General features: G+C 34.3%; 5 protein-coding genes across 6 annotated transcripts; 3 read left to right on the top strand and 2 right to left on the bottom strand.

Annotated features, from left to right (window-relative positions):
- Window positions 1-12,182: 12,182 nt before the first annotated feature.
- On the top strand, window positions 12,183-21,650 carry LOC147395443 (nucleobase-ascorbate transporter 12-like). Its single transcript, XM_086450835.1, has 10 exons — window positions 12,183-12,823; window positions 12,919-13,016; window positions 13,243-13,413; window positions 14,835-14,935; window positions 17,016-17,151; window positions 17,290-17,340; window positions 17,526-17,813; window positions 19,086-19,320; window positions 20,602-20,888; window positions 21,058-21,650. The coding sequence occupies exons 1-10, from the start codon at window positions 12,337-12,339 to the stop codon at window positions 21,277-21,279; spliced, it is 2,076 nt and encodes a 691-aa protein (XP_086306961.1). The 5' UTR covers window positions 12,183-12,336; the 3' UTR covers window positions 21,280-21,650.
- A 6,095-nt stretch (window positions 21,651-27,745) lies between these two features.
- PSK3 (PHYTOSULFOKINE 3 PRECURSOR) lies at window positions 27,746-28,605 on the top strand. The gene is made up of 3 exons (XM_086451089.1): window positions 27,746-27,928; window positions 28,022-28,101; window positions 28,201-28,605. Exons 1-3 carry the CDS (start codon window positions 27,823-27,825, stop codon window positions 28,306-28,308), a joined length of 294 nt encoding a protein of 97 aa, XP_086307215.1. The 5' UTR covers window positions 27,746-27,822; the 3' UTR covers window positions 28,309-28,605.
- A 3,915-nt stretch (window positions 28,606-32,520) lies between these two features.
- On the bottom strand, window positions 32,521-44,356 carry LOC147395441 (polyadenylation and cleavage factor homolog 4-like). The gene is made up of 6 exons (XM_086450290.1): window positions 43,487-44,356; window positions 41,769-41,870; window positions 41,314-41,574; window positions 37,708-38,163; window positions 33,671-35,494; window positions 32,521-33,003 (listed from the first exon to the last, which is right to left on the bottom strand). Exons 1-6 carry the CDS (start codon window positions 43,883-43,885, stop codon window positions 32,986-32,988), a joined length of 3,060 nt encoding a protein of 1,019 aa, XP_086306416.1. The 5' UTR covers window positions 43,886-44,356; the 3' UTR covers window positions 32,521-32,985.
- A 6,368-nt stretch (window positions 44,357-50,724) lies between these two features.
- Window positions 50,725-57,860, top strand: LOC147395440 (histone deacetylase HDT1-like). Its single transcript, XM_086451826.1, has 10 exons — window positions 50,725-50,881; window positions 53,969-54,039; window positions 54,174-54,388; window positions 54,543-54,559; window positions 54,657-54,707; window positions 54,799-54,983; window positions 55,366-55,455; window positions 56,940-57,033; window positions 57,187-57,319; window positions 57,441-57,860. Exons 1-10 carry the CDS (start codon window positions 50,869-50,871, stop codon window positions 57,502-57,504), a joined length of 933 nt encoding a protein of 310 aa, XP_086307952.1. The 5' UTR covers window positions 50,725-50,868; the 3' UTR covers window positions 57,505-57,860.
- A 1,365-nt stretch (window positions 57,861-59,225) lies between these two features.
- On the bottom strand, window positions 59,226-64,774 carry LOC147395439 (splicing factor U2af small subunit B-like). Of its 2 annotated transcripts, none has more exons than XM_086451825.1 (6): window positions 64,379-64,774; window positions 62,834-62,920; window positions 62,660-62,741; window positions 61,749-61,875; window positions 61,201-61,668; window positions 59,226-61,078 (listed from the first exon to the last, which is right to left on the bottom strand). In XM_086451825.1, the coding sequence occupies exons 1-5, from the start codon at window positions 64,613-64,615 to the stop codon at window positions 61,218-61,220; spliced, it is 984 nt and encodes a 327-aa protein (XP_086307951.1). In that variant the 5' UTR covers window positions 64,616-64,774; the 3' UTR covers window positions 59,226-61,078; window positions 61,201-61,217. The 2 variants fall into 2 exon arrangements, with proteins under 2 accessions (XP_086307951.1, XP_086307950.1); XM_086451824.1 differs by having other exon boundaries at window positions 59,226-59,575; window positions 64,379-64,772.
- Between the last annotated feature and the right edge of the window lie 5,243 nt (window positions 64,775-70,017).

Raw genomic sequence — 70,017 nt, 5'->3', positions numbered from 1 at the left:
CACTTTTTTTGACTGGAAATTTGACTCGGAATCCATTAACTAGTCTGGGGAGTTGGGTAGCTATCCAACTCCTCATCTACCTTGTGAAGTCTTAACTTGAATGACTTCTATATCGTGTCCACACCCACCAAAAATGAGACGATACCTGTGAGTCAGACCTTACAAAAAGAGTCAGTAATATAAATATTTTTATTTAAATAGTATTTATTTTTTATTATATTAATAAACAATCACAAATCCCGTATATGATTTTTCTTGGGACTACTTTAATACTTGAGTCTGGCTGGAGTGACATTAAAACCGACATCAATTCTCACATAGTTGATGTGGAGGTGCACTCAAAACGATAGTTACTTTTCTCTCGTATTAATGGGTTTGAAATATTTTTCAGCACTCCTTGAAATGTGACATTAATAATTAAATAAAATATTTATTCATTAATTTTGAAAAAAACATTAATAATTAAATAAATTAGTTAAATTTTTTAATTGATTCCCTATATTTTTAGATGAAACACTTACTAAAATTGTTAAAGGGGTATTTTAATTTTTTATCTTAAAAATATCTTCAAAAGATTCTTAATAAATTAATATTTTATTAAGTGAAATTCAAATGATCTATATTCTTTACCAAGGGACTATTCGATACGTATTCTCAATAAAGAGTCCTTCAAAATCATTTTCTCTAGATTTTATTATCAATCTCAAGTTCTGAATTTATAGTAGATTTTTTTTCTTCGGATATACAACTACGCATCCTCATGTGTATCCCAAGGAAAAAAAAATATACGACTCTTACAATTGCCAGTTTTTAAGTTAATCTCTCAAGTGGCACACTTGGCTTTCATAAAAGAAGATAGAGTTGGCCGTTTACTCAACCCCCATCCAGGGCTCTTGTTGGAAAGGTCAACTATGAGACACTCTTCTTGGGTCTGTTCCTTGAGATTCTCGACGCATACTCGCAAGGACCATCCAATGGTGTAAAACATTGGAATGACATCCTCCTCAGGATGCCAATAACATTTACTTAAATTTAAGCGAGCAAAACGTTTATTGGTTTGGTAGTTAATCTAACTTTATATAAAAGGCTAAAGTCAAACAATAATAAAAGCTTTGCGGCTTTGAGCTAAATATTAACTTTTTTTATAGCTACTTTCTTTCGACCATCACTTACTATCCATGCAATAATATCTTATTTTTAGCCTTGAAGAGCTCTAATCAACCTCTTTATTCGAATTGGAAGTATAGTTTTATAATTAAAAAATTCTAATTGACTCAAGTTTAAAACTCAAGAGTGGAATCAGATGAGTCTAATTAAAATATATTTTTTATTCTCCACAAAAATATTATATATAACTAGAAAACTCAATTGAATTTCTAACCTGACTTAATTCATTTTTTAGTTGACTTGGTGTATTGGTTTCATCAAGTTTAGGTGGCCAATCACCTTGAAACCGGCCAATTGAGTGGACTTGATGAGTTTTAGAACAATGGTTTGAAGTGGAAGTATTGACTCACTCTTTAACAACCCACCTTTTTTTTGTCCATATTCCTCCAGTAATGTTGTGGGGTTGTTCACTGCTTGTGTTTGATAAGATAACCAATCAAATCTTCATCACAAATATAGTCAATGTTTTAGTAAATATCACAACATCTTGAAATTATTTACAACATTGCATAATGATAATAAAATCCTTCTTGTTATATGTTGGACAAGATAAAATACTAAAGAAAAAAAATTTCCTTACCAACTTTATAAGATTAGAATTTTACTAAGGGTCGTTGAACTCAAATGGATTATCAAATTCGCAATCCAACACCATAATATTCTAGGTTTTATGGAAAAACTCAATTCCTAAATATTAGAACTCCCAAATTTAATGATATATATATATATATTTAATTTCATAGAATTTTCTTCCCTACATTATTGTAGAATTAGATCATATTTTTGGATGTCATAAGGTGAGTTCAACGATCCTTAGTAAGATTTGTAATAAGGCTAGAGTTTCTCAATACTAAATACTTTTTAAATGAATTTATTAAAAGAGACGTGATATTCTGACTCGAAAAATCTATCATAAATCTTTTTCTTCGAGATACACAAGGAAAAGTTGATAGGCTATGCACTTGTCGTGTCAATCAAGTACAAATCGAGTTTTTTTTTTTTTTGAGTCATTTTATCATTAGTCTTATTTTAAAAAAAAGTTTTATTTTGTTGTTAACATCCCATTAAAGTCTTGAATATTATTATCATAAAAAATTGTGTTATGAAAATTACAACATCATAATTACAGCACAATATGTCAACCAATTGAGCTAAGGTGCATGGAAACTACTCCCCTCATTGTTCTACGTTACAATTTCTTGGGCAGCCCAATCAAGGACTAGGTGGGCCATCTCACAAAGAGTTTTGAGTCGTTCTGGCACGAAATTGGTGGAAATTAATTTATCGATAAAATCTTTTGTTGTATTTTGTAATTTTATTTTTCATCAAGATCAACATTAAGTATGCATTCTTAACATCTTATTTTCTACATTTTCCATATTAATTTTTACCAGCAAGTCAATAAAAATCAACCTAATAATTTTTAAAAATTAAAAATTATCGTCGTTTTAACCTTCTAGAGATGCACGTAGTTTTGACTTTGTGATCCTCCCCGACCAACAACTAAGACCAACATTATACCTCTAACGCTCTTTGTCTCTGTCTCATCTCTGTTTGACTTTTAACTTTTCTTTCTGCATTTATTACTTACTCTCTCTCTCTCTCTCTCTGTATCTGGGGTTAGTCAAGCAAAACGATGACAGCTTCAATAAATAAAACTAAACAAGTTCCCATATTACGTAAGCAATGAGCGAATGCGGTGCAACTATATGTTATAAAATCTCATTTTCGCTCTCAGCCCACGAAGTCGTTTTTGGCTCACAGAATTTTTGTTCACAGACTCCTCATGCTTGCCACGTCAAGCATATAAGGGTAATTTGATAATTAACAAGGGTATTTTTATAAATTAAAAATACCATTCAATAGACGTGAATACATGTGATTGGTGGATCTCAGATTTGTGTGAACTCCATGAGCAAGAAGTTTTTCATATGTTACCTGGTTGTCTGGTCTAAAATAAACCTGATTTGCAAGGGTATGCATGTATAGAACATAGATGAATCATGATAATATGACTTACCTATGAGGACCCTAGACCTGTTCTACTCAAGATACAGAACTACGGTTCCCCAAAAAAATTTGCAATTTGTATCCCGAGGAGAGTAGATCTACAATCTTTGAGTCTGTCACTTTAGGGGTGTCGATTACGTATGCCACGTGAGTAAGTTAGATTATCATGACTCAATGTAGATAGAGATAATTAATTGGGCACTCTATTTGCACTTACTTTTTTTTTGTCCAACTAGCCTTACTATGATAGTGAGTTAAAGAAGACTTTACTAAGCCTATCCACCAACAAAAAGACTTGAGATGTGCAAAACAAGTCCTTGAGATTTGTAACAAATGTCGAGATCTTGTTTTATGTATCTTGAGGTCTTTTGATGGTGGATGAGGTTTAGTAATACCTTTTTCCTCATTATTATAGTAAGAAAAGGGTTTATGTACTTTTTTTTTATGTTACCATCTTTATAAATAAATAAAAAAAGTTGACATTTGTGTACCACGATTTTTAGTAGATGCACCTATCATTACAACCAAACATTTTCAAAGTCAAAATCCTAACTTCTATTTGCACGGCATACGAGAAGATGAAGTGAACTTCTCTCATTTACCATTGATCTAGGATTCCAAAAGGTTTTAAAATTCATGTTTCGACGGATTACAACAATGGAAGTTGGTTTCTATTGAAATCACATTAATTTTCCCATTTTTATTCGTTGTTCGCATGTAGAAGATGATGAAGTGAACAATTCACATTTCATTTTTTTGATTGTTTCCTCCTAAAGCTTCTAAGATTAAGATTTTGAAAAATTACATCAATGGAGGTAGGTTGTGGGAGTGGGGTAGTTACCAACATGGGCTCTTCATGGCATATTTTTTTTCGGATCCATTGGCATATGTTCCACTGGGATATATCCATAGGCCTATTAATAGAACTTATAATGAAGAATGACTTGAATCCAATAGCTAATCAGGCTGAACTTTTGTGTATTGACCAATTGAATGGCTAAAAATTTAGGTTTGGTGAGTTCAAAAGGGTTTGTACGTCTTGCTAGCAAGAGTTCAAAGATGAAATTGTGAACATACAAGAATATAATTATAATTAGGTAATCAAATATAATCCTATATGATAGGGTGTAGCACAACACACACTTTTTTTGGCTAGACAAACAAGGGTGATTAACGTGAAGGTGGGCTCAATGACGTTTGGAATTAGGTCATGTGATAAACACTCCAAAGTCCTTTACCAATTTAGTTAAGTTAGTACTAACAATAATAGCTTTTCCCAAAGTTTTGGGGTCGGTTAAATGAATCATCTTCTTCCATTCTACTCTTTCTAGAGAATTCCATATTGAGAAAGTCCATATTTGCTTTTACTATTTTCATCCATATTCTTTTGAGTCTCCCCATCGTTATTATAGAACCTTCAACTTGAATCTCTCTTATGATTAGGGTTGAAATCAATGATACCTAAGTTTGTCACTCAGAATTTGGGTTTGTGGTTCATTACTCCAGAATAAACCTAGTTTCATAGAGGTGCTTTTATTTAGGGCATTTATGTTAGTTTCAAAGAAGAAGATCTAAGTTAAGGGCGCATGTCATCGGTTTGGAATCATTGAGATATCTCTAATATTGACCAAAATGTTGGGGCATCTCTAGCAGGCAAAATCGAGTTAAATTACCTAGTTCAACATAGAAGGAATGGATATGCCCAAACATCCCAATTAACTTTCTCTTAGCATATCGCATACAGGAGTTATATTTTCATTTTTTTGAAATGCATTTATTTCTAATTTTATATTTTCTAATCTTTCAACTACTTCACCTCAACATCTTTGCTACTCATAATTCACTAACATGATGCTCCTTACTACTTGAACATACAACTTCATAAAGCATGGCTGATCTTACTATAGTTAGAACCCGGCCCTCATACACCTGTCTAGATTCGTATTATTTATATATTTTAAATACCATATGGTGGATACATATTTAGTGGACCCAAGGCACATCATTGTTAATGTGTACCCAACCCTGGAATATGTACAAACTGCATATCTATATAATATGTGTCAAAGTAATCCCAAGAGATTGGCCCAATGACAAGCCGAGCCTTGATAAGCTCCTCAAGAAGGGTAGGTCAAGTGTTTCAAACCCCTTGAAGCAATGAATTTCTTAGGACCACCCTTCAAGGTCTAATTGACCCTCAACTCAACCAATTGCAAGTAGGACTTTTCGAAGGGGATGTGTGTGTAACTCTAGGATTAGTCTCATCTGAAAGGCGAGGATACTCACGAAAAGCAAAAATATAATAATAATACATGTCAAAGCAAATACTCCACCAGATGAGCCGTCTACATTGTTTATTATTTTGGGGGCTTATGTTTTGACTTCAAAACTCTTTTTGTCCGGTAGTGGATGTGGTACGCACTCTTTGTTTCAACTATTAATTTTTCAACTTGGCCTTAAAATGTGCCGTTATGATTTTATGTCAATTACAGAAAAAAAATATGAGAATTTCACTTAACTGTGACTCTTTCCAGAAAGAAAAAAATCCTTTATCTAAATCCCACAATCTTGACTAAGTCAAACAGACTTTCTAGAAAGATTTTCTTCTAGAGATTTTTGAGTCTGGGATAGTTTCATTGTCATTGATACATTATTTCCAGTGTACCAGCTTAAAATTAGATATTAATTTGTCTATAGGTATTACTGATTGATGCTTGATGGAGATCCGTGGACTCGTGAAAAATGATTCCTAAAAAAAGTAATCACAATCGTTAATTAAACGGTGAATTCCAACAGCTTCGATATGATCTGTACCACCAGAATATGTCACCTATCAATTTTGTTGGACCAATTTATAATTATTATAGAATTTTCAAATATGCATGATTTTACCAAAAATATCTTTTACACTAATTAAATTATTATCTACTCGATCATTATGGTTTTAGTTACATCCAGATATATTATTTGATGACTAATGGTATGATCACTCTGCAACCATGGTAGAGATATCCTTCACTTTCTCTGATAGAGGAGAATTGAAGGGTGGACCCGATATGTTAATGGCCCACCACATTTGATTAAGTTACACAACATGAAAACTGAAATTTTTTATAGGAAAATTCGACAGTCAAGAAGACAAATTGGTCAAGGACCATCAAATTTTGTTATGTTCCCCATATTTGATGGCTTAAAGTCATCAAATTTTTCCCATCCTCCATTAATTTGATGGATTCGGCCCAATCGAAAAAAAATATATTTGACAATGAAAAATTTAACGTCTTAATCTATTAAAGCCCATCAAATTATATTAAAGTTGACAACCTTGGGCCGTTGAATATGAACTTTTACCAAGTTGTGTTAGAGGGGTCCTGGTCCCCCCCCCCCCCCACCGAGATTGTGTACTTCAAGGAGTTGAATAACTCATAATGAATGACTCGTGAAAAAGCATATAATGTAAACATAAAATCCAACAGTCAGGATTTATCCTCAAGAAAATTATATTTGAGGTGTGTGTAATTGGGATACGTAGAAATCCCAACGGTTGGACTTCTTGCTCACACGATTAAGATCACATGTTTGTTCACGAGTCATTGGAACCTGACCCTTTATTCATAATTTGTACATCTAGCTAAATATAACACATTATGTAAGAATATATGAACAACAAAGCTCTATATCTTAATCTTCTTCTTTGGGTTCGTTTTGAGCAAGAAGTTTTGGAATCATTTCTTATTTAATAATGATGGAGCTTCTTCTCCTTACAATAATCGTTGAATCCCTTTTCAATAAAATGTATTGTGATACACCAAATTATCTTCTATGAAGATTAGCTAGAATGACAATTGGAAAACAAAATAATTGAATTATCAAGAAAGTCAAAAAAAAAATTCTGATATATTGAAATCGTCAAATTAATAGAGGATGGGAGAAATTTGATGGTTCTAAACCATCGAATCAGAGAACATAAAACGTTTCAATGACCATGGGTTATCGAAATTTGATTTCTAAACTTTGTGAGCTTCAACCCATCAAAATTTTCAGTTTTCACAAGGTGGAAGTGTGAACTAAAACATTGGGATGACATCTTTGTCAAGATGACAACAACATTTTCTTTTATCAAATTAACCAAAACATTTATTGGTTTGTTAGCAAATCAAGTAAATTGAAGGGCTAAAGTCAAATAATAATGAAAGCCTTTCAGCTGATATTGACTTTTCTTTGTCAACTCTTTGAGCACTCATGATCATATATAGCTGTATAATTCTAGGTAAGATATAATCTTCTTTTTTTCTTCTCACCTCTATGTTCTTCGCACGTGCAGAAATCTGAGGAAAAAATAGAAAAGTGGATTGGGGTTTGACTTGTTTCTCCATTTAAATTCCCAAAATCTAAAATTCTATTTGACTTTGTGTGTTATTAAAAAAAAATTATGTTGTAATATAACTTTCAAGATATTTTATTTGAAATTTTTTTGATTTTTTTTTTATAGAATAAAAAAAAGACTCTCAACTGTGGTGGGATGTGTATAGAATCATAATTTTTCTTGTGTATCTCGGGGAAACAACTATCAGTTCAGTGTATTTGAGTGTTTTTTTAGTCAGTTTAGACTTCTGCCAACGTAAAGCTCGTTGGGGATCAAACTTACTACTTGTAATTATGAAAAATGCTAAAATGACTTGAAATTACACTCAAACTATTATTGGGACTGAAATAATAGTGAGAGTGAAATATTTAAGTGTCACCATAGGTACTTTTTTTCAAGATAAGGGTTTTATGGAAAGTCAATGGTTTTCTGGACGCATAATGCTCCTTTGGCTGCTATTTCAAGTCATTGTAGCAGGGCTCTAGAAGAATAGAGCCCATTGAGCCTCTATGGTTCACTCACATCATGGAATACAATTTGATGGTGACTCGTATCACTATGCAATCATGATAGTTAAACCTGTTTTTTTTTTTTTCTAATAAAGAAATAAGAGATAAGATCTCCGCTTTTCAAGGCGCCGTCTTGGCCATCTTATCATCCTTGGGGGTTATTGTTATACCTTACAATATATGTCAATTTTCATAATAAATCTAGATCGTATCCACCCAGGGTGGAAGATTATAACCCTCCTCCAACACCTCAACACATGTCACATAACCCTTGGATTGTGACTTACGGGACATGTGTTGAGGTGTGAGGAGGATTCCATTCCTCCACCTTGGATGAATGTGCTCTGGATTCTTTCAAAATTAAAGAAAAAGTGATGGTTTCGACTAATGTAAGGACGATCCTCAGGAATTTATCCCAAAAAAAAAAATATAATATTTACAGTTACTTTAAACATCTTCAATTAATCTAGGAAACATAGATGAATAATAAGAAAATATTTCTATTGGATCGGATCAACTCCCAATACAATTGAATCGATTCTAGATCCATGATATTCTTATAAGTGGAGGAAGAGATGTCCAACTCCTTTTCTCCTTTTAGAGATAGATAGGGATGAATCAGACAAAAAAGCCAAATCCAACATTATCCCTCTAAGTCTCTGTGTCTGCCACTCATCTCTTTTTGACTGCCACCTTTTCTTTCTGCATTTTATACTCTCTCTCTCTCTCTCTCACTGTCAGATAAGCTCATAAGCACACGTGAAGACAGAGAAGACCATAACAGCTTCAACATAAACAAATGAACCCCAAGTTCCATATGAGACGTAAGCGATGAGCGAAGGCTACACAACTTGATCAAATAGAACAAATATTTTCCTAACCTGACTTTTATAACCTCAAACAACGTTTGTTGCTTTTCGTCAAACAAACAGTTGAGTCGTGGAAAAACACTAATTTCCAAGGCATTAGTATTTGATAAATAGGGTAACTAAGGATTACCCATTTAACCCGAAGAGTCGTGCTGGGATGACACAGGATTTACTGTGATTCTCACAATTCTGACATGGACATGCATATATAACCATAGATGATTTTTACTTGTATCTCAAGAAAACACATCTATGATTATGTGCACATCCCACATCAGATTTGTGAGAATCACAGTAAATACTTTATGTCATTTCAGCATTTTCCTAACCCGGAACGAAACGCTTGTTCTAAATTTTATTTTATTGGAATAGATTATAATTGAGTCTCTTGTAACTGATTGAGATCCTAAACCCAATAAAATAATTAGGAACCAAGACTTAAAATCTTTTAGGAAGAAAATTTTTTATGGTTCGGATTCCAATTTTGATTCCATTAATTTGAGAATTGGAATTAATAATTGGCAAAATCGATAAAATTTAATGGTTCTGATTTCAAACGAGAATTGACTCGTTGACACTCCAAGTACTTATTTCTTAAATTTGTATCGTTTGGAATCCCAGGGAAATAATTTCGTGGAAATTCGAGTTTTATTCAATTTTGGATTAAAAAAATCCAGTCAAATATTCGCTATTCGAGAAATATACGGCATATAATCTATAAATGTGTTATGTCTCATATCAAAATTTGGAAATAAATAAATCGGTATATTTCGAAAGGGAGTCAAACTATATAATAATATAATTATCATAATCCAATGTTTGCAAGTCAGGAAGTTTTCAATTATGTGAAGTACATATAATAAAATGTAGAATCCAAAAAATAATTAATTCCTCCTCCAAATAGGCAATTGAGCAAACAATTAAAACGATTTAATTATAAATCTAAAAATTCAATAAGAGATTTACAACAGTCTAATAAAATTCTTAATCATATAATTCCATGAAAAGATTTGAACAATTAGAAACGTCTAAACTTAATTAAAACAAATTACTTCTTAGATCTCAAGCAACCATCGAAAACACCCAAGACATTATAAACTAAAAATAATATATATATATATATATATATATATATATATATATATATATAGAGAGAGAGAGAGAGAGAGAGAGAGAGAGAGAGAGAGAGAGAGAGAGAAATGCCTATTTCTAATGTTAAGAAAAATATAAAAGGAGAATCAATAAAAAAAGGAAATCTAAAAGTTGCACAGGTCAATTCGATTTCAGTTCTTCTTTACGAAGTTGCAAAGATTGATTTAATTTCAAATCTACTTCTTTTCTGCTTTCAAGTTATTTAGTTTCTTTTTAATGTTTTGCTAAGGAGAGAGAGATCTGCCTAAGCAGGGCTATGGAGAGTGGAGATGATGAGGAGATTGAGAAGTCCAACCAATAATAGTGGAGACTTGAGCTTTGTTTATTAGTTAGAATAATGTTTTTTTTTTTTGTTGTCGAATATTACAATATTCATATAAAATTACTTTTATTCATTTTCTCAACAAAAAAAAAAAAAAAAAAATCATTCTATTCATTTATCATTAAAATATGCAAATTTTTTGAATCATTCAAGAATTCTGACGAATAATACTTTTATTTAAAGAACAAAAAATTAGCGAATTTTTCGCGAATAAAACACCAGATTGGTAACAAGGGACGCAAATACATCATTAAGCTTTTCAACTAGAGGCCAAGAGCCCAAGATCTCAGATTTGGGCCGGACCTAAACTTAGTTTAATTAAAAGTTAAGCTGAAGCCCAACCCATTTTTTAGTAGGACTTGAAACTAACCTAAGAAGCAGCCCTTTATCTTGTTCAAATTACCAAAGAACCCAACCAATGGTCCTATGAGCCCATTTCAACTCGTCCGATCCATTTAGACTTGATGGAAAAAAGAAACGTGGTTTAGACATAACCCTCCATTTTGGATAAAGTGACGACATACACCTTGAACTCAGTCTCCTATAAGAGACAAATAAAATGATTGGAATGCCCTCATCTTCAACCTTAGTAAAAAAACAAACCCTTGACTTTTGTTTTTTCATCAAAACCAATCATCCCTTAATTTTTCATCTTCAGAACTAGTCAATTTCGACAGTAAGATTCTATCAACTTCAAACTTCAAGGTAAGATATGTTTTTTAGGGAAGTAGAAAACGATAAATTGATGATAAGGTTTAATAGATTGAAAGAACTTTACCAAAGACTTTGAAAAAACAGAAGGTAACAGAATTTGGGAGAAGAATTAAGGTATTTTCTTTGGAGGTTGAATATGAGGGCATTTATGACATTTAGTATTAGTCTACATGAAAAGACCAGGATCAAGGGCATGCCATCATTTTGAAAACACAGGGGATATATCCAATATTAACTTAAACTGTGGAGGGTGTACTTATAAATTACCCGAAGAAATAAAGCGTAAATGTACGGATAAGAAGTGTATCTATCTCTAACTATCTACATGTACGTTCCATTACATCATCCGACGAATGGGGAGGAAAAAACCGGGTTTCGGACAACCGAACCGAAGATTGAACCAAAAGTTTATCAAATTGGCCAGACTTGGCTCATTTTAATTGGACCAATGCACACTTTCTTAAAAATATTTATAATTTATCTTTTCTTTATTTCTTTATTTATATTAAAAGATAATAATGAATATATAAAAAATAATAATGATTTTTTGACTCAAAAATTTTTGCCTGATCAACATGATAAGTGCATAGAATCATGGATCTTTTTTCTTTTGAGTATTCCGAAGAAAAAAATTTATAATTTTGTACCCTTATCATGAAAATCAAATGAAAATTTTCGAGTCAGAAAATCACGACTCTATAGAATGAGGTTTCGATTCATAATTTAAAAACTTGTTTTGAAATCTCGTCTTGTTCATGAAGAAGAAAAATGAATCATGATTTTAAATTTCGTTCGATACGTTTGACTTGTCTATCCATCTCGTTCGTGGATGATATTAAGATGTATAGGACGAGTCGTCTCGATCTCGGACGAGATTTAAAATCATGTGTTTGATTAGCAAGTGTTGGGCGAAAAATTATTTTGATAATAACTTATTATATATCATATAAAATGGTTCCCTAAACCCGGTGGTTCAGAACGATTTATTATAAAATTTATAGAACCCGGTTCGTTAGCGGTTGGTCCGGTTTTATAATTGGTTTCGTGTTAAAATTCAACAGTCCTCTCTCTTTCACAGTAGAGTAAGTCGTGAAGCTTTAACAGGCAACACTTCTCTCTCTCTCTAGAAACCCTAAGAAACTGATTCAGAAACTCACCAGACATCAGATCTGCAGATTTATCTGCATTTCTTCTTCTTCATCGATGCAGCTGTAGCTCATCGGAAAAATGGCAACATCCGACGCAACCAAACGTCCCCGTCCGGGGCCATGGCCGCCGGCACCTGAACCGACGACAATGCCGTCATCTTCATGGGCGAAGAAGACTGGATTCAAACCCAAGGTTTCAGGGGAGACGAATGCAAGTGATTCGGGTCAGATTGTTGCAGAGAAATCTAAAGAAATTGATACTCAAGTGGATCTTGAATCCGGTCGAGCCAAGCCTCCTCCGACTGCAAATGGTGAACCGGAGAGTGAGAAAATGGCGGTAATCTCGGGTAGAGATCAGACATTGAAGAAGAGGAGGGAGACAGATGGAGCAACGAGATCAGGTCCTAATGGGCAGGTTCGGGTTGACCCAAACCCACCTGCGCCTCCTCCGAAACCTAGCAGGGATGATAGGGTCATGGATGTTTTGCCACAATCGATTGAGGACAATGGATTCGTGGCTCGTCATTCTCGTATGAAGTACGAGCTTAGAGATACCCCTGGCCTTGGTGAGGTTTTCTTTAAAAAAATCTTAATTTTGGTGGAAATTTTTCATTTTTTTTAAGATGTCATGGTTTGATGATTTGTTCTCATAATGTTTCAGTTCCCATTGGTCTATATGGATTCCAGCACTATATTTCGATGTTGGGTTCATTGATTCTCGTTCCGTTGGTTATCGTTCCTGCAATGGGTGGCACTCATGTGAGCAGTTCTCTTCTATTTTATTTTTGTATATTTGTGAACATTCAAATGGTTAGGTTAGTTTGTGTTGGAATTGCTTGCTTGCTAAGTTGGTTCAAATTCAAAACTTGCCTTCACCTACTAATTACTGACCACTAATCTCACTTGTCTAACAAAAATAAAAATTGGGTTGGTTTGATTTTAAATTTCTATCAGTTTTTTCTAATGGGAGATGAAAATGTATCAGGAAGATACTTCCGTGGTGGTGTCAACTGTAATGTTTGTATCAGGAGTGACGACTCTCTTGCACACATTTTTTGGGTCTAGGTTGCCATTGATCCAGGGTCCCTCATTTGTTTATTTGGCTCCGGTGTTGGCAATAATTAACTCTCCTGGGTTCGTGGCACTGAATGGAAATGTAAGTTTATTGTCTACTGTGTGATCTAATTTTTCACATATTTACAATCATGGTTCTACTTTTGAGTGCTACCATGATGAAAATTAGTTCAAAGGGATGCTTATTTTTTGCCTTGCACAACACACGGATAAATCTATTGCAAATTTAGTCAAGATTCTTTAGCAGTTTTGTGTATCATGGACTTCTAAAAGATTTACCATTTGATACGGCAATGCGGATTCAAAAACCCATACTGCTGTATGTGGTGCTCCTTTTCCATGCTCCATCTGTATCTATATTTATCCATCCATGACCAGCTCTAAGCATGTCTGTAACTTGATTTTGTTTAACTTTGTTACTTTACTTTATGAGGGCTTAAAGATATAAATCCAAAGATCTCTCAAAACTTCAAGTGAATATCACACCCATGTTAAAGTGAATTATTCTGGATTACTTGATACCTAGTTGGAATATTGGCTTATCTCTGTTAGTCAATAGTTGCATTGCTTGGCTCTTTATCTTGATGACCTGGTATAAAACTTGTTTTCGCGGTAATTCTTCCATTTCCGATGGAAGATACTGAAGAAAAGTTCATTTAATCACAAGTGGTGAATTTTTGGAGACACGTGCCCTCTAAAGTAGTTTTTTTTTTCTTTTTCTTTTTCTTTCTGTTATATATATAATTTGGAAATTTGGTTGATGGTTTCGAATACGGTCCTTACTCTTAATCTTATCATTTCTTGTAGCATCGTTGTGGTGAATTTGTATTTCTTTTGAAAGGCAAGCAGGGAAGATGTCTTCCATAGCCTCATCCATTGTACTTTTGCATCAAAGCTTTGGTCTCATTTTCTTTCTTTGTTCAAAATTGTTTTGGTGATTCCGCAATCCATCTCCTCCTTGTTCCAGTCATGGCAAAGAAAAGGATTTTATGGAGTATAACTCCTTTGCGGTTTGTTGGGCCATTTGGAGAAAAAAGCATAATCGTATTTTTGATGAAAAAGAGAGCTCAACCCTGGAAGTGATTATTATTGTTATAGGATTTATTTTCTTTAAGTGTAAAACATTCAAGGAATTTAAAGGTGGTTCTGTTTGTGGACCTCCTGTCTAGATGGGACTGTGTTTGTTCTTAGACTTCATAGTGGGTGTGGGTGATGCCTTTTGTGTGTTTCTGATTTTGTATTCCTTTTGCTTTGGTTTTCTATTTTCTTTCTTGTAGGTGGTAAGTCTATTGACCTCCTTTTCATTCTTTAATAAAATTATTTATTTACAAAAGGAAAAAAAAAAAGAAGTTCAACTCAATGCTTAGTTTTTGTGCTTAGAAGGTGATCAACTACTGTTAGCATTAGTCATACATGCTATTCTATACTCATGTCACATTCGATTAAATGGCTATTTGTGCATATTGTTTCACTGCTCATTTGAAATTGTTTTAACATTTGCAGAATTTTAGGCATATCATGAAGGAGATACAGGGGGCTATAATTATATCTTCGGCCTTTCAAGCTTTACTTGGGTACAGTGGTTTGATTTCACCTTTTCTGAGGTATGCTTCTTAGCAACATTACAGTTGTCTTTGAGTTTATCAGTGTTTCCTTTTTATTTATTTATGTTTCATGGTCAATGTTTTTATATTGTATTCCGCGTGATATTTCTCTTTCCAATTATGGACTGCATAGATGGTGGGAGCATTTACTGAATGATTATGAAGTTGCTTAAGCGTTATGTTTCCAACAAGGATATTATCAGAAAGGGGGAGTAAAAAGATGATAACTTTGAGCTCTATATTACAGACTATCCATCAAAAAACATGATTCAATTTGGTTGTTGAATGTTTAAATTGATTAAAAAAATTATTCTTACATCTATTATTTAATAAAATATGATTGGTAGACACGTTATTCTACACTACTAAAATATCCTCTAAAGCTAGAATGAGTGACTTTGTTCTGTTCTTAAAGGTGAAAAGAGTCCTCAGTTCTAAAAATAGTGAGCCCAAATCACATCCATGGTTCAAAATTTGGTGCCATTTCAGAATGTTTTGGCTGAAACTGGAATGAAACATTGACTCCAAAACATTGGACCTTTTCGGGAATGTTTTGGTCGAGAGTTTTTTTTTCTCACTGAAACATTGCCTCAAAATGAGATTTTAAATCTTGATGACATCCATTTGTTGTTGTGGATACTCTTGTCGTAGCTTTATAGGCTAGTGTAAGTGTTCCCGTGTCAGGGAAACTTTTTTTTTACCACGATGTCATTGTTGTGGTGCAGAACATCAATCAATTGAGACACTGGCTTGAGCCCGCCAAACTATCTTTACATCAATTTGTTCGTCTGCTTGCCCCTGGGTGAGATGTGTAGTTACTTAGATGGAGTAGAAGTACAAGTTTGGAGCACATGTTTTTCTGGAGGAAGTAATTGTCTTTTTACTTGGTGAACAAATGTTGCCTTAAGCCATCGTTGCTAGTGGGATAATTCCTTCTAAATTTCTTGTTGGAATTTTTTTTTTTTTATTTCGTGTGTTTCCATTGATGGAAAAAAGGCAAGAAAAGGAAATGGACTTGATTTAGTTTTACTTGTACAAGCATCAGAATTGAACCCTAGGTGAATGTTACAAGAAGAAAATTCGAGAAGCATGGTGTCTTGATGTTCTCATTATGTCTGTAGCTTCTGAGGTTTCTAAACACCAAATATTTGTTCTGAAATTTGTTGAAAATGAGGTGCCTTCCCTTTTTGACTTTTTCTCTTCTCATCACTTGGTTGAAAATGAGAAAGATCGAAGAACATGGAGTGGGAGTAAGGACAAGAGATTCTTTGTTCACTCCTTTCGTAAGTCTATTTTAGCTCCCTTTGATTCAACCTTCCCGGAATTTGCAATTCGGTCTCCTTTGGTTCCCTTTCTGAAGTAGTGTTCTTTATTTGGTCGGCATGCCTTGAGAAAATTCTAACTCTAGAGAATTTGATCGAACAGGTTTTCATAACTCCAAATTTTTGTTTTCTCTGTTAGTGAAATGGAGAAGCTGGTAATCACATTCTTTTGCGTTGTTCATCCTCTTCCATTATTTGGTCTTATTTCCTTTCCATTTTTTCAGTTGGATTGGATTTTCCCCAAAACGGTTTACTCTCTTTTTCTTGGGTGGACCTGTTATATTTTTTCCAATAGGAAAAGACACTTGTGGGCTATGCTCCCCTTTGTGGTGGTGTGTTGGGGAATTTGGAAGGAGAGAAACAAAATAGTGTTCCAGGGAGAGGAAAAGAAACTCAGGAGGTGATTATGGACATTTTGGGTCTCCTATTTTTCTGGAGAAAACTTTGCAAAGTCTTTGAAGGGGTGTTTTTTTTTTTTTTTGAAGACTTTGTATTCAAGTGGGATGCACTCTGTAGTGTGTAATTTAGCCAAGGGTTGGGTTGTTGGGTGCTCGGCTGTTTTTTTTCTTTTTTCCGTGTTTCTGTATCCTGTATAGGTGCCATCTTGGCCTCTTGCTCTTTCTTCTATAATAAAATTTCTTGTGCTTATAAAAAATAAATAATTTTTTTTTTTTTCTGAAATTCTACTTCATTGGGTTCTGGAATATTCTTGGCACACCCAATAACTCTTCCTTATGCAACTGGTTATTTCTTTTCAGGTTGATCAATCCTGTTGTTGTAGCACCAACAGTTGCTGCTGTTGGACTTTCCTTCTATAGTTATGGTTTCCCACAAGTGAGTACCTGCCTTGAGATTGGCACAGTGCAGATAATCCTGGTTATTATTTTTTCACTTGTAAGTAGAGAACATCCGGTCCTTGTTAATTTCAGTCAATTATGGGGGTTTTTTTTTCAGGTATAGCATCGTCATAGTTTTCTATTTAGACTTTTTGGCAAAAGATCTAATTTATTTGCCTCCACGTTTTTCCTGCAGTACCTTCGTAAAATATCCATCTTTGGTCATCGTATATTTCTCATTTATGCGGTAACTCTTTATCCTTGAGTTATATTCATTTTTACTGATTTTCAAGTACTTTTTGTTGTGGTCTACATAAAACTTACTGCTATCCTTGAGTTATATTCATTTTTACTGATTTTCAAGTACTTTTTGTTGTGGTCTACATAAAACTTACTGCAAATGTAAATGCAATGTTGTGGCATAACTTGCAGGTTCCACTATGTCTGGCAATCACGTGGGCCGCTGCTTTCCTTCTTACAGAGGCTGGAGCTTATAGTTACAAAGGTTGTGATATAAATGTACCTGCTTCAAATATTATATCTGAAGCCTGCAGAAAACACGTGTCCAGGATGAAGCACTGTCGTGTTGATACTTCTCATGCATTGAAGTCTTCACCGTGGTTTAGATTTCCATATCCATTACAGTGGGGTACTCCTGTTTTCAACTGGAAAATGGTTCTTGTAATGTGTGTGGTGTCCTTAATCACATCAGTTGATTCAGTGAGTTTCCTGTTCTCTGCATGGGATTTTTCTAAATATTTCTGTTGTTTTTGTTGCTATTCTGTTAGAGCTCCTATTAACACACCAACTTTTACTTATAACACACCAATCTATATGTAGTTAACTGTTTAATTTCAAAAGGATTGGTGTGTTATACGTAAAAGTTGGCATGCCAATAGAATTTCTCATTCTATTTATTATTACTAATTTCATTTATGAGAAGGTGCCAGCTTGCTGAGTTGGTTGAAGTATGTGATGTCAATACCATGACCTGGGTTCAAAATGTGCCTTCACCCAGTAATTACTGACCACTAATCTTGCTTTCCTATAATTTTTTTTTATTAATATCATTTATGAACTTGTGTTCATTTAATGATTGATCCTGGCATATATGTGAGTGGTTCTAGTGGTTCACCATCTCCATTTGCTTCTAATTTGAATAAATGGTCAGTTAACTACTATTAAAATTCCCCTGTAGTTTTCCATTAAATCTGAATTGATAGAACATAAGCGTGAGCTTTTGGCTAAATGGCAGTTCTGATACACGTAATGACAAATCTAGGCTCTAATCAAAGAGATATTTTTGCGTCTTTTTGTATGTAAGTATAATTTTAATACAATTGAAAGCAAGAAAGTGTGAATTAGTCAGGTGCTCTTTTTCTTCTTTCTTACCCTAAGATATGCAAACTAGAGTTTTTATAATCATCATCAATCTTGTTACTGTAAATTCAAAAGTCAAAACACACGGGAAAGTTTAAGCTTTCTCCAGTCAGAAATATGATGCTTCTTACGAGGTTTTAGATCCTTTACCCCTTTTTTGTTGATTCCTTCTTCAAAGGAGTTTCTTCCCCATTTGTTAAGTCCCCATCGTTTCTTTCTATTTTGTTGACTTTCTAGGCAGAAAAAACCGCTAATGTTATGAAGTCCTACGTGAAAAGTGCCAGAAGCAGGAATCTTGCAGGACAGATGAAATCTCCAATCAGCAAGTATTTGATTAATTGGCTATCTCTGAGATCCTAATGTTAGCTTTATGTTAATTTGGAGAAGATTCTAATTATTCAATCCACTATGAAAAATGAAAGTGGACATGAAAATTTTCTGCATTGTGTAGTGTCTAAGTTTTGACTTTCATTATTTTTAGTTCAATGCTGCTGTGATTGTGGTTTATTTTAGTATGTTATATGAAATTACTTGCTCAAGTTATTAAGCATTATTGAGGCTTTTCCTAATTAGTCAATTCCTGATTGTTTTGTGTGGGAACTTAATTCTTAGGTTGGCTCATACCATGCATCTTCTTTATTGGTGGCATCCAAACCTCCAACTCCAGGTGTGGTCAGCCGTGGGATTGGGCTTGAAGGTCTTTCCAGTGTCTTGGCTGGTCTATGGGGTACAGGGACCGGTTCTACAACCCTTACTGAAAATGTACACACCATTGCTGTGACCAAAATGGGAAGCCGGAGATCAGTTGAGTTTGGGGCATGCATTTTGATACTCTTGTCTCTTGTGGGTAAGTGAGTTTAGTGAACCCCTTTTCAATTGCTGAATATGTAATTTTTATGTCATACTTTGTTTCCAAATTTGGGCACAAGTTATCATGAGTTGTTAAGATAAGGTGATGGTGGGGAAAAACTAAAATGCATAACTTCCTCAAAAGTTAATTGATAATGTTGACAGATGAGTTGTTTGATAAGAATTTATACAGTTATTAGACTACGAATTGATAAATAGTTGGATGCTAAATTCATACGAGATAGTGCAAAAGTTGCAATGTAAACTGAAACTGAGGAAGGTTGGAAACTAAGATTATCTTAATAAGGGGGCTTAGAACCATAGCTCAGTTGGATTGACACATTGCAAAACAACTTTGAGATCGTGGGTTCAAGTCCAGTTTACCCATAAAAAATAAAAAAGCTTAATACGCATGTTTCTATTTGTTGGACAGATGTTTGACCCGATACATCTGACAACGCTAGCTTTGACAGGGGAACTTTTTATGGGAAGGACAGAAGTTTGTCATCTTCATGCCAATACCATTTACCTGGACTGCCTATGAATCATTCTGAACCATATATCAAATTGAACAGTCTGGTTGGCATTGTTTTTTTTGATAAGTGTAAATGATATTAATAATGAAAAGGAGAAGAGGAGGCTGAGGTAGCCCCCAAACAAACAGACACAAAAAGCGACAAAAGAAAGAGACAAAAAAGAGCGAAAACAAACAATCGGCAAGAGGCTACAAGTCACAAATGTTAGCCCAATTAAACACAAAATCTTGAAAGCATACTCCCTCAAAAGCCTTACTCATCTTCGACCATAGGAAAAGAAGTCCCAAAATCTCTAAAATCACTTGGTTAGATGAGCTCTCCTTGTTATGAAAAATCCTGTTGTTGCGTTCTCTCCAAAGACCCCAAGCAATGGCGGACGGAAGGATAGCCCAGAGATACCTCTTCTTAGAAGAGAAGATATTAAAACTCCATCCCATTAAAAGCTCAAAGAAAGATAGAGGAAACACCCAATCTATTTGGAACCGAGATTGCAATACCTTTTTTTTCTTTTCCTTTAGCTATCCAATGTATTTGCTTGATGTGGCTCTTCAACAGCTAATATTGAAATATGATTTTTTGGCCACATGATAATCTAGCCCTTATGTAGAACTGATTATATTATTTATCCAAACATTCATGCCTACATCGTGGAGAATTTTCCTTGATGCCTTTCTAATGAACTATTTTGTTTGCCTTTACTTGTTTATACTACTTGTAATATACTCTACCTACCATGGTCACAGGTAAAGTTGGCGGTTTTATTGCGTCGATTCCACTCGTTATAGTTGCTGCTCTCCTTTGCTTCATGTGGGCTCTGCTTGCAGCACTGGGATTGTCAAACCTTCGTTATAGTGAGGCAGGGAGCTCCAGAAATATTATCATAGTTGGGCTCTCTTTGTTTTTCTCACTATCAATCCCGGCCTACTTCCAACAATATGGGGTCACTCCCAATGCTAACTCATCTGTCCCAAGTTATTTCCAGCCATACATTGTGGCATCTCATGGACCTTTCCGCAGCAAATATGGTGGGGTATGCATCTCTTCTTCACCTTTCAGTAACCGAGAAGTAGAAAAAAAGAAAAAAAAAAAAAAAACTCATGGTCTAACTGATTGAGTCCTCTTTCTGCAGACAAAGGAGATCTATATATTATTCTCTAACAATAACCAACAGCACTTATTCTTGGTACTTGTCATTGCAGGTGAACTATGTTATGAACACATTACTGTCATTTCACATGGTGGTTGCGTTCCTCATAGCAATGATCCTAGACAACACCGTACCTGGCAGCCAACAAGAGCGTGGGGTTTACGTCTGGACCGAACCTGAGGCTGCAAGGAGGGAACCTGCAGTTGTGAAGGACTATGGATTGCCTTTCAGAGTAGCACGAATCTTCAGATGGGTGAAATGGGTTGGACTGTAAGAGGCAAAGTTTTGGTTGGTTTTGTGAGTTATCCTTGTTTGTTAGGGTTGTCGGTGGCCAATTCCACGATGAAAAATCTTCAGGCATTGTAGTTCTAAAATTTATAAAAAACGAAGTATGTCGCTCTGTGCCATATATAGCAATGGCCACCCGAAAATGGATTTTCCTCGACGTGATAGGACCTTTGTGGGACCGGAGATCTTATGGATATCAATTGTCTCTGTAAAAAAAAATGGTTCCAGAGCGTAGTGCTCTTGTTGTAATTTTTAAAGTTATATATCAATGTATGTAACTTAGTCACTGAAAAATACGCACGTTTGATGGATTTTTTTCTTATGGTTTTGCCAGAAATGCAAGGTCAGATTTCTCAATGCCTTTGACGAGATTTTCAAATTGAACAGAACTAGTAGAATGCATGTGAATGAAAAATGGAAATGTGAATCAAAATGCAAAAGAACAGTAGAATCTTCAATGTTTATGGCAAAATGCTCTGGTGCTTAGCTTGAATTAATCACCACTGTTCTTATAGATTGTCGTCAGTGGTATATGAAAAATGGCCCAGTTATGAACTGAAAAGAGTCTTTGGATACATGGTCCGGGTCGCCCAGTTATGAACTTAAAAGTCTTCGGATACATGGACTGGGTCGTTCTATCAACTTTGGCTAGTTGGCCTGGCCTATCAAAAAAAGCATCAATGAACCAAAATGGTCCACTTTATAATTGGTATTTAGTACAAGAAAAACCGTTTTCTGGAGCTACACCCAAGAAATCTTCACTGGTAGTGCAAAGTTGTATTTTTGTGGATGAAGGGTGTACTCAAGTGGCCCAAAGAAATAAGGGTGATAATTTTGTTTGATGAGTGAGTTTTCTTTTTTAGAAATTTGAACCCTCATCTTTTAACTCAAAAGTTTTGATGGTAAATGAAATCTCAAAACTCCCTTCTTGTTACAAATCTCTAATATTTTGTCATGAACGTTTATTCTCACATTGCATGGGAAGAAAAGTGTTCTCAGACTTTATAGTAGTTGTTAACTCTGTCTCTTCAATTATTTTAGAGAGATACCAAACTATGGTGCAAGGCAATGAAACTGTGTGCCACATCGCTTATTCGTAGTACACTGGGGAGTTTGAGGCACTTTTTTTCCTTTACTATTTGTTGGATCGGATGTCTAGATTGTGGTGTCGGATGGCCAATGTACATGCAGTGTGCTTTAAAGAGCACCCAACAATCCTCGGCTATGTGGGGTGCCCACTTTTCATACGCACTGGGTAATTTTTTTGGATAAATCCACCCTTTAATTAAGTGATTTGAACTCAAGACCTCTGCTTCCTAAGGTGTGGTCTTGGTGATCTATTCCAATGATTGTTGAAGTCTTAAAATTTCTACAAAATTTGACGTTTGCATTACTGAACTTGAGCATTTCTGTCCATCCATTGTGCGGATCTTCTATGATAGTGCAAGTACATTAGATTGCTCTATTTACTATCAAACGTCATTATTTCCTGAAATTGAATTTTTCAGTAACCCATTGCACACTAAGCGCAAAGATCATCTCAAAGACAGTGATGTACATCATGCTTTTTTAGTTTATTAAATTAATTAGTTTTTATCTGATTTGACATCAAGTATCCAACATCAAAGTATCCATTAATAAATAAAGACAATATGTTCAATCCTGCTTTGTTATTCTAGTGGAAGTAATTTATTAATTAGGGAATATTACAAAATGGATTCTATGTGTTTATCGATTACTATATGAGGGGACTTGAACTTATCAGAACTTCTGAGACTATATCTTCAACAACAAATCCACTTAAAGCAAAGTGGGTTGGTGATCTTGATAGATAAGGACTCCACGTTTTGATTTCTTTCACTTAATTGACCTTTTACCTACCCCAAATCAGAGAATGAGTATTCAAGTCAAAGCTTTAATTTACAACATTGGATCATGGATCATGACCAAAAACCAATTCAAGAAGTCGGGTTTAAAGTTAATAACAATTGGCAAATATTTGAGACAAAGGGGTGTCAATGGTTTGGATCAGGACTTGATCCAATACTTATCTTGATGGATTCCAAAGCAACCCTCAGCCTTACCCGGATTATTGGCAATCCTAACATTTCTTCGAAGCTAATGATTTTCTGACTCGAAAATTTTCACTTGTTCTGTAATCGATTGACGTGGCAAGGGCACAAAACCATTGATCTTTTTTAATTCCTTGTGTATCCCAAAGAAAAAGATTTATGAGTCTGTGCCTTTGCCATGTCATTTCGTACATAGTGAGTGAAAATTTCCGAATCAGAAAATCACGACTCTTCTTATAAATCTGAATTCTTGAGGGAGTGTTTTTCATTTAAAGAAAGATAAGAAGTAATAGTAACAAAATGATAAGCGGATGGTCAAGAGCTTTAAAGGGTTATGACAATCATGTATGGCCGTGGAAGGTTAATAACAATAAGTTATTATATATCTATCACCTTCCTACAATTGCATGTTCTTTTTGAATAATGGTCGTGCAATTGGTTATATTTAACATCATACCATCAATTTCATTGATTGAATTATGAACGTCACTTATGTTTGCAAGTGGTCATTGTCTATTTGTGAAGTCCATCATTATTATTTCTCTTTTTTTTTTTTTCTTTTTTTATGAGTATGTAAGAATCAATGACTTGTTAGATCATGTATTTCACGATCTCCCAAGATTTTTTTTTTTGTATGTCGTGGGTATCCCCACCCTTCACCCACGATCACATGCACCGCCCCCTCGAAAAGTCCTACTACAACTGATTGAGTCAAGGGTCAACCGGACTTGGAGGGTGGTCTCAAGGTATTCATAGCTTCATGGGGTTCGAACACTTAACCTAATTATAAGATATGTGCTATTTTTTATTGTCGTAGACACCCAAACTTTGTATTACATTAATTAACCCTAACCATACATTATTATCCCTTAACACAATAAATAATCTTAGTCGTAGGTAAAGATGTGGTTGTAATGCTGAGCTCAGGACTTGAGTTTGACTAGATTAGAATTGCTTCTTACTTTGGGATATCTGGGGGTGAGGAGTGGTAGATATTCATTCATCTATCCCCTTTTTCTATGACCTATTAAATTATTATTATTATTATTATTAAGAACTTGTTCTAGTCAAATATGAAAACATGATGAAAACATCTACTAAGTTAAGTTTTTTTGTTTTTTTTTCCAGAAAGTAAACATGTTTAGACCAGTAATTTTGGTCTACTACTTGGACGAGCATTGTTTATTATAAAGTAGAATCAATTTTGATACAGAAATTTGACTAGTGAGCAGAGAGAGATCATTAGTATTCTTGATACTTTGTCCAATGAAGAGGAAATATTTATGTTTTTGTTGACTTATTACCTTTGATAACGATGCATATTTGACATTAACTCACTCATTTAAAAGATTATATATAATTTGTGGGATAAACCATTGATCTTACCCAATCGATTCAGGGACTATAATCTTTTAGGCCTATTCAGCCATGAATGTTCTGGCCCACCTCTTGGAACATATTCAATTAAACAAAATGAAGGGTCTCCCTTGACTCCCCAAAAAAAAAAAAAATTATTGTCATCGACTTACGTATAACACACTCGAGACATGGTTCTGTAGTTAATTTCGTTCCCATTGATACTTAGTTGCCTATTTCGAGTCATCTTGCTTGGCCTAGTGGAAAGTTGAACCTTGATAAGTTTCTCAAGAAGAGTAGGTCAAGAGTTCGAAATCCCACAAAGCAATGAATTCCTTAGGTCAACCTCCAATGTTCGTTTGACTCTCAACTCAATCAGTTGCACAAAGAACTTTTCAAGGGGACGGGACATGTGACCGTGAGATTAATCTCACTCAAAGGATAAGGTGGGGATACCCCCACAATAAATAAATACATACATACATACATATACTAAATTTTTATAAATAAGGGGAGGTCCGTCCAATGTATCATTATTGAAGGAGGTAAGTCAAAAATAACTTCATCAAGTATTTTTGTATCATAAACCACTTCACAGCTTTCCTCCTCTTAATCATGAAACGGTTTTTCTCCCATTAAATCCATATAGTACTCAAAAGCCATCAAAGCCTTCTTCTTGATCAAATATGAGTGCAAGAGAAGAAAAAAGGGGAGCGAAAGTAATTTAATATAATAGATGAAGAGGAACAGAAGCATCAAAAACCACTTTGCATTTTGATTAAAGGGTTCATCTTTTCCCAAGATGCCATTGCCTTGGATTTAGGAGTCAGAAAGATTCCCTGAAAACCATTTTGGGATGCACTAAAGCAAAAGCAGATGTGAGTTGGAATTCACCACCAATTACATCAAATCCCATTAAAGGATTACCCATTATTATATGACAAGAGCTTCACTTGTCCTTTTCCTTCTAGTATTTATTATTTGGGAAGAATTGGGTAGGAAAATGAGTATTATTATTATTATTATTATTATTATTAAAATTAAAATAAAAAGATTTGGAGGTGTATGATTCTACATTTTCATAGAAAATCATTTCTACTAATAAAATATTTTTTATGACAAAAAAATTTCCACCCAACCTAGGAAAATGGTTTTCTCATATTCTCTCATGTTGGGATGTCAATAGATAGTTGAAAATTCAAATCTAATTCGAATTTGGATAATTTTATATATTTGAATCCTTATCGAATACATATTCGGATATTAGCATTTCAAATCTAATAATATCCGATTCAAAATAATATATAATATGTATTATTTTATTTTATTAATTTTTTATATAAATAATATAATATATATTATTTATTTATTATATAAATAATATAATATATAATAAGCTTTTTTTAATAGTGAAAAATCAATTGAATAAGGAAAAATTATATATTTTTTATATACAAATTATTCTAATTCTAATTGGATTCAAATTCGGATAATGTTTTAGAACATTTGTTGGATTCGAATTCGAATTTGGATATCAGATAAAAATTTCGAACTCAGATATTGTTGTACTCAACCGATAACCATCTGTTGACAGTCCTACTCTCATGATTACTTCTCATATTTTTTTTTCTACATTTATTATTCCCACATTGATGAGACTAAGTCTTCTTAAGGGCCGCATTGAACCTGCAACCCTATATGTCAATTTTATACAAAGATCGCACTCAATTTTGAACTCATGACCAAGAGGAGCATACTCTTGTCGTTACATTTTATCGCTGAGCCACACTCTTGACAGGTAACTCTACTTTCAATCCTAGAAACATTTTCCTTTGCTCTTCAAGATATTTTCTCTTTCAATCGATGCCATTGTAATTCAAAGTTGACTTTTAAACGTCTTAGGAAAGTCTCTTGGGGAGTTGATCCTAATTAATAAGTTTCCTTGGTCTACAAATCCATGTTATCTAACTAAGTCATTCATGTATCACTAATTAAATAATGAGGCATTTGATTATTGACTAATAATAAAATGACACACCAAAACGTAAATGATGATGACATGGCAAGTGCACATAATCGAAGAAGAAAAAGATATATGGTTTTGTGCACTTGCCACTTCAATCGTGTTTATCGTGTTAGCCTATCACTGACTCTTAATTATTTTAAGGGGGTCAAAAAAAATTTAAATATTATGAGATTAATGTTATTAACTTTAATACACTATAGTTACTTATAAGATATTACATCCAAAGCTTTATTATAGATAATTTATTCTCTTGATCCAAGGATATCTCAACAAATCTATCTTTATCTTCTCCATCAATATTTGATGTTATTGGAACTATTGGTTGGTTACACGTGGAAAGCATTATAAACAATACAGAACTTTATGCTGTGATAGTAGCCATATCTAAATGGCATCTTTGTTGTTGTTAATCTTTTCAGACACTAGGCTATTCTTGACACGTGTGAAAGAGAAAAAAAAAAGCATTTTAGAACACGTGAGTGATGGGAAACAGCTGTTAGCAATAGAGTCCAAATGGTTGACTGTCGACACTGTCAACGACTTTTCTACGGAGAGAGAAAGAGTGCGTGTGTCACTGACTCTAGTAGTGTTAGGCTGTGAATGGATCGGGTTTAGGAAACCGATCCGATAAGAATATTACCAATACCCGGACCCGATCAGATATACCTTTTAGTTTGGACCCAATATGATATGACTGTATTACTTTTTGGATAGATTGATATGATATGTAGTAGTATTCTGATCAGAGAGATATATTCCTATTTTTTTAAAAAAACTATTGGATTAATTAGATCCTTATTGAAACCCAAATCCTTGATCTGGATCCATACTATATAGCTCCATAGTCATTGAAACGGTCGGATATATAGTCTGATCCGATCCATTGACAATCCTAACTTCATAGTGTCCAGGTTAAGTCCACCACAACGTCAACAAGAAAGAACCACACGACACGCTTTCTCTCTCGCTCTCTCTGCATGTATTTATAGTTGACACCTTCACCAATATCACCACCACATCTCTCTCTCTTCTCTTTCTCTTTGATTGTATTTCTTTATTGAAAAGAAACTGAAACATGAAGCAAAGCTTTCATTCTAACGGGCTACTTCTCTCCCTTCTATCTCTTCTCCTTCTTTCCTCCTTTTCAAATACAGCAGCTCGTCTCTTAGTTCCAAAACAAGGTTGAAAAATATTTTCTATCTATCTTTCTTTCTTTCTTTTTCTTTTTTTTATGTTATCTGTTGTGGAGTTAATAAATTATTGGATGTTCATAGGTGAAGAAGAGGTGAAGAAAGTTAATGGGTTTCTTCAAACAAGTCCTATAATAGAGATAGAACAAGATGACCCATTGAATGTGAGATTTTTTTTTCTTTCCTTTATTTCATTAATTTGTTTATTTTTTCTTCTTTTTCTTTTTTTGATTTGGATTTTTTGGGTTTTTTTTTTTTTACAGGTGACGGGTGTGGAGTATTGTGGGAATGGAGATGAAGAATGCTTAAAGAGGAGAATAGTAGCAGAAGCTCACTTAGATTACATTTACACCCAACATCATAAGCCTTAGATTAGATTTCCAGAAAAAATAGATGAAGTTCCATCTCATCTCTTGAACTACTCTTACTCTTCCAAAAGTTTTTTAAGGGTTTAATTAGTTCTTCTTAAATACTTCATACCCAACTCCTAGAATTGGAACAGTGTTCCATTTTGACATCATCATATGTAACCTTTTAATTATTACACACCATAGTATGGACATGAATGTTACTTTTTTATTTCTTAAACTATTTGTATTTCTCTTGAGCTAATTTACAAGATTTTGATATTGAAACAAGTCTCTAGCCGAGAAATTTTGTGATTTGAAGCTTAGGCTGCTGTGTTTGGGGTATATAGTGCAAGAGGGCAGCTAAAATAAATTAGATGAAGTATTTTGATTTTCGAGTGGTCGTGTGGAACCATCATATAATCCATTATATATGGGGTCGATAATTAATAATGATAAACAGCTCTCTGTGTCTCTCTCTCTCTTTCTCTTTCTCTTTCTCTTTCTCTGATGGAGAAGATAGTTTTTCCAATGCCCCATCCATTTTGTCAAAATTATTTAATCAACAATATTTTTAAAATTTATGAAAATGGTCAGATACCCAATTTCGTAATTTCCTTTTTTTTTTTTTTTTTCCTTTCTTTGTTTTCCAATGATATGCACGTAATTTGATGAATTGGTCTTGTGTCCTTGAGTTTGGGGGGTTGTAATTCTTAACACCAACAGCAAACAAGACTAAAAAATAACACAAATTAGCAGGTTTAGGTTGAGCTAATGGTGTTCAAGTCATAATCACGTCGACATGCCTAATCCAGTTATTACATGGATCATACTTAGGTTAAGGACATCAAACCGTTAAATAAAATTTTACCCATTATTAATTAACACGTCATGTTGATCAGCATACAGCCTGATTCTTATATAACCCATGTAATGGTTACGATATTATTTTTATTTTTATTTATTTTTTAGTGGAACTTGATTTATATTTTGTAATAGTTAATTTATGTCAGTGATACTAGGATATGGGTTACAATCATAATTAGGTTCTAATTGAATTTGTGTTTGGGTCATAATAGTGTTGTGTTTAGGGTTATTCGTAAAAATTTTGTTCACTAGGTATCTACCAAATTAATTTTGTAATGTTTGATAGAATTTTATCGTAAAAATTATGTTCAATAAGTATCTATCGAATTAATTTTGTAATGTTTAATAAAAAATTTTGTTTGGTAAGTATCTATCGAATCTGTCTATTAATATTTGGTAGGTATTTACCAAATTTGTTAAAACAAGTTAAGTCTTAACTCATTGAACAGAACTATCAAAAAAGCTTCGAGTTTTTTTTATTCAAAATTATTGTTTTAAAATTTTAATAATAATTTTCCATCTTTCTTGATTCAACCTCTAACAAATTTAAAAAGGAGATGGGTATGAAGAAAAAAAAGTGAATTTCGGATTTTTGTTCAATAGGTGGTGGTGGGTGTAACAAGCTAAAATGAAAGGGTGAATTGATAATTTATTTATTTTTTAATTTATAAAAATCACTTAAATGCATGCATTAAACCATTCCGATATATGCAAATAAATCCGCATTGATTTCGGACAAGAATAGTTACTTTAGTAGAAATTTAAGGTACGGTAGCCTCTCTTTTTTTATATATTTTTTTTATTTTTGTCTTTTTTAAGGAAAGTTGACTTTGTTGAGTCGTGCTAAACATTAATTGAAGGGATGTCCCTCGTTTATTTTCTAAGTACGTGGGTGTTGATGGAAACACCCCTCAATGAAAGAATTTGTAGTGGAAAAAAAAATCCCAACATGACCTGAAAAAGGTAAAACAAGTTGATGTGAGCAAACATGATGTTTTGATGATAAACATGAGATGTTGAAACCCTAATTTTTACCCTTGAAATGAGTTGATTTCCCTCATGACCAACACATAAGGGCATGTAATGGCCACCTTAGTTTTCTTCTGTTTTTTTATTTGGGTCTGGATTGCCATCTCAAGGCAATATGTGAAAATTGAAAATTTTGACAAAAAAATTCGAACGGGTGAAAGCCTACAAATTTTAGAAAACGAATTTTAATGGCCTATAGTTGTTAAAAAATTTTATGATCCTAAACTCGACAGCTTAGAGTCATCAAATTTCTCTTATCCTCCATTAATTTAACGATTTTGATTTATCGAAGAAAAAAAATTGATAATGAAAATTTTGACGCCTTGATTCGTCAAATTTTATGAAATTCACTCATTCTCAAGATCCTTAGTTTAATTTCTAGGATTTTCTTCTCAAAAAATTTTGATTTTGTATCAACTATCAAGTGAAATTATATTATTTAATTTTTTTATATTAAAAAGTAGTTGTGTTTATGAATTTAAGATACTTAACTGGTATAAGATGGGTAAAAGGTATTTATAAGATCGGTCCAAGGGTTTCATATTTGAAAGCAAGATCAATAACAACAAGGGTCCCATTTAACAGCCAAACATTAGGGAGTCAAAATTCATCTTAATTTGAGATAGAAATTTCATATTGAACTGATTTCTTGTGAGGATGATCTCTATCCTCACAAAAAAATCAGCTCTTTCCTAAATTTCTAACCCCCTCAAAAGTGATTTACAAATTGACCGTCCACGCACAAATTGGGGTTAGAAGTTGTAGAATATACTAATTTTTTGTAAGGATGATCTCTTCATCATAAAGATCATTCTCACAAAGAATCAATCCATTCTGAAACTTCTAACCTATATAGAACAGATTTTAACTCTCAACATTGACTCTCTAATGTTAGCTGTCGAACATTTCCCAAGAAACGGGTCTCATTCGGCAGTCAACATTGGAAGCTAAAATTCGTCTTATATGGGTTAGAATTTTCATAATGGTTGATTTTTTGAGAGGATTATTTCCTCACCTAGGAACTCAGTAAAATAGTCTCGTAACTTTGGGAGAAGGGATACATTTTCACAAAGAAAAGGAGGTCCCAATGACCAAGTCCAGGAGACTATTTACCAAAAGCACATGTCTCCGCAAAGTCATAAAACTATGTCTAGGGGTTGAAACTTGTTCAGTATCGGAAGGTCAAGGAAGAAAAAATCAACCAAGCTTCTAGCCCCATCAAAAGTGGCTTACAAATTGATAATCTACAAATCTTCAACTTGTGAACTAGGGTTAAAAGTTTTGAAATGAATTGATTTTTTGTGAGGATGATCTCCTCGTCATAGAGATCATTCTCACAAAAAATCAGTCAATTCCAAAATTTTTAACTCATATAAGACAAATTTTGACTTTCAACACTGACTCCCTGATGCTAGTTATCAAACATTTCCCAAGATTGGCACTATGGCACCTTAGGCCCGTAGGCTTAAAACTCTTCAAAACTTAATTGAGTCAACTCAACTCAATTAAATTTCAAGGTGACTCATCTTCAAAACTTGATGGAACCTAGTCCCCAAATCAAATTGGCAAAAGTCGCCATCCGGTCAGAACCTCAACCTAGTTATTAGACAATATATAATATTTTTGTGGAGAAAAATAAAAATAGTTTATTCATTTTTAAATCACTATAAATTAATATATTTTTTACTTATCCAAGTAGACTTGTGGGTATTCCAGTCAAAACTTGATTTATTATGAGTTTTCCACTCAAAACTCAATGACCATTTAAGTCAAGTCAAGTTTTAAAACTATGATTAGAGCTGGTAACATATAAATTCCATCGAGTCAAGTTTTAAAACTATGATTAGAGCTGGTAACATAAATTCCAATTTGATTATCGATGTACTCCCAATCTGAACCTATGATAAGAGCTAAATAACGTGATCCAATTCTTGTGAGAAATTTAATGTCCATATTTTGGTCTTGAAAAACATATAAATGAAAGTCTTTTGGAAGAAAATTTATAATTTGAGTGATGTTTTAATCTCATAAGAAGAACACACTCAGATTAAGCCAAGTGTGACGTCTAAGATTAGGTCTAAAGACTTTATTTTGTTCCATCTAAAGACTTTATTTTGTTCCATCGTCTGAATTTGAAAAACACAAATTATAATAACCAGATCAATTAGGCCAAAAAAACTCTTCTTTCACCCAACAAGTGATTAAAAAACAGAGAATTTCACATCAAAATTGTAACTGTTCAAACCTACAAATATAACAGCAATCGAAAAGTGAAAAGAGACCAATAATTAAATCCATTCTTTGTCTTCTAAAATGACACTATTTAAACCAAAATTTATACAAATTCATTGGTTCTTGTCAATATTTGATGATACAAATGTTAAATCTCATGATTTTGTCAGATATTTGATTTCAATCAAAGAAAATGTCAGAATATTCGAAAGAAAATGTCAGAATATTCGATGCACTACAAGTCTAGAGAGGGGCTGTATTTTAAGTTTCAAGCATAAACCCACTTCAACAAGGGAAACATAACCAACATATAAACCAAAATAGAGAAGAAAACCGAAGGGCGAACTATCTTTGGATACATCCTCTTCATTTTTTTTTTTCCTTTCAATGGTGAAAAAAAGAGTAACAGTTGATGGGGGATGACACAGCCCCCAACCCCATTCTCAGGCATGGGTCAGTAAGCCTGATGAACGACATGCCAACACACAAGTGTTATATAAGTTGATCTGGAGTTGGCTCATCAGCTTTTATCGATTGTAGTACAACAAATTGTGCACATTTCACTTTTGAGCATCATCCATCCATCTGTTCCTGCAAAAGCAATAACCAAAGAAATGATCATCAGACAATTTTTTTATGGGAAGGAAGGATATCAAACATCCACAGAACAAATACTGAGTCTGCTTCCCAGAATTTCAACCCAATTGTACAGCAGAGACAACAGTCTCTTGGGAGTTCTTTGGCAATAACTGTGGATTTTGGAGGGAAACGATTGAGGTGATGATCTATTAGATCCAAGACTTCATTATTTGGTCAGTTATCCCTTTTTTTAGGAATCCCATTAGAATTGCCATTGTCACACACTGCTACAACATAAAGAGTAGCACAACAAAGCTAGCCAATGTGAAAGGCATTTGAAGAATAGAAATGTTGAGCTTAACATGTCTGCACGGCCAAGCTGTCCCTGACGTGCAAAGGATAAGGACCCACATTGGGATGGGTCTCAACAAGGAAATCTCCTACATTCTTCTCGACGAACAGAAAGGAATTTGATGAATGTCGGGGGGAAATCTAGAACCAAATGGTAAAGATAATCCAAATTAGGTTAAATTTTAGCCAAGATTTTCTAGTTGGACCCATCAAATGGCGGCTCCAATCCCTCTGATGAACACTATGCATGTGGCACAGTTAAGTCAGGATGAAGATCAGCCATGCAAACATTCTTCCCTACATATCCTCAAGAAGGACAGAAGAGTACCGGTTTAATGTTTTTGGACAGTCCCAAGTCAGAGACTGAAGTTGGTGATGCACAATTGGCATGCACGATGGGACCCAGAGAAGCACACCCATCAGTAGTTCCAATATCACCATCCACAGCTGGGAGACTCATATACGTCGCTCCTTTGTACATCCATTCATCCCTGTCGTGACTATAAAAATCTTCAAACGGCTCCCCACATAAAATGCATACACACTGGCTTTCATCAGCAGGGACCACTGGTTCGCTCTTTTCTGCCGTCTCGACCAAGGGTCCAGACGAAGACCCTTCATTCCCAGCAACCCAAACACCCAAACTTGGATACCATCTCCTTGAAAGCGTCTTTGAAGCATGCCACTCCAAATGTAGATCAAGTTGTTCTTGAAATTTAAGTCGATGGCCACATATGCTGCACTTATATGGAAGATCATCAAAGAGATCACTAATCACAGATGGATGAGATTCCCGTATTATTTCCGGCTTAAACTCAATACCTATGAGATTCTTCATCTCTACCTTCATGGGTTTAGACACAGTAGAGGTAATCTTAGCAGCAGATCCTTTGATTAGGGGATCATTCCCCGATGATGTAGAGATGGTTGATGATGGTGATGATGGATTTGAAGAAACTGACTTGGGAACAGGGCTCTGTTTCGGGAGCCGACTAGCCACCTGGGGAGAAGTAAGAGTTGGCACCTCCTTTGATGGTGAAGATATCAAACCTTTTGCAACTAACGTACTCAACAGACTTGACAATGGATTTGGCACAGCACTAGCTACATTAGACATCTGTGATGATGTGGCACTTATTAGAGATGAGGCAGGAGGAGGGCCGGGTGGTAGTGGAGGCAGTGCAGCTGTTCTCTGAGGATGTGTTGAGAGAGATGAAGTGCTACCTAAGGGAGCTGGAGTGGCCATTGGAGCGGATGATGTTGCAAGCTGAGTGGGAGGTCCTCTTGGCAGGGGGTGCTGAATACTCAAATGAGATGGCAACACCCCCGAGTCCTTAAAACTCGGGTTGGGTAAGCCAGCAGTTACTGAATTACTAGAGAGTAGTCCACTTTTCATAATTGCAGCCAACAAATTACCCGTGCTAGGTTGTCCTGGGGCATCCAAACCGGGGGCAGAGTGTCCCATTATTGGGGGAGATCCAGAAATTGAGGGTTGGGGCAATGGTTTCAGGGTCTGACTGGATGGTAGAGACTGTGTGGGCTCTAAATGTAACTGCTGTGAGAAGGGACCAGGATGCCGTAGTTGAGGAAACGAGGCCTGTATATGTTGAGGGGGTTGTGACTTAATATGATTTTGAGGCCTGACAGGTAAAGAAGAATCTTGAGGAAGTTGACCATAAGGAGCTTGACTCAAGTTTCCAGGAAGGTGAGATGTTTTTTGACCAGGTTGAGATGACTGAATTCGTAGATGGTCTTTTTCAGTAAAACTGTGATGTCGTTGTTGCCCCGAAAACCCACCAGATCCTGATACTCTGTCCACCATAGATCCAAAATTTGGAATGCTAACAACAGATGGCCCCGTAAGAGTTTCAAATCCAGTCCTGCCCAGAGATGAAGAATTTAGGCTTGTTGATGAACCATTGAAAGAGGTAGGATGGCCTTCTGAATGACCCGAAATTCTTGAAGTTATGCTTATATGCTTCAAACCATCCACTGATCGTGGTTCTTGCGATGGCCAAATTGATGTTGTTCGATGCCCAAATGAAGCTTGCTCTCTCTGTGCAATGGATAATGAATCAGAGGAAGTTTCTGTATAAATTCTTGACCCAATATCATGCTCCCCATGAGCTTGTGGGAGGTGATCCTCAATCTCCTGCACGCAGCAAACACAAATCAGTTAGCAAGGTTAAGAAGCCTAACACAAATGGTGCACAAGTATGCAACCTTACTTTTGTATGGTCCAATCTACACAACAATAACATTGAGCACTTAGAGATTTTCTTTAGCCATGTCAATGTGTCCGTATCAGACATGCAGGATTATGTTATAGTATTTCAAAAAAATTCTGAACCTGGGCATTGTCTGTCTTCAACAATATTTGTATTATATAAACACAAACGTATATGACCATTCACAAAATAGGATTCAAGTTGATGACCCAAATAGTTGGAAGAAGACATTGTCAATGATGACGAAAAAACACACACACACATATATATATATGTATGTGTATATGTTAAACTGTAAAAATTAGAAGAAAAAAAATCTATGCTTGTGAGGGTTCATTTATCACAATATGTATGCATGAACATGCATAAAAAGACTATACAATCTGGCTGTGATATACTTGTGCCCAAAAACAGGTTAATCCACTTTGTCTAAGTTGTACGAGTCAACTTACAAAATTAAGTGGAAAAATTAAATCATCTTCCTATTCAGTCACCCATGCACACGGCAGTATGGAAAGAGATGAATAATCGTTGGCATACATTGGAAAACATGTAAAGAATAACATACATTAAAAAAAAGACCTTAGATACATGCATTTGCCAATCAGCAAATCATATTGGCCAAGTAAACACACCCACGGCGCAAACATGGACAATACAACCATCCAATGAACCAATCTTTCAGAAGGTTCAAATTCACATGTCAACAAATTGGATGGTTGCAGTCATCCAACCGCATTGACCAGCGAGATTTCAAATATAAAACTCAGAAGGTCCCCATACCCACGTTTTCCATTTTCCCAAAGCAACCAATTTTGCAACAAGTAGTGCATTTACATTGGTGTCTAATGTTGTTAAAATCATAGGATTCAAACCAAATCATACAAAACCTGAATTGTATACCATGCATGAGTTGTGCTTCCTTCTGAATTGTAGGGTCCATATTTCAATCATATAGCACAATCATATATGTTAAGATACTAAATAAATCATAGGCTTAATTTTTATGTTTCTTGGAGGGGATGCAGTCTGTTATATACCTTTCATTTTTCATTGGTAAAAAGATTTTATTAAAGATGGTGAAAGTAGACACAGGCCGACGAGGCCACCATTGCCAGCAGCAAAACTAGTAGCGTAAGCCCCACCCTTTTACATAAATATTCCTATTTGAACATAATCTTCAACAAACTAAAAAAAAAAAAACACCCTTGAACATTAAACACCAGAAATACAATAAAACCAAGATGCTTCTGGAGTGATTTTTATGTTTCTTGGAGGGGATGGAGTCTGTAATGTACCCTTTTTTCAGTAAAAAAGATTTTATTAAAGATGATGAAAGTAGACGAGGGACGATAAGGCCACCATTAGGCAACAACAAAACTAGTAGCACTTACCCCGCCCTTTTACGTAAATATTCCTATCTAAACACAATCTTTAAAGAAAACTAAACCCAAGAGACCAATGATAACCTCTTGAAGTGAAGTGAAGTGAACAACTCCAAATCTTGATACAAAGTTAAGAGTCTTGCTGGAATGACCTCAAGCTTGGACCTCACATCGCACACCCTGACGTGAAAGTAGATAGGAACCATAGATGCTTTTTCACTTGTATCTCGAGGAAAGTATCTATGGTTCCCATACACTTTCACGTCAGGGTGTGCGATGTGAGGTCCAATCTTGAGATCACTTCAGCATTATTCCGAAGTAAAAGTATCATTCATGTTTTTCTGAGTGTGGAAGAAAATATTTTTTAATATATGGTTCAATGATTTTTACCCAATTCCACTCCTTAAATTATATGAGATTTGGTTTTAGACAAACATTGCTGGTGATATGAGGAAAATATTTTTGAATATGGTCCAAGAATTTGTATCCAACTCCACTACTTAATTATATGAGATTTGGTGTTTGACAAATATTGCTGGTGATTACCCAATGTTTCTTCTAAAATTTAATCAGTTGTTCAAGACAATCAAGGTGTCAAAAGAACAATACCCCCCACAGTGCTTTTTTTATAGACACAGAATACATTTATTTCACCACCAAATGACTTCTCCAATCTCCAATCAATAAAAAGTAAGCAATGTTTTCTACGAGATGACTAGAAACTGATTTCCAAAAAGCCTATAGAAGCTCACCAGTTTTTCTGCATCATCAGTACTCCAACCATCTGCACTTGAGCTATCAGGGCCCCCATGATCTGTCAATCTGGAGTTCATATCATCCCATATGTACTCCTCTTCCTCAGAGTTCTTCCAGCTCTTATTCATCCCTCTGCTGCCTCTATTTCCAACATCCGTTGGTTGCAGCTGAGAAAGAACTTGTGCAGATTTGGGAGCTCGGTATTTTGAGAATCCATCCTGTGTGTCAAAAGCATTCCTGCGGCCAATGTTTGTTTCTGCAGCATTGCTGCCAGATCCATACGAAGGCTTGTCAAGTCCATCTTGTTCATTAACCCTTTCATAGTCTCTTCCAATTACCAGGTCTGAATGTCTTGAGAGATCAGAACCAGATTCAAGATATTCATATCCTGCACTACTTTTCTTCTCATGAACAGGTTCACTCGATGCTTCTCTTTGAGAAAGTCTAGGATCCTGCAAATTTCAAAACATGTTATGGCCGATTGGAAAGAGAGATAAGAATTGCCCAAGCAGGTAAATGTGCTAGTGGGCCTCTCTTCATCCCTCAAGAAGTCTAAACATAACCAAAGAAAAAGGAATAAAGTCTAAAATACTGTATGGCTTCTTCCAATGAAAAAATAAATGAACTCATGAAAAATGGAGTGACTCAACATGACAAACTCCACAAACAGATGCATCCACTAAAAATCCCAGACAGAATTATTTTATTTTATTTTATTTTTTTATGGAATGATTGAACTACTTGGGGTTCAACTGCTGATGAAATATTGCCATCCAAAATTTAAATAGTCTGAAATTCATGTTAATAATAAACATGGAAATTGTACATAAATATGATGCAAAGATAATTTCTTAGTCAAAATCCATTTTACATGAGATCTTTATCTTTACATTAAGTCTGATGAGTGCTCAGATAACTGTAAGTCGCCATATATGCTTATCATATGCACAGTATATGGAAAACATCGCAACCCTGACATAACATCAATTGTGTTTGGACAAGGTGCTCGGCCCAGATGGTTTCACTTTAGGCTTCTTCAAATCTTGCTAGGAAACAATGAAAAAAGATTTGTTGGCCGTCTTGGTTTATTTTTATGATCACGGTGTTCTAGATCTTGGCTCAAACTGCACTTTCGTTGCCTTGTTACCTAAGAAGGTGGGGGTGGAAAACATGACGAATCTTAGACCAATTAGTTTGGTCGGGGCTACATACAAAATTATTTCAAAGTTGTTGGCAACGAGGATGAAGGAAGTGATGTCTCGTAACATTGGGTCAAATCAAGGGGCTTTTGTGAGCAGAAGACAGATTTTGGATGGGGTCATTGTAACGAATGAATGTTTAGATTTGAGGGTGAAATCCCGCGAGCCGGGAAAGTTGTGTAAGATAGACTTGAGAAAGCATATGATCAAGTTAGTTGGAGTTGTTTGAGATATTTGTTGGGCCAGATGGGTTTTGGTCTTAGGTGGATCTATTGGGTGATGAAGTGTGTTTCTTCTACTTCCCTTTCGATTCTCATTAATGGTTCTCCTAAATAGTTCTTTCAAAGTTCTAGAGGGTTGCGGCAAGGCAACCTGCTTTCTCCCTTCTTGTTCTTAGTGGTGGCCATGGCTTTGGGAAGGATAATTGGAAAGGCTGTGGAGAATGGACACTTGGGAGGCTTTCGTCCTAGTGTTGGGGCACCATTGGTTACCTAGTTGCAATTCGCAAATGACACATTGGTTTCTTGGATGCGGGTTTAAATCAGGTTAGATTCCTTGGTGGATTCTTGTGTTGCTTTGAAGTCGTTTCTGGTTTGCCTGTGAATTTAAGTAAAACCAAGGTATTTCCAGTTGGTCATGTGTTGGATGTGGAGGTGTTAGCGGCTACATTGGGTTATCATGCAAGGTCTCTTCCCACTTATCTGGGCTTACATTTGGGTGCGCCTTACAAGAGAAAAAGAATTTGGGAACCAGTGATTGAGAAGATTGAGTACATGGCAAGCTAATTACCTTTCTAAAGGTGGTGAACTTACGTCGATCAAGATGGTTTTGTGCAGCATTATAATCTATTATCTTTCTTTTTTCTCGATCCCTAGGAGCGTGGAGTCAAGATTGGAAAAATCGTTGAGAAACTTTCTTTGGCATGACAAGGAAAAAACCAAACTACATTTGGTTAGTTGGAAAAATGTGTGCACTTTAAAGAGGTTGGGGGGTCTTGGTTTCAAGAATTTAGGGAATTTGAACGGAGCATTGTTAAGAAAGCGGCTTTGGAGGTTTGAGGTGGAACGTGAAGGTTTATGGCAAAGAGTTATAGCGGCTAAATTTGGGGAGGACATTTTTGGGTGGGACAGCTAAAATCCTTACGGATGCGGAGTGTGGAAAGTCATTATAAGATTCTTCCTCAATTTAGAAAGAGGGTCACTTTCAAGGTTGGAAGGGGGACCAAAGTAAGATTTTGGGAAGATTCATGAAGCGCAGTGGGTCCTTTGAAGATTAGATTTCACTTGTTGTATACAGCATCAAGAAAAAAGAACCTTCCTATTGCAAGTTTTCATGTGTTGGAAGAAGGTATCGAAGGGTGGGATTTGGGTTTAAGGAGGATGTTGAATGATTGGGAGTTACCAGAGATCACAAAATTGATTGGTATTCTTGATTTAGTATCAGGGGAGCCGAGTGGAGAAAATGTGAGAGCTTGAGCTCTCAATAATAAAGGTTTGTTCTCGGTAAGGGAGTTTTATAATGATTTGGCTATGGGAGAAGATCCTAATTTTCCATTTGTTGTTGTGTGGTGTCCAAAGATGGCTTTCTATGTTTGGAAAGCTGTGAAGGAAAGGATTCTAATGATTGATCAGTTGAGGAGAAGGGTTTCTATGGCCCGAATATTTGTTGTATGTGTTTGGCAAACGAAGAGATGACTAATCACTTTCTTCTAAATTGCGAGATGGCTATGGATGTATGGACCCACTACTTTTCGTTGTTCGGGATAGGTTCCTATCTACCGAGATAGGTTAGAGAAGTCTTTAGTGAATGGACCCAATTGGGGATGAGTTTCTGTAATTCAAAGACTTTGGAGTTTAACTCCTTTTGCGATTTTGTGGAGCATTTGGAAATAAAGAAATGCTCAAGTGTTTGATCGGAGGACTCAATCAATCCTAGAGTTAGTTTTATCGGTTCTAGGGTTACTCTTTTTTTGGTGTAAGATTTTCAAAGAGTTTAAAGGGGTGTTCTTTGAGGACTTCATAGTCCATTGGGATAGTATTTGTAATATTTCATAATAGTTGCTCTTTGTCTTCTCTTTTCTAGGGTTGGTCATCTCGACCTTCCCTTTCTTTTGTATTTTCCATTCCAATATCTATCCAAAATAATAATAATAATAATAATAATAATAATAAGGAATTCAAATCCTAGGCATTCCCAAGCCCAGTACAGTAATTTATACTTTTGGGTGTCAACCCAGGCATACTAAATGAACCAAATAGGACTTTGAAAAGGTGGATTCATCAACAAAAGAGAATAAATAAAGGAAAGAGATGTATATAAAATTAATTAAGCAAAATGTGCTTATCATATAGAATACATGGGACATGACTGCGCGTATGAACTTAAATGTAGAACTTCAGTTACCTTGTTTGACTGCTGAAGGCGCTGCCTTGCCTCTAAATATTTGGGATTTACATGAATGCTATTTGGTGGTCGTTGTGACTGAGAATCAGGCCTAGATGTTGTAGCCCCAGAAGATGAACCATTGACGGCAGCTGAGAAACCAAGCTCTTTTTCAATCATCTGAAGAGAGGCAGGAGGGAATACCCCTTTCCAAGTCCCAAAAAGATGCCGCATACCAGAATGTATTGAAGCGTCAACTTGTCTATATGCCTTGCAGAACACCTATAAAAATAACCTATTTAGCTATCAAGAAACATCTAAAAACAATAAAAGGCCACCAAACAATAAATGACACAACAAAGATACGTGGTGTTCAGCAATATTCCTTATCATACACATTAGACATACATAAAGCATATACATTTCTTCAGGAATGACTTGGCAAGTCATAGTACAAGCAGATTGAAGAATCTAACCTCAGGTAGTTTGGCAGCAAAGCATTTAATATAATCTCTCCCAATATTCTTTACGATACTATCCAAAAGATATAGAGACGGTAACTTCTGCTCACTAGGAACCTACAAATCAATTGCAAGATCAGTTAAAACACATCTTACAAACACCGAGTGGGATAGACAAAATATGGATGATAACAAACTCCCGTATAAAATAAATAAATAAAAAGAATTTGGCAATTTAATTAATGTTTCGGAAGCTTGTAAATGCTCATTGACAATGATGGATGGACCCTTTGAACATCTCCACAAGACAATCCATCCCCATATAGAACAAATAGTATTACTGGGAGGGGACCCCTCAAAGCATATTAAAGGCCCATAAGCTCACTAGTTACAAATCAAACTTTCTGGGAGAGTACATAATATAAGCTTTAGTCAACACTCTAATCGAGTACTAATATCAGTTGCAAGAAACTAGGAAATGCCCATAAAATGCCTGTCCAGTAACATCCAAGAAAGCAAAGAAAATATCATGAAAGTGAATCTACAAATGATAAGAACAGAATTGTTAGCCCACTGAGGGCTAAATCATTTTTATGAACTTGCCCTCCCCCAGAAATATGACTATTAATTATATTCAATGTAACCAATCTGGATCACAATTACAAAGTCCCCTTCGAATTCAATCAGTGACATGGTTACAATCATAAAGACGGCAATTTACATTCAAGTTTCTTTTAGCTTACCAAAATTTTAAAAACAAAAATGAGGGTCATCCTCCTGATATTAATTCAGTCAATAATCTTAAGAAGAAGTAGACAGATTGAGTGCAATCATAAAACATGAATCCCAGTGATTATTGCAACCTTATTTATCAGAAACTGTTACAGGTTAAGCATAGAAGGGCGGGCAGGAAGTAGAAGGAGAAATTTTAAGACATGAAGCCTCATCGAATCAAAAGATTCAGACGAAAGAACAACCTCACAAGTGGAGATTATTATACAACCACGGGCTTACTTCAGAATAAAAGTTTGTGCAAAGAGGTTGCATATAACTATACAGTTTTTCATTGATACGTTTGGCCTTAATTCTCATCTTCATTATTGTAAATTCTCTTAAAAAAATTTCATCTTTGTAATGGTTAACATGGCACTTCAAAGTACTGAAACTAACATAAAGACCACAAATGGAGACTCAAGTAAGTGCCAATTTGGGCTCACATCTCAAGTTAATACTACAATTTTCTGAATATTTACTGAAACACTGAAATTCTATTGTACAAACAAACACTATTTCCAGTACTGCAATTGAATAATCTTTGAAAGTGTTCCTCCAATTTGAAATACATCAAAGTGTTGTCTTTCCAACTTAAAGTGCAAATTAGTATGGTAATCAGATAAGAATCCATTAATGCAAATACACCCAAAACCTTGATTGTTCCATCAAAGCACTTTCTATTAAAAGGGATGCTTTGAAATGCATCAAACTGATCTCTTTCCAACTCAAAGTGCAAATTTGTATAGGAACCGATCAGAACCAATTAACGCAAACTTAAGTCTGGATTATTCCATTGAGTCTTAGACCCAAAAAAAAACATAGATCAAAGCACTTAATACTAACAGGGATGCTTCTTTAATTATTATTTTTTCTCTTTTTCTTTTACAACACTAAGATAAGAAACACACTAACAGTTACAGTCGAAGACAATAAACAAGAACATCATGATCCGTGTTCACCTCGAGGATATTTTCACAAATAATGGCAGCAATCCACTTTGCTGCGTGAAGGTTCTCGCCAGCAATAATCGTTAGGTTTGTAATAATTGGCTTCGAATTGAATGTCAGCTCTGCGAGAGCAGTCTTATATCGACTAACGATCTCTTGATGCTGCTGTTGCTGATGAATTTCGCGGACAGATTCATGTTTCTCCACATTTCTCTCCCTCTCGTTTGTTCTAAATCTTGAAGCTTGAGTTCCAGTTGCAGAAATCGCACCAGAAGCAACTCTCTGAGGAAACAAACGCTCTCGATCAATGACACCATTCGAACCACGATCGATACCATCATCCAATCTAGGTTTCTTCAAACCTGGCTCTCTCGATCTATCTATGGATCTACGAGAACCCTCCATTTCCATCACCCAAAAAAAAAACTAACCTTAACCCTAATTTATGTTACAAAGACATTATCGGATAAAAAATAAAATTTCAAAAACCCAAAACCTAAAATAAGTGGTCAAGATTGAAAAAAGGGGGCTTCAGAAATTCGAAACCCTAAAAATACAATAACATAATGAGATTTAAATAGAAACAATAAATATGATTACTAATACAAGAATTCGCAACTTGGAAGATAAAAATCGTAATTTTAAGGGGGGATTCGATTGGATTTGATTTGAAACGAGATCAAAAGAGTGGTTTTGTATATGAAGTTGTTTGGCTCCTATAAGCTTCTTTGAATCAAGAATCGTCTTCGAACGCGAGCGATACAATTTAGCTTTCTCTCTCTAATCTCCAGAGCTCTCTGTTTCTAAACTCACACACAGTTTGTGTGAAACGAATAGAATTTTGAGATCCATCGATCTTGCGCTACTCATATGTTGACACGGAACTTTGCTGTTTATCTAAAAACAAAAAGTTTGATATCGTGCCTTGTGCACATTGGATCATAAAAATAAATAAAATATATCAAGTAGGCCGTCAACACCAAATTTTGGATTCCAAAATAAAATATCAACCGACGTGGCATATGCGTAAAAAATCTATTTTCGCTTTAAGATATGTTTGATTGCATGGAAAGTAACTTTCCATGAAATTTGAAATCGATGGAAAAATAGTAGTGAAAAATAGGTAGGGTTGGAAAATCAAATTCCATTATTTGATTTTATTTAGATAAAATCATAGAAAAAAATATGAAAAAAAAAGAAGAAGACAAGATGAGGAGGAAGAGGGAGGGGGGAGGATGTGGCGGTGGAGACAGCAACGGAGATGGTAGTGGTGGTGGCAGTAGGCACGATGACGATTGTAACGATGGAGGTAAGTGAGGAAGAAGAAGGGAGAACGTGATGGTGATAGTGACAACGACGGAGGTAAGTGAGGAAGAAGATGATGAGGATGATGGAGGGAAAACGTGATGGTTGTGGTAGCGGAGGAGGTGAGGGATGGAAAAGAAGAGATAGAGAGAGAGAGAGAAGGTGACTGGAGATGGTGATGATAGAAACGGAGACGGTGATGATGATGACGACGAAGTTAGTGTAATGGTGGTGGTGGTGGTGGTAGGAAAGAAAAAGATATGAGTGGAGAATGATTGGGGATAGAAAATATGGGTAGATTTCACTTTTCCACCCATATGGGTAGGAAAGTGAAATCCATGTTTTTGTGGACTTTTTGATTGGGGTGGAAAATGAATTTTCATGTGCAATCAATCACTTGAAAAATGTCATTTTCCATTGAAATTGATTTTCCACCATATTTTCCATGTGCAATCAAACATACCCTTGGTGGATTTTGTGTAAAATGACTTGAAAATAATACTAAGTTGATGTAGCAAATGCATATAACTATAGATTTTTTCCTTGTGTAATCTGAAAAAAAAGAACTATGATTTTGTGCACTTGCCATGTCAACTGAGTACAATTTTTCAAATCAGAAAAATACCGATTCTTTTTTTGAGTGATTCTATGAGGTTAGGTGGATTTTGTATATTTTTTAAAGTTGGTTTATTAATATTCTTTCAAAAATGCCCCCATCTTAACATTTAAGTTCTATATAAGTAGGGTCATTTTGATGAATAAAAAAATCAAGAATTTCTCAATGAATAATTTTCAAACGAGTCATGATAATCTAACACCCAGCTTTGACATACGTCCCCTAACACGAGATTCACTAGAAAAATGATCTATGGTTCTATGATGGGGACGTAAATCAAAGGGACGTCATAAAATCATCATTCTTTTCAAAAGTACAAAAAAATCATTTTTACTATATAATTTTCAAAACCACCCTTTAGTTAATATTTTAAATCATAAATAAACTCTTACAAGGCATGAGTTTGCACTTTGCACATGCCACCTTCTAATTACTATTATAATGAGAGAAGGTGGAGTCGAAGTGGTTATACACCAAAATTTAGATTCCAAAAATACCTCCACCTCAATATTTAAACTTAACATAATCAAAGTAGGCTTGTCAACGGATATGTATGCGATCGAATAGTACTATATCCGAATTTGAATCTGAAAAAAAACAATACTATCCGAATTCAAATTCGAATTCGATCGAATATCCCTAACAAACATTTGAATTCAAATCCAAAAAATATATCGGATATCCGATCCGATAAAAAATCTTATAAAATACCATCGTCTTCAATCTGTCGGAGTTCGCACAGTCAAAAGCCATAGATTTCCTTCGAAAAATCACTCCTACTGATTCAGATCGGGGAAAGAGAGTGAGTGAATATGTACCGGTATTCTTGTCGGCCAGAGAAGACATATCGGAGTTCGCACAGTCGAAACTCGAAACCCACAGATTTCCTCCTAAAAAATCACTCCAATTGGTTTGAATCAGATCAGAGAGAGAGAAATGTACCTGATGCTCGCCGGTCGGAGAAGACGATGTTACGGAGTTCGATCGAAATCCATCGTTCTGTCGATTGGTTCTTCTCGTTTTAGCCTTTAAGGTGGTTAGAAAAGATAAAGTTAAAAAAAAAAAAAAAAATTTATTGTATAACATGAATACGCATCACCATATATATACATATGTAAAATTTTTGTTGTAAAACATAAATACATAATATATATATATATATATATAAAATATCGGAGCGGATATTATCAAATCGGATATCGCAATATTCGAATTCGTATCCGAAACGCATTCGAATTTTAAAATGACATCCAAATCCGATATTCAAAAATTTCGGATAATATCCAATTTTTCGAATTCGAATTCAAATTTGGATTTCGACTATCCATTGACACCCCTAAATCAAAGTCACTTTACTCAAAACCAAAGACAATTGTGATTACACATTCTAAAATCACGTTGATTAATTGTTAAAATTATAGAAATATATATTTTTAATATGTAATCTGCAAAACTATCACTTAATTAATATTATAAATTATAAATAAACCCTTCATATACAACACATGTCACCTTCTAGTAAAAGTAATCAAATATAAGTATGAGAATTTATCATAAAATTAAAAACATGTAATCTATTTGCATAACACGAAAATTTATTTCAATAATTGGATTTCATGAATGTCTCCAAGTGTTTCTACATGGTTTTTTATGCGAGGATTTCGCATCGAACTTTGACTCACTTCCCGGTTGCACTCCATCACTTTAATTAAAAAAAAGTAATTAAAATTACTTGCATCCCACTTTAGAAATAAAAAGTTTCACTACTTTACTCATTTTTCTTGAAAATCAAGGTGGAATCACAATACCAAATCTTCGTAAAACTCTAGACTCAGTTTTCAAAGTTTCGTGATCTACAAATATGGTAAAAATTCATAGGAAATCATGAGTTGCTTCTAATGGATGGATTCCTTCGCGGGGTGTAATGATTGAGATAATAGTTTAATTCAAGGCAAATTGAAACTTGATTCTATTGCAATTTAAGGGAGAGTGAACCAATTCTCTCTTAGTTTTCAAAGCTTACATAATGTGAACTTAAAGAAAATAAGCTCTAAAAATAACCAAACACATCTTTCTTTAAATTCTATTTTTGATCCGATACTATAATAATATATTTAGTAAGTAATCATGTAATATATTGTGCTCACTATTACATGTATTTATTGAGAATGTTGTTGATAAAGACTTATTTCTTCTTAATGATGTACTTTTCATTATCAAATCCTTCATGCCTCGTGTTTTCAATGTGCTTGATGATGTCGATCTTTGTCCAAGAGGATAATTGTAGATGTTTATGTTAGACCTATGGTTGGTGTGGCCCAATGAATCCCTTGGTTTTACATTATTTTAGAAACTTGAAAACCATCACAATAAAAAGGTAATTGTTTTTCCACATTTTTATTATCATGGATTCAATGTCACAAAGTCTATTAAAGTCTAATAGTTTATCGACTTGATTTTTTATTGCCATCACTCCAACGTAGATCAACTTCCACTGCATTTTGACTTGATGGTGGAGGATTTTTTTTTTTTTTTCCGAAAGTTATTGGGGTTAAGACAAACTCAAACCAGCTACAACCTCAGGTACACCATACCTCTACTATCTTGATCAAGGATTAACAGAAGATCACTCGAAAAGGAATTACAACTAAACTCTTGGCAACTTAAACTTCTTGAAAATAAGCAATCAAATCAATAGTCTTATTGGCTCCTCTAAAATTGTGAATGAAGGACGTGTCTTGGAAACTAGTAAGGGAACTTCTAATTGTCAACACCACCAAGTGATGAACTTTCCAAGGGATGCTCAAAATGTTAATAGCCACAAAATATTAAATCTCCATGGAGTTTTGAAACTTACACCATGTTATTCTTTTTTTTTAAAGTAAAATATCCATACTAATATGTAAAATTGTCGACACCTTATAGTTGCGCCTTGGACAACTCAAGCACCCAAATTTGTAGCCCGCAATGATAGGCTTGGTTGTGCGATGTGGGTATCCCTAAAATCTAAAATGATTGAAATATATTTTCATAAGTGACTGAGGATATTTCAAAAAAAAAATAAATAAATAAAAAGAGTAATGATTTTCTGACACTCCCTTCTGACAGACGCTCCCATACACCCCCTGACGTGGTATATGCTAAAACCATATATCTTTTTCCAACTACACATATTTATGGGCACGTGCAATTGCGTATCCTGATGAAAGATTTGTGGTTCTGTCCTATACCACGTCAGGGGACATATCTCAGAGGGGGCGTCAGAAAATCATGACTTAAAGAAAATACCATCGAATGGTTTGCACTTTGCAAGACAACCTTGAAACCTTGGGAACAAAGTCTAAATAAAAGATGATGAGTTTTTGACAAGAAAAATCAAGGCTTTTGTAAAAGGTTGAAGATGATGTTAAATAAGTTGTTTTTTTAGAGTTGCTATTGGCACTCCAACTTTTACTTAATACATCCCTAACTTCTTAGATTATTTATCACACCCCAATTAAAGATTAAAACACACTTTTCGAACGTTACAGAGGTTTGACTCAAATAATAATCTCAACATTTCAAAACATTATAACACTCATTGAAATAATTTGAAAAGTTGTTTATAATTATGTTTGGGCTCGTATAAAATTTAAAACCCAAAACTATATATATTTAGCTTAAGAAAATATCAAGCTTCTATTGGTACCCCAACTTTTATTTTCTTTATTTTTAATGGATGAATCTCCATTCCGTGCGTTGAATACAACTAAATTCCGAGTTCGGTAAATTGTTCATTTTAATTCCCAAAACATGCATTTCCAATGAATTCGTCACTTTTATAATCTACAAACTCGTGAGTTCCCCACTTTTAATATTTTATGAATTCATAGATAAATTACCAATGATTTTGCCATGTCAATGATCTCGCATAAATTACCAATAGATTTGTTGAAATTGGAAATTTTTTTTTTTTTGAATAGTGTACTGAAATTGAAATTTGGGTATGAGTTGCACATGTTTGGGGAAAATCCTGTTTTTAATTGGGAGTGTAATAAGTAAAAGTTGGGGTGCCAATAGCTACTCTCAATTTATTATATTTTTTTTCACAACTTTTTTTTATATAAAAAATTGATGTTACACATGAGCTTAAAACGGTAGGAATTTTTATCCAAAATCTAAGTGATTCGAATCCGAATTTAACTGGTTTGATTTCATCAAGTATATCCTAATTAAAATATGATTTGGATATGGGTTATGTCCCTTGACCCGAGTTGGATACGGTTCCACTCCTAAATCCGTTAAGATCTAAATGATATATTACTTTACAAGTTGTATTGTTATGTTTTTTAAGTTATTTTCACACCAAAAAATTGTAGGGTGTAGTGGTCAAGACTTCTCTTCAAAATGGGGGAGGCCTTGAGTTCAAGTATGGTCTTAGCTAAGTGTGATGGGATAAAAAAAAAATGGATATGAATATAGACACACTCATATATGTCTTGAACTGACCTGTTTAAGCCCTATTGTTACGTGATGTTATATTGTAAACATCAACCAAGCACATAAAATGTTTTTTGTACACGAAATTTCATAGTAACCACCAGATAGGAAGGTTGGCAACGGATCAATTCGGTACCGGATCAATGCCATTCCGATCCGAACCGAACGGATTAATGAATATGTGAACCGAATCCGGTCCATTTCATTTCATCCTTAATCTAAAATCGATCCGAACACATGCCTTATTTTCAAATTATCAATGTTCGAAAAATTTTAAAATAGAAAAAAAAAAATCTACTTTCCTAATACAAATATAATGGGGAATAAAAAAGACTAATACGCTTTATCTATATGTATTTATATGAATTTAATAATAAAATAATTATTTAAATATGTTCGGATCAGATTGGAATAGATCCGAATTCAATTCGAAATGATTTCGGATATAATATTTCAATCCGAATCCAATTCTCATATTTTTTTGGATTAGATCGGACCGATTCTATCATCGGGTATATTTCGGATCATTGTTAACTCTACCAGACAATACTAAATTTTGCTTGAAAAAACATTTGCAAATGCAAATGATATGCTCCATATCAAGCCTATAAAAAAATAAAATTATAAATCACTAGAAAATCCCAATTCCCAACAATGATAAAATAAAATAAAAAAAAATAAAAACAAAAATACAAGATTTTTTGGCATGAGTGCAATTTCCTCTGAACATTTGGTCCATTAATTTGTTGGGTGGGTTTGATTAATGATTGGTTAACATATGATGTAGACAACATAACTATGATAGTCCCTGTACTACAAGATCACATTTTTCCAGCTCAACCTGGCTCGCAACCTCTTTAAAAGCCCTCCCAAAACCCTAGTACCTCCACCTCTCACTCAGACCTCTCCGTGGGCATTCAGATTTGTCTACAACACTCTCAAAACCCTAATTTGCAGCCTCCATCACTTTTCATTTCCCCATCTTATATCATTAATGGAGTTTTGGGGTAATCTCTTCATGCTCTCTCTATCTGTTCTTCTTAGATCATAAGATTTGCAGGGTATATATGACTTACATGGTTTTCTTCATCTTGTTCTTGATTAGGTTTTCTTCAGTTTCATTTATTAAGTCTATGTTTCTTAATTTTCGTTTCCTCGAAATAATGTCCGTCTCTTAGGGTTGTTTTTCATGCTTGCTTTTATATATGTTTGTCTTGGTTTATGAATCTGTTTATACTATGGAGTTCATTTGGCGTCTGTGTCTGCTTTTTTAGCAAATTTTTTGTTGGGTTTTTATCATTTTTCTCAATTAGTTATCAAACATGTTCATTTAAAAAATAAATAAATAAATCTGCCAATGTTTATGTTGTCTATTATGGTTGAAATGAGTTTTTTTTTTTTTAATCCTTCTATGTTCTTTTTGTTTGTGTTTTTTTTACCTCGAGCGAATGTGGGTTTAAAAGGCCGTATCAGTCAAGGAAAAAAACTGATATTTTATTGGCCGATGTGTTACCGAATCATTCAATGTTTTGTATCAGTATGGGTCGATGCCGATACCAAGGATAGGTTGTGATATTTTGAACCACATTTATACTGTACGGATAATGTCTCTCAAGGATTTGACTTGTAACATTTAATTTTGGTTGATTTGTATATAAAGTAATGTTTCCAGACGTTGAGGCATGAGGCTTAAACCTCATATTTTTGAATTTCAAAACTACCACATATTTTTCAATTTCAAATTCATATAATCAAATTCAGAGTTTTAATCCGCTGCATTAATAGCAATATAAAATATTATTATTTTATATTTCTGCTAAAAATGTAATATTTTATTTATTTGAATAATGGGTTGGTATCAAGAGCCAGTAAGATAGCCAAAGTGTTTTGTCATATATGGGCTAGAAGTTTTGTAATAAGCTGAGTCTTTTAGGGTGATCTCTATGGTGGGAAGATCATCCTCACAAAAAATCAGCCCAGTCGCCCTAATCTACAAGTTGAAGAATAATGGACCGTCAATTTCTAGTGATAATTTGTAAGCCACTTTTGATGGTGCTAGTTGTTTCGAAATGAGCTGATTTTTCCGCACAATTGAGGATTAAAAATATCGGCTCATTCCAAAACTTTTAGCCATATAGGGCAAAACTTTAGCTCCCTAAGTTTTGGCTGCCGAATGCTACCCTTGAATAATTTATGGATCGCTAAATAACTATTTTATATTTATTGTAAGAATATCACTAATTATTGTACTGCAATTGCTTTGTTTGCATATACTAAGAACTACGAGAATTTATTTTATGAATCCAATCAATTCATTTATTTATTTCTATGTATATTATTTTGTATTCATATTTGTTTCTAAATGCTTTACTATGTTGTAGCAACTGGATTGGCTTAGACACAATCCGTTTCTATCCGATTACTCTAGGAGGGGATTTGGGCTTTGACGAGGGTCTGATTGGTTTTGGATCAACTGTGTAGGGACTAGATTGGATAATGTATTTGAAAATATATAAATGAGTTATATTTATTAATATGGATTAGGATTGATACAGAAATATTAATATTTTTTTTGGATTGGATTGAGTAGATCTGAAACAACACATTATATTGGGTTCGGTCCAAATCTCAAAATGACAGATCCGATTGGTTTGATTGGATTGTTACCAATTTAATACCAATCCGAATCTAATCTATTGACAGCCCTAGTGGCAACAAAGAAAAAGAGCAAAGAGTGGAAGAAAAAAAAATAGTTAATGCATTATTTAAAAAAACATTAGAAAATTTAATGCACGAGGCATACTACTGGGCCAAAAGGTGTATGGGCCTTTTGGGTGCTTGTTGGACTTAAGCTTATGCCTCAGATGTTTTATGAGTCTTCGTTGCGTCTTGGGGCAATTTTTAGTGAGCATCATTCTTAGGGCACACCTTGTGACGTACTCTTCAAACGCCGGTATAAACTCTTCTTGTTCATGGTTCATACCTTAAATTGAATAGCAGTATTGAGAGAGAAACAATGGGGGATGAGAAAAAAATGATGAGTTGGTCGGGTGACCAAATTCGTATCTGACATTACCATTATAATTATTGCATGCATGGTTCCTGTTCTTCTCTCTACCCCCTCCCCTTTATGGTATCATCACATTTGCAGCACTTCAATGAACATATTTTTCTGTGATATGGTTCAAATTCTATGGAAATATTTCACTACCATTAGAGGCTAGGGTTGGGCACCCATCCAGCCCTGTAAATTAGATCAAAGTCTTTCAGATGCTGAACCAATTCTATGTTTTGTTGGAGTGGAGTGGTATAAAATCAAATTCTTTTATTTTTTTCCTTTTTTATTTTCATAAGAGGATCTCATTTGGAGATGTCCTCTTGTCCACACCCCCCCTCTTTTTCCAATTATGCTCAATAGTTGAATTTATTAGACTTTTAGTAGTGGCATAACATAAGCTTAATATTTTTTGAAATCCTCTTTTATTGTTAATTATCAAGTTTGAAATATCTTAGGACTTTCCCCCCCCCCTTCAAACTGTATATGTTGAGTTTACATTGGACCAAATCTCAGTAGAACTATGATTACATTTAACCATTTGTATACTGGCATGCATAATATAATTAATATGTTAAGTATGTAGAATGAGCCTTATACAGTCTGAAATGATGTGGTTCATTATGATATAAAAGATTAAAGAATATTAAGAAATCACATTTTTAGTATCTTTGCCCTATATGTGGCGATTGTTCAATAGAAAGTGATTTTCTGTGTGGAAGATGTGTAAAACCCAGTTGGCATTTGGCATGCTTGATTAGTCAAAATTACGTTTTCCCCTTTATCGTGGTATGGTTAAAACAAATATTTATTACTTCAAATGTGCATCATTTGTCTTACAACTGAGAACTAACACACACACACAGATATGTATGTATGTACACATTATTTATGGTTGATGTAACTATGTTGTGATTCCCACCTTTTGAGTGTTGTATCATGAGAGTGTTTTGACTAGCATCATCATCATCTTCATAAAATATTCTCTGTACAAAATTTTGTGTGGGATGAAGTTTGATATCTTTTTGATTGCACATAGGTGTTGAAGTCAAAGCTGGAGAGCCCCTTAAAGTTGAACCTGGTGAAGATAAAATTTTGCATCTTTCACAGGTTAGTCATCAAAGGTCTATATATATATGGATGTGTGTGTGTGTGTGTATTTTTCTGATGATCAATATGATATTTGTGGCGTTTAATAAATTCATGTTCTGTGGGAAAATGTTCTAATTGTCATTATTATGTAGGCATCACTTGGTGAGGTAAAGAAGGACAAAGCAAATGATTCAATTCCTCTCTATGTGAAGATTGGTGGTCAAAAGATTGTTATTGGAACACTCTCCCCCGACAAGTGCACTCACATATCTTACGATTTGGTATTTGAGAAAGAATTTGAACTCTCACACAACTTTAAAAATGGGAGCGTGTACTTCTGCGGTTACACATCTGTCCTATCGGACGAATATCCTTTAGATCGTTCCATCATTATTTCATTTACTTCTTTATTTTTGGTCTCTCGCTGTATCATTTTGTTCACCACGATCATTTATTGGTCTCTGCAGTAGATATTGTTTTCTTATTTTTAATTTCCTTAATTCTATGGTGTCTTGAATCACTGCTGATGATTTTAGTGGTAAGTCTTGAATAAATGTGGCCTTATAGAATTTGTTTTTCCCCAATTTAAAAAAAAATATATTTTTGACTTGTTTATTTTTTGTATGAATTTCCAGATTTTGATTCTGATTCGGGAGAGGAATTTCCAATTGATATTAAGGAGAATGGTTGGACATAGCTATTTCTTGTTAGATTCACATGTTTGTCGTTGTATTGAAGTTATTTATACACTAATCTGTTTTTTACATCTCTGACCAGGAAAATCTGAGCCAAAAGAAAAACAGGCAAAAGCCACTATAGAGAAGGTTAATGCTTCCAAGCCCGATTCTTCGGCTGCAAAGCCAAAGGTGAAAATTGTGGAACCAAAAAAGGAGGTTAAACCCAAGGAAGAGGATCAGGATGACGAAAGTGATGATGAAGATGATGATGAATCTGATGACGAGGTATTTTAACTCATAGTCAAATTTATTATGAAATAGTAAACACCTTAATTCTTTTAATTGATATAATATATGGTAAGAGTAAATGTTTTTGTTGAATCTTCCTTGGAGAAATATATCTACACTTGCAGGACTAATGTTCTTGTAATCCGTGAAAAATAGATCCACTTTCTAAGAATTTGCTGTGTTGGACACCTATTTTAATCCATCTGTTCTAGCTTGTCTGCAAGTTGTGGGTCATAATCCTCCCCCACCACCCCAAGTTGTTTCATGTGCCTTGTATTTTGCAGTCATCTTTATCCATCTGTTTATATGATCTCTTCATGACTATCAACACTTTACTTGATTATAAAAAATGGCACTGCATGTCGTGTTGTTGCATTAGGACATGCTTGATATTGGGGATGAAAGTGATGATGATATCTCTGAGGAGGATGGAAGCTCGGATGAGGATGATGAAGCTACACCTAAGAAGGTATTGAAAGACTATTTTTCCCTGTTTAATTTTGAGAGCTGCTATTGGCACCCCAATTTTGAGATATTACACTCCAATTAAAAATAAAGAACATAAGTGAATGGTTGAGAATAAGTAAAAGTTGGAGTACCAATAGAAGCTTGTTCTCCATTTATTTTTTGGCTAGATTTCTATTTTTTGGGTTTGGGGTTTTATATGAGCCTAATCATAATTGTAAACAACTACTGAAATTGTTTGAACAAGTGTGATAATGTTGAGACCATAATTCGAGCCAAACCTTGGTAATGTTTGAAAAGTGTGTTTTAATCTTTAATTGTTTTGGGGGGGGGGGGTGATAAATACTTTAAGAAATTGGGGTGTAATCATAGTAACAAAAATCTCTGTTTTTTTGTTGAAAAAATCTAAAACATGTTTCGTGTATCTCTAACGATTAAAACAGTAAAAATGCTCATTTAAAAAAATAAAAAATACACATTTCAATGTTTTAAACACAACTTTTATGTTTTAAACAAGTAAATTGAAAAAAACAAAAATAATCCATTTTTTGCAGGTCTGGTTAATTTCTGTGGCCTTCTTGTTGTTTGTGCTGTGGTTCATTGTTTAATCTAGGGTATGATGATAATGTGTGATGTTATAATTTTTTTTTTCAATAGTGTTATTTTGCTCAAAAGATACATTGATGGGACTCTTTGTTATCATCATAAAATATGTAATTATGTGTGGGAACATGTTATCATACTTATGTAATCATAGTAACAAAAATCTCTGTTTTTTGTTGAAAAAATCTAAAACATGTTTCGTGTATCTCTAACGATTAAAACAGTAAAAATGCTCATTTAAAAAAAAAACACATTTCAATGTTTTAAGCACAACTTTTACGTTTTAAACAAGTAAATTGGAAAAAAAAAAACAAAAATAATCCATTTTTTGCAGGTCTTGTTAATTTCTGTGGCCTTGTTGTTGTTTGTGCTGTGGTTCATTTAATCTAGGGATTGATGATCATGTATGATGTTATAATTTTTTTTTCAGTAGTGTTATTTTGCTCAAAAGATACGTTAATGGGACTTTTTTTTATCATCATAAAATATGTAATTATGTGTGGGAACATGTTATCAAACTTAGGTATTCAATAAGCCTAAAAAATATTATAAACTTGGAATAAATGTCTAATGCATTATACATTATGAATACATTTTCTTTTCATAATTTTTTTCCCAATTTTATTTCCATTTTATTCTTTTTTTTTTTTTTGTTTTGTTTTGTTTTTGAAGTTTTCCATTTGCAGTTTTAAACAGGTACTCCGACTTGGTGACTGGGTGTAATAAATGAAAGTTGGGGTGCCAATAGAGGCTTTCTTTATCTTTCATTGCTGATCTTGATCTTGTCATGGTTAAATATTATGAAATTTAGTGGAACCTCTACATTCTAATCAAATCTCAATCCAACCTTCACTTTTATGTTATTTTTTATCTTTTTCCTCAAAGGCTGAACCCAGCAAGAAGAGACCTGCGGGATCTGCTACCAAGACACCTACACCCGCAAAGAAGGCTAAATCAGATACTACACCTCAAAAGACAGGTTCTCTCATTTTTTCTCTCTGTTAAATTTTGAATTAATTTGGGATATAAGAATACATATTCCTTCAATATGTACATGCTTGGACTAGTGATGTTTTCAAACGTCTATTATTTGTTGTACTGTGATAATAAATAAATTCAATTGCATGTTTAGATGGCAAGAAGGTTGGTGCCCATACAGCAACTCCTCACCCTTCAAAGAAGGGTGGGAAGACACCTGCTACCGACAAGTCAAAGCCAGAGACTCCAAAATCTGCTGGTCAGGTCTCTTGCAATACCTGTAGCAAGTATGTTATCATCTCACCCTTTTTCTTTTTTGGTTGAATTTAATTTAATTTATTTTTAAAGCTATTGTGAATTGTGGACTAGCCAACATACTCACCAATCTTTTTCAATCATTCTGTATAGGACATTCAAGTCGGATGGTGCTTTACAATCTCACACGAAGGCAAAACACAGTGATGGAAAATGATTGGATCATAGCGAGAAGCTCCCTTCATAATTTTGGTAGTTGGTGGTGTTTTGCGAGGGGAGGTGGTATGCATTTGGATTTTGGTAGAGAGGGATATTTATGGCAGAGTAGAAAAAAACTAAAGTTTGTTTTTGGAGTGTTGTTTTAAACATTGTGATTTGGATTATCTTATTTTTCATTATTGTTATGTTTCTGGTATGAACTCCACCTTCCTATGTCTATTGTGGGACAGGTTTCTTTCTAGCACACAGGTTAATGTTGTTTTTGGAGGAGACTTGAATTAAGTTATAATGGTCCAGTCGTTGGTGTGAATGGTATATAATTTAGAGAGTTACCGTTGAATTTTTAGTTTTAAATTTGAGTGTGGTAGTCATCTATTTTCAACACTTTTAATCTTTGTTTGAAAATTAGTTTTCTTAAATTGCTTTCTTCACCCCTAGAAAACGAACTTTTCTTGGGCAATTCGAAAGATTGGGTAAGGTTGATTAGATTAAAAAACAATTTGAAGATTGATTTTAGGGAGAAATTGAAGGTTTTTGGTTAGATGATATTTAGTCATTTTTCCACTAGTTTATAGGGAAGAATAAGAGTTATCTCAAACATTCATGAAAACGTTGAGGATGCCTAGATCACCCTCTATTTATTTCATGACAACCGAAGGTAAACCTTCATCAAGAAGGCTCAATCTTTAAGAGTAGCTGTTTCCATACCTTGTTATATTTGACCTTGGGATTATCTTTTAGATACTTTAACAACCAAAACACTCGTGGTCATTGGGTCGTCAATCTTATTTTTAAATATCAAACTTACATTATTTCCTTTATTTTCAATTGGAATCATTTCAAACTTTTCCATGAATTTTATTGTCCTTTCAAATTTCCGTACTCATCCCACCATCCAACCCGCCGTTCCCCCCTTCCCCCTTTATTTTCTTATTACACATAATTAACCCAAAATGGGTTTGTAATCCATTATATCTTACATGCTGAATCAATCAGTCATCTTTGTTGGTCGGCATTATTTCATTTGGGAACCTTTAGTTTCTAGTGAAATTTTATATAATTTTAATTTTGAATTTCCTACCTCTTAATGCATAAATTCAGCACAGTTCTCTAATAACATGGCTTCTTTACCCTATGAAAGATTATAATCCATTAAAAAAGAGTAAGAAGGGGAGGTCAATGACTACCCATCGAAAGATTACAAACCCTTTCCAATATAACAAGTCATAAAATAAATAAATAAACTCTACTTCCCAAAACATTGATCAATTTACTGATGAGCTTTTCCTGATTTGAAACCATTTTTCGATCAACCTCACTCTCCTGGCAAAAACCAAACCAACACTCTAGACTTTAACTTCATCAAATGGCATGAGAGACAGATCAGAAATCAACATAAGTCACTGATCCCAAGAGTCTATCAGTCTGGTACTTTCATTTTGGGCAATCTATAGAACCATTAGGACCAACATAAATTCAAGGACCTGATATTCCTGAATTTTCTTGACCTTTTCCTCTGGTTCATCATGAAAATTCTCAAATCATCAATAATCTGATTTTTCTTGTGTGGGTCCACAATATTGGGTGAGTAATTCATAAGCCCTCGCATGACATTGAAAATAAGTAAAAGAACACTAGTTCTCTCCATTTTGGCATTGGTGATGGCTGAATAAATATGATGAAAACTCAAACACACAGGAGTATAATTAAATCCCAAGGTAACCCGAAATCATAACAATATTCACTAAATAGTTCATGTATTGTGATAAGTGCTTAACAATGTTCACTCCATTGAGATCTAAAACAAAGATGATTCCTCAAAAGTGCGAGAGACGGATTTGTTGGATGAAGTAAATGAGGATTTGTGTACCTACCTTCTGGACCCATAAAGATAACCTGCACTCTTCTAATAATAAAGAAGGATGTATAACACAGAAGCACCATCCGACGAGATGAAACAGCCCATAAGCACAAATTTTCGGGGTTTGAGAAAGCTTGCACGATGACTTCCACCACCCTGTAATCTGTAAAATCCTGTAAACTCACTCTGCTGACAAGCACGCAATAACCTGTACACAAATTTCATGGTAAGCTGCAATAAAAATTAGGCCCGGTCCTGAGAAGCAGGGATACCTGAACCTGCAAAACTCGTGAAGTACATAAGATCACAACTTTTCTGGAAAAAAATATTAAATGTGAAAAAAATAAAAAACATGGGAGTACTGATTATTTGATGTGCAGCGGTTACATTCTTTCAGAGAATGGTCAATTAATCATAAGATACATGCACGAATACATAAATGTGCAAAAAAGTCAGGATACAAGACCCTCATAATGACTACATGAACTGTCTTGATTTTTTTTATGGGCAACTATTGTGAAAATTACCTGGGTGGATGTCAAAAACTCTTAAAAGGGATCGCAGAACAGTTTGATAGCTTCAATCACAAAGCAACATAGAAGTTAAAGAATTTATCACCTTAAATTTATTTCAAATAAATTATACATTTTTTTCTGATTTATCTAAAAAATATTCATTTATAATAGTTATATTAGATATAGAATGAAACATATTAATTCTTTTAAGGGTCGTTAATAGATGCTCCAAGGGAAATATCATTGGTGAAGTTTGAAAACTAGCTTATTATCCAGTGGTTGCCTATGTAATTAAACACAATTACATACCCATGTACTCCATATATTTTGAGATATTTTCTATAAGAATTCTATTCATGGAAGTGAAAAATAAAAAGAATGTACCTTGATAAGATGATATACAAGAAAAAATAGAGACTATAATAATAGTTGACTCATAAAGAAAACTAATTGCATTTAATGTGTTGAATATAAAAAAGTGTGACACAACAAAATTTAGGAAGTGTTCTTATTACCTAGAAGTCTTCGCAATTATAAATTCCAATCTTTTGGGCAGAAAAAAACAAAGAAGAACAAGAAGCAAACCGCAACATGATGGGACAAAGTGATGACTAAAAGAAGAAAACTCAGGGTGTGTTAGGATCACACTTAACTATATAATTTATATATGGTTACACATCTAGGTGTGTGTATATATATATTTTCAGGTTATTGAGATGTTTTCTATAAGGATTTTGTGCATGGAAGTAAAGAATAGAAAGAACATATCTTGATAAGATGATAGACAAGAAATAATGTTTGACTGTATGAATGATAATTGACTCATGATGAGAACTTGTGTTTGGCGCATGAAAATGAGAAACTGTGAAGCAGAACAATTGCGGAAAGTTTTTGAGTGTTCTTACCAAGAAGTATATGTGCAAGTATAGAATTCAATAAATTTTGGACAGATAAAGAAGTAAGAAAAAAAATCTGCTGGAAAAAGAAAATATCAGGAAAGAAATGGGATGGCCAGAAGAAGAAAACTTGGGGTTTTTAAATAGGTAAAGAGGGTAAAGGCGGGTTTTGACGATGCACTCAGGTACACAAGATAGGCACATTTGGGGGCGGTTTGGGACAAGGAAGCAAAATACAACGAAAAAAAAAAAATTTAAATAGTTTTACATTCCACACAGAATTGTGAACCTGCACACCACCTGCACAGTGTAAAATGGGCAGTAAGCTATATTTGCTAAATGGGTGGTTTTGAAAAATTGTAACCCTTTTTTCTTCTAAGTAGCAAGCTGAGAGCATCAAACTAAGAAGAGCAAGAACAAACCAGATAACACCCATTGATCAGTAATCATAGCCTCCTCCTCCTCCTCCCCCTTGTTGCTGCTGCTGTGGCGGCTGTTCATGGTACTCCGCTCCATTATGCTCATATCCATTGGTATCATCATTCTGGTTACTATTATTATTATTATTATTGTCCTTATTTCCAGAGTCTGATTGTTCCTTTTCCCTGTTCCACTGCTCAATTCTAGCCCTTCTCTCGGCACTACCTTCCCTGACAGGACTCCTGTTCCTCTTTCCCCCAGGGCTCCTACTCCTCCCCCCTCTCCTGCTACGCCCAGGGCTTCGGCTACGGGGCCTCCTGCGATTATCCTGAAAGTGGTCTCTGTCATCATTTCTTCTACCATAACCACGACCACCATGTGGCCGCTCCTCGCGATGCCTGACGGGGCTTCTGCTTCGACTGCGACTGTGCCTTCGACGGTACCTCCCAAACAATTGCCGTCTCAACTCTCTGATAGTGATGAAATAAAATGCATCAATATGGAGCATAAAGAATAGGAACCCAAGATGTGAAATCACAAAAATCTTCACCTGCTAATCTTTTTCAAATGCATGAAGTTGCAATATCCTCCACGATTGCATGTGTTCTCCTCATATTGCCTACAAGTGGCTTCACGAAAATCCGTGACGGGGGAGAAGTCCACAATAATGGGTCGCCCTGAAATTATTTATTTTCACCCCACAGTTAGATGATGTAACGTGACAGACAGTCAGAATAACTATCACCCAGTTTACCTTCACAAACAGTGAAATTTGAAAAAAGAAAAACACAAGCACATAAACACAATAGTTTCAAGGATATTGCAAACCTATAATAATGAAACCCAAAAAAGACGGCTGCTTATCATGGTTTAAAATCTCGCTTCAAATCAGTGTTCCAGTTTTTGAAAATAACTGACAATACCGAAACATTTGATACAATGAATTTAACCTTTTAAAAGAAGTCTTTCTTAGAAGAATGTGGTCGAGGGGCATATCATCAGTTTTAAAACACAGGGTTTCTCAAATATTTACAAAAATATAGGGTTTTTTTTAATCTAAATAACCCCAATCTTCCAGAGAAGAATAAAGTCAAGGGCATGTCATCTCGATGAAAACAGCCTCCATTTTTTTTTTTTTCAAAAAATAAAACCTGAAAAGAAGGAGGAAGAAGAAACCGAAGGCACGAAACAATGAATGCGGCAATGTAGCTCTGGCAAGATGACGAACTCACCCAGGTTCCTCTCCCTCCCTATCTATGTATTCCTCCCTTCCTTCTTCTCTCCCCCTTCTCCTTCTTCGTTAATTTCCCAGAAAACTACTGAAACTTCACATTTTTTTGGTTTCAAGCATGTTTTGCCTCGGGGTTTAGAAAAAAAGGAAATGTTTTGTACAAAACATTATGAAACAAAATGAGATTTTGAACCATGCCTCTAATTGCTGACATGAAGAAGAAAATTAACCTGCATAAAATCTTCCAGTCAAATTACGAACGGCATCCGCAGCATGTTCTTCCTCTCTAAACTGAACGTAAACATTGCCCACCTGCAAATAAAGGAGTGAACTAATTCATAAACTAACTAAAGCAGAGAGACAAAAGAAGAAGAATTTTTTTTTTGCAATTCAAGGAAAATTACCATGTGGTCAGCCAAATTGTCACAAATGTTGAGGCTCTCAAGCTCTCCATACTTTCCCAGCTCCTCAAAGAGATCTTCATAGAAATCCTGCAGATCCAAAATAAAACATGTAATCCACAAAAACAAAATAACTTCAGCACATAAAAAATGAGAAAGAGATTATATTAATTACCAGAACATGAATAGCATTCACAAACATCATAAATGAAGACATTAAATCCTCAAAAGCTGAATTTTTGAAATGGATCTTTTCCACTTTGTATAGACTCTACCGATAATCAATGACACAATGTTGACCAAAATAGACACGCCGCAGTCAAATTCAACGGAGGAAACCTACCAATCTTATTAACATCTAAACTCAAATCTTAGCTCATCCATGTAGGGTTATAAAGAATGCTGGAGATAGTGTGGAAGATGTTGCCTAAAGAATCAAGAGTTGGATGGTTAAAGTGGAGGTGTGCTTCTTGAGTGCTATGCTAAGTGACAGATGCATATCAATCAAAATCGAAGAAATTTTTTATAAGACAATAGAAAGACAGTTATCCTTTATGGAGCTCAATGTTGGGTGGTCAAGAAGTATCATGTTCATAAATTGAACATAGAAAATATGAAGATGGTTGAGATGGTGAGGGGAAGGACTAGGAAAGATAAAATAGAAATGAACCCATCTGATAAATGTAAGAGTAGAAATGAACCCAGCTTCATCTTACTAACCACTAACCCCTTACCAATTAAAAGAAAATGTAGGATTAGCTCCAAAAGACGATAAACTAAGAAAAAATTGATTAAGATGGTTTGGACATGTTCAAAATAAGCCGATTACATCCCCAGTTAGAAAAATTATTCAAATTGAGGGTTTTAAAAGAGCACGAGGAAGATCCCAAAAGAACAGAACGTGAATGGAGATAGTGCAAGCAGACATTAACACAAATTTGATGACAGAAGTGTTATTTATAGCCCTAATCTAAGGTCACATCTGGGAGGTATGCAGGACTCGGGTTCATCGTAGAGTGCCAGCGGTATTTTTGGTACTAAAAAATGCGCTGGACTCCCTAGGACGCTATATATCTGGAAAACCCTAAATTTTGTATTGTTTTCATGACTTTATCAATAAGAAAGTTTCATTGCCACCAGTGGATGTAGGCAATCTTGCCGAACCAACTACATCTTATATCTTATGTGGTTTGGTGCTCTTTCTCTTTTGCATACTTGTCTGTATGTTCATCGTCGTCTGAATCGTAGGGTATTTGGGTGCTTCCGCACAACAAGAAGACAGGATTCGGACCCAGTCGAATGAAAAACACATGATTTGCTTTTGTTTAGCTCCTATGATGATGAAATTACCCTTTTATGTTACATCAAAAAGAGATTCTTTTTCAAAATAGAGGATCACTAAAACAACCAAACCACACAGGATCGAAATCGTGGAAAAATAATATAAACACCATGAATAAAAATTCTCAATCGAACAATAGAAACAGTCATGAAAATCAAAGAACACAAAAATCCTAACTTAAAAATTGATTATTTAACAGATCAAACCTCGAAATGTTCCTGAATCTTTCGTGGATCCATGGCATCTCCTTGAGGATCCATCCCTGGAGTAACCATATCAGGTCTCTGATACATGTTAGAGAGAAGAAGTGTAGGGCTGATGCTCGGCCGCGTATGGAGCCTTGAACATCGATCTCCATGTCTACAAGCTCCGATCTTGAAGTAAAATGGACAGTTGACCCGATCCTTCTCAGTTCCGAAGATTGAAGCTAAGTGCTCCGCCATTAATGATCGAGGAGATCCTCCGTGATTTAGGGTTTCGTTCCAAGTTTGATAAAACCAGAGATCACACACGGAGGGAGAAAGATCTGATCGAACGATTGGAAAAGAGAGAGATCGAAGAGGAGAGAGAAAGTTATTAAATAGTCAGTAGACAGATTGAAGAAAGGCTGGGCTATTGTGACACGCAAGATGTGATCCGTACTCTGAAAAGGAGAAGACTTTGAGTTAGGGTTTAAAATTCTGTGTTCCGACTCGCCTCGTTCCCCAAGGATACCGAGTCGAATCGCCCGAATTTAAAATATCAAGTTCGATAATTGAATCTTCGATGTCAGGCATTTCGATTTTTTTGAGCTCGACATTAGATAAATCTTCCCCCAAATACACTAAATGTTTATATAATAATAAAAACAAAGACTTGAAATCAAACATTACACTTTGAATAAAAATGGACCATTTCAAATTTTCATTTATTTGAATTAGATGTTGAATAGATCTTCACGAAATACTTAAAATGCAAACATTTAGTGGTAAAACAAAAACTAAGGTCAAATGTTATATTTTAACTTTAGCCGTCTAGAGTGACTTCCTAGGACACTGCATTGACAAGGAGGTGGCGTGCAAAAAATCAAAGATGCTTTTCACTCATATCTCTAGGAAAATGATCCATGGTTCTATGCACACCTTCACGTCAACACAATGTTGATCAGTGTTATAAGAAGTCACTTTAGTATTTTTCTTATAATTAAGATAATTCAACCCATCTTAATCATGGTGTAATGTTTGATTTGAGTGTCAATTTATTCATTATTATATTTGCATTTTTTATATTTCACAAAGATCAATCTAGCATCAAGCTCAATTTTTTTTTTTGGTCGAGATTGACGATTAAAACATCAATATTGATGATTTTGATTTTATTAATCTCGACATTAGATAGATATTCTCAAAGCACTCAAAATGCATATATTATAGTTGCAAAATGAACATTTATCATTTAAATTATTCTCCATATATCGTTCTTTATTTGTTAATCAATCTTACAATTTGTCAAAATAGATTGAAAATTATATATATAAAATTTAGGATCCCTTGACTTCTAAGAGTGACTCATGAAAAAAAACACATGATCCTGACTATTTAAATGCAAAATATAATGGTTGAGATTTATCCTCAAGATAAGTATTTACGAGATTTGTGTTATCAAGATATTCATAAATCTCAACCATTGGATTTTGCATTTAAAGAATTGGGATCATGTGTTATTTTCGTGAGTCATTTTTAGGAGTCAATGGATCCCAACTTAGATATATATATATATATATTAGAAATTATGAGTATATCATTATTCATTTAAAATTTACAAATCAAAATCATCAAAATGGATTGGAGATTGGGATGAGAGAAAATTAGGAAAGAAAATTTTTACGTTAACAAGATACCACTGAGGATTCAAATTAACCTCGTCTATTGGTTGTTAAGTCCATAATGGGAAAAATAACCACCTAACGGTTGATTCGAACTAGGTCCAAAGTTAATTTTATATGTTTGAAATTATGATTATATCATTCTTCATTTATCATTTATTGTCAAAATCTCCCATTGAAAAACTAAGTAATTTAATAGAGATGAAATAAAAGGTTATTTTAAGTATTTTTAAAATATTATATGGGAAAAGGGGATTAGAGGGAATTAGAAATGAAAATATTTACGCCAATAAGATACTACAAAGAAGTTGATGGGGAAACAAATAACTGTCCTTTCGTGCATTTGCTGAAAGCCAAACCCATTCTATTATGTTTGCGATGTTAAGGAGATATTTATGAAAACGTGACCGAGTTTTGATGAAATTAAGATTCTAGCTCACTGTTCATTTTAATTACCCAGATGTGAACGGTAACAATATTGGAGGTTTTTGAAGTGAGAATTTTGTAGGTTTAAATTGACAATCTCACATGTATCAAGTGACTATCTCCCATATTTTGCTACTTTTAGTGAGATTATCACTTTGGGGGGAAAAAACGAGTTTGTCACTTTAAAACTGTTATCTCGTTATTTGAAAAACCTGTGATTTCGCATGTTCACATTTTGGTAATTAAAATGAACAATTAGCTGAAATCCTAATTAATGTCATCAAATTCGGCTCACGAAATGGTAATTTAGTTGATGTTAAATAGTTGAAATTTAAAAAAAACATAAAATTTACAAATATATAAGTCATTATTGGGATAAAAAATTAGGTGTGCAACTTAATCCAGTTCAAACCAAGAACCGAACCAAACCGATAGCTTTGGGGTGGTTTGGTTTAGTTTAGAATAAATTGCAGTTCAATTCCAGATTACAAAAATGGATAACCGAACCCTTATGCAATAAATAAATATTTATGTATATAAAAATTATTATGAATTATTTTAGGTGTTAGGTCATAGATTAATAACCTTTTATGAAGAAATTAATGATTTTCTATAGATAGATTAGTGATTTATTTTATGAAATTTTATGTTTATTTTTTCATTAAAAAATGTTACTTACGATTTATATAATATTGGCAACCCATATAATGGAATCGAACTAAACTAACTTCAATTCGGTTTGGTTCCAATGGAATTTGGTTCGGTTCTGATTCATTAAAAATAACCTCTAATATGTATAAAAAATTTGTATGGTTCACCTATATCAAATTTTGACCCAGAAAAGGATCTTCATAGAATCCATCAGAGTGAGTGAGTGAGTGGTCCAAAAGTTCTTGAAAGTGGGCCAGGCCATGTTCGTGGCCATCTTGGCTTACAAGGGAAGATGAATTCCTAGCTCAAGAAATATTCATTTTCAATTGTTTCTGTTTTTCTTAACATTTTGGATGGAAGCTGATCGAGAACTTGGTGAATGGACTTTGTCAGTTACGACGTCAAAACTCTTGGTGGTCGTCTCCATCGTAATTGCTAGACTTCATAGTCGTCGTTCACGAAGTATCTTAATCTGATACAATCTTGAGATTTACCAACTATAAGAGAGAGACTAGGATTTGAGATTTCTCCCTAAATCTCTTGAACCTTGACACAGTTTAAATAGTCACCGCACGATGATTTGGGTGGTCTAGACGACTTTATATTCAATCTAATAGTCCAATTGTGAGAAAACAGACCCTTTAGTTATTATGGAAGGTTACATCTCTCATTTCATCTCAAGTCATGCATCATAGTCCAATACCTAATTTGATCATCCAATGGATAAGATCGAAGATAAAAAGTATATTTAGTGAATAGATAAAGACTTCTCAAGCGCCTCACGACGATGTGTGCATATGAAGTACAAAGCGTGCATCAAAATATCTAACCACTACTCGCATGTGTCTGTGTAGCATAATTTTTTTATTTATTTAAATAACTAAAGAGATAAATATGAGATCTTATCTATATGATAAAACAATTGTAGGCCAACTTTATTATAGTTTTTGGGGGATAAACCTCCCATCCAACTATAATGTTCCAACATTTACTCCGATTATTCAATGGATAAGATCAAAGATAAAAAAGTATATTTAGTGAATGGATAAAGGCATCTTAAGCACCTCATGATGATGTGTGTGTATGAAATACAAAACGTGCCTAAAATATATCATAGTACCACTCACATATTTGCCTCACATAATTTTTTATATTTAAATAATTAAGGAAATAAATATGAGATCCTATTTATATAATAAAACACAATTAAAGGGCCAACTTTGTTATAGTTTGAGGGGGGAGATAAACCTCCCATCCAGTTATAATGTTGTGACGAATAATTTTTTTTATTTTTTTATTTTTATATAAGTAAAATGATTTCATTGATAATAGAGAAGAGAAAGCAAGATCGGCTGAGTTAGCCAATCCAGCAGAGAAGCATTACATGAAGTTCAATATCTTGTAATATTACAAATCCAATCCCATCTGTCTAAAAAATATGCAACAAAGGCCTGTTCATTTTATTATCATTCATCTTTTACCTTTTTACCATCTACTAACCCAATCCTATCTACCTAATAAATTTGCAAAACAGATCCTCTTTATTTTTTCATTATTTTGTTATATTTCATTTTCACCCCTTCAATTTTATTGTTTTTCATTTCTTCCATCTCAATTTTTTTAAATAATATTCCTTCAATTTTATTAATATTCATCTTTTACCCTATTCATGATAATGCCCATCTAACTTTATTATCTTTATCTTTTAGCCCTTTAACCCACTTTATTGTCTTTCCTCGTCTTTCCTTTTCTTGATAAAACATTTCAAACTTTATTATATTTTATCTTTTACTCTCTTAATCTCAATTTTTTTAGTAATACCCTTGCAACTTTATTATTCTATTTTCATTTTTACCTTTCAATACTAAAGAGGATGCCAATGCCTAAGGCATAAACGAACTCTAATCTATATAAGAAAACAAAATTGCAGAACCCACATTTGTGGGGACAACTGGGTTTGCTTCCCAGGTCCCACCTTCGAGTCTCTATATGCCCTTTTATATAAAGTGGTATGTTTAGTTGCTGTCACATGTAAGTGGATGGTATGTGCGGCCCACCAAAGTAAAATAATATATATATATATATATATATAGGGTCAGGATCAAGGGACATATGAAAAAACATATGTAAAAACAATGTAACATTAATAAATTTTCAAAATATGGGTTAGAAGTTTTGGATTGAGTTGATTTTTTGTGAGGATGATCTTTATGATGAAAAGATCATCCGAAAAAAAAAATCAGTCCAATATGAAACTTCTAACCCCATTAAAAGTGATTTAGAATGTGGACCGTCGATTTTTACTAATTTTTTTTCAATAATTTGTAAATCACTTTTGATGGATTTAGAAATTTCAGATTGAGCTGATTTTTTGTGAGGATGATCTTCTCATCATAGTGACCATCCTCACAAAAAATCAGCTCAATCCAAAACCTCTAACCCATATTTTGAAAAATTATTGCTTTTTCCCATATATATATATATATATATATATATATATATATATATGGGAACGGATTAAGGGACATATGAAAAAACATAAGTAAAACGCATTGTAACATTAATAAAATTTTAAAATATGGGTTAGAAGTTTGGGATTGAGCTGATTTTTTGTGAGGATGATCTCTACGATGGAAAGATCATCCGGAAAAAAAAAATTAGTCCAATCTGAAACTTTTAACTCCATTAAAAGTGATTTAGAATGTGGATCGTTGATTTTTTGTCAATAATTTATAAATCACTTTTGATGGATTTAGAAGTTTCAGATTGAATTGATTTTTTGTGAGGATGATCTTCTCATCATAATGACCATATTCGCAAAAAATTAGCTCAATCCAAAACCTCTAACCTATATTTTGATTAACCATTGTCTTTTCATATGTTTTTACATGTCCCATGAACCGC

This window comes from Akebia trifoliata, chromosome 8 (genome assembly GCF_017979445.1).
Source record: "Akebia trifoliata isolate Shusen 1 chromosome 8, ASM1797944v1, whole genome shotgun sequence".
Classification (NCBI taxonomy): domain Eukaryota; kingdom Viridiplantae; phylum Streptophyta; class Magnoliopsida; order Ranunculales; family Lardizabalaceae; genus Akebia; species Akebia trifoliata.
The sequence above is the reverse complement of the archived record's forward strand: the minus strand, read 5'-3'. Positions and strand labels throughout refer to the sequence as shown.

Coding starts and splice junctions, on each gene's coding strand:
- LOC147395443 (XM_086450835.1), top strand. CDS start 12,337: ATGGCAACATCCGACGCAACCAAACGTCCCCGTCCGGGGCCATGGCCG. Junction 13,414..14,834: donor TCGTGGCACTGAATGGAAAT/GTAAGTTTATTG, acceptor TAACATTTGCAG/AATTTTAGGCATATCATGAA. Junction 20,889..21,057: donor TCCGCAGCAAATATGGTGGG/GTATGCATCTCT, acceptor TTGTCATTGCAG/GTGAACTATGTTATGAACAC.
- PSK3 (XM_086451089.1), top strand. CDS start 27,823: ATGAAGCAAAGCTTTCATTCTAACGGGCTACTTCTCTCCCTTCTATCT. Junction 27,929..28,021: donor TCTCTTAGTTCCAAAACAAG/GTTGAAAAATAT, acceptor GGATGTTCATAG/GTGAAGAAGAGGTGAAGAAA. Junction 28,102..28,200: donor AACAAGATGACCCATTGAAT/GTGAGATTTTTT, acceptor TTTTTTTTACAG/GTGACGGGTGTGGAGTATTG.
- LOC147395441 (XM_086450290.1), bottom strand. CDS start 43,885: ATGGAAATGGAGGGTTCTCGTAGATCCATAGATAGATCGAGAGAGCCA. Junction 41,871..43,486: donor TTTGTGAAAATATCCTCGAG/GTGAACACGGAT, acceptor ATTGATTTGTAG/GTTCCTAGTGAGCAGAAGTT. Junction 41,575..41,768: donor TTGCTGCCAAACTACCTGAG/GTTAGATTCTTC, acceptor TTATTTTTATAG/GTGTTCTGCAAGGCATATAG.
- LOC147395440 (XM_086451826.1), top strand. Junction 54,984..55,365: donor ATGATGAATCTGATGACGAG/GTATTTTAACTC, acceptor TTGTTGCATTAG/GACATGCTTGATATTGGGGA. Junction 57,320..57,440: donor TCTTGCAATACCTGTAGCAA/GTATGTTATCAT, acceptor CATTCTGTATAG/GACATTCAAGTCGGATGGTG.
- LOC147395439 (XM_086451825.1), bottom strand. CDS start 64,615: ATGGCGGAGCACTTAGCTTCAATCTTCGGAACTGAGAAGGATCGGGTC. Junction 62,921..64,378: donor AGATTCAGGAACATTTCGAG/GTTTGATCTGTT, acceptor TTGGATCTGCAG/GATTTCTATGAAGATCTCTT. Junction 62,742..62,833: donor ACAATTTGGCTGACCACATG/GTAATTTTCCTT, acceptor CTTTATTTGCAG/GTGGGCAATGTTTACGTTCA.